Genomic DNA, 72089 nt, shown 5'->3' with positions numbered 1-72089 from the left:
AATGTACCACAATTTTTGTATCCATTCATTTACTGAAGGACATCTGAGTTCTTTCCAGATTCTGGCTATAATAAATAGGGGTGCTATGAACATTGTGGTGCATGTGTCTTTGTTGTATATTGTAGCTTCTCTGGGGTAAATACCAAGAAGTGGAATAACTGGGTCTTCAGGGAGAACTATGTCCAAATTTGTGAGGAATCACCAGACTGATTTCCAGAGTGGTTGTAGCAGTTTACAACCCCACCAACAGTGGAAAAGTATTCTTCTTTCTCCGAATCCTAGGCAGCATCTGCTGTCATCTGAATTTTTGATCTTAGCCATTCTTGTTGGTGTGAGGTGAATCTCAGGAATGTTTTTATTTGCATTTCCCTGATGGCTAATTATGTCGAGCACTTCCTTAGATGCTTCTCAGCCATTAGATATTCCTCAATTGAGAATTTTTTGTTTAGCTCTCTACCACATATTTAATAGGGTTGTTTGATTCTCTGGTGTGTAACTTTTTGAATTATTTGTATACCTTGGATATTAGGCCTCTATATGATGTGGGGTTGGTAAAGATATTTTCTCAATCTTTTGGCTGCCCTTTGGTTTTCCTGACAGTGTCCTCAGCCTTACAGAAACTTTGCAATTTATTAAGTCCCATTTGTCAACATTTGACCTTAGAGCACAAGCCATTGGTATTCTGTTCAGGAAATTTTCTCCTGTGCCTATGTGTTCTAAGGTTTCCCCTACTTTCTATTCTTATAGTTTCAGTGTACATTGTTTAATGTGGAGATCTTTGATCCACTTGCACTTGAGCTTTATACAAGGAGATAGAAAAGGGTCTATTTTCATTCTTCTGCATGCTGAGTGCCAGTTGGACCAACACCTTTGTTGAAGAGGCTGTCCTTTGTTCTTTGACTGTTACAGCTCCAATGTCAATAATCAAATGACCATATATGTAAGGGCTCATTTCTGGATCTTCTATCCTATTACATTGATCCACGTGCCTGTCTAGGTACAAGTACCATGCAGTTTTTACCACAACTGCCTTGTGATAAAACTTGAGGTCAAAGGAGGTGATTCCTGCCAATGTTTTCTTGTTGTTAAAGATAGACTACTGTATTCTAGATCTTTTGTTATTCCCGATGAAATTGCACATTGCTCTTTCCAACTCTATCCTAAATTGGGTAAAATTTTGATAGGCATTGCAATGAATTTGTAGATTGGTTTTGGTTAGATGGCCATTTTTACAATGTTGATCCTTCCAATCCATGAGCATGGGAGATCTTTCCATTTTCTAAGATTCTCTTCGATTTCCTTCTTTAGAGTTTTGAAGTTCTTGTCATACAGATCCTTAACTTACTTAGTTAGAGTTAAACCAAGGTATTTTATATAATTTGTGACTATTCTGAAGGGTTTCTTTACCCTAATTTATTTCTCTGCATGTTTGTCCTTTGAGTAGAGGAAGGTTACTGATTTTTTTTTGCATTAATTTAATATCTATTCACTTTGCTGAACTTGTTTATCAGCTGTAGAAGTTCTCTGGTAGAATTTTTGGAGTCACTTACATACACTATCATGTCATCTGAAACAGTGATGTTTTTACTTCTTCCTTTCTAATTTGTATCCCTTTGATTTCCTTTTGCTGTCTAATTGCTCCAGCCAGGACTTCCAGTACTATGTTGAATAGGTAGGCAGAGAGCTGGCAGCCTTGTCTAGTCACTGATTTTAGTGGGATTGATTCATGTTTCTCACTGTTAAGTTTAACGTTGGCAACGGGTTTGCTGTATATTTCTTTTATTATGCTTAGTTATGGGCCTTGGATTCCTGTTCTTTCTAAGACTTTTAACATGAAGTGGTTTTGAATTTTTCAAATTCTTTCTCAGTATATAGTGAGATGACTATGTGGTTTTCTTCTATGAGTTTGTTTATATGGAGGATCACGTTGATTGGTTTCCTTATAGTAAACCATCCCTGCATCCCAGGGATGAAGACTACTTGGTATGGTGAGTGATTGTTTTGATGTGTTCTTGGATTCAGTTTGCAAAAAATTTTTGAGTATTTTTGCATCAATGTTCATAAGTGAGATTGATCTGAAGTTCTCTTTCTTTGTAGGTTCTTTGTGTGGTTTAGGAATGAGAGCTATTGTAGTCCCTAAAAATGAGTTAGGTAGTGTTCCATCTGATTCTATTTTGTGGAATAGTTTGGAGAGTATTGGTATTATGTCGTCAATAAATGTCTGATAGAATTCTGCACTGAACCCATCTGGACCTGGGCTTCTTTTGGTTGGGAGGCTTTTGATGACTGCTTCTATTTCTTTAGGTGTTATGGGATTATTTAGATGGTTCACTTGGTCCTGGTTTAACTTTAGTATATGGTATCTGTCTAGGAATTCATCCATTTCCTCCAGATTTTCCAGCTTTGTTGAGTATAGGCTTTTGTAGTAGGATCTGATGATTTCTTGAATTTCCTCAGTTTCAGTTATTATGTCTCCACTTTCCATTCTGATTTTGTTAATTTGGATACTCTCTCTTTGCCCTCTAATTAGTCTGGGTAAGGGTTTATCAATCTTGTTAATTTTCTCAAAGAACCAGCTCTTGGTTTTGTTGACCCTTTGAAATTTTCTTTTTGTTTTTATTTGGTCAAGTTCTGCTCTGAGTATGATTATTTCTTGCTGTCTACTCCTCTTGGGTATATCTGCTTTTTTTTTTTTGTTCTAGAATTTTCAACTGTGGTGTCAAGTTGCTATTGTATGCTCTCTCCAGTTTCTTTTTGGATGTGCTTAGAGCTCTGAATTTTCTTCTCAAAACTGCTTTCATGGCATCCCATTGTTTTGGGTATCCTGTGTTTTCATTGTTTTAAATTCTAGAAAATCCTTAATTTCTTTCTTCTTTGATCCTGCTGGTGTTCAATCGAAAATTGTTTAGTTTCCATGTGAATATCGGTTTTTTGTTGACTTTGTTTTTATTAAAGACAAGCCTTAGACCATGGTGATCTGAGAGGATGCATGGGAGTATTCCAATTTTCTTATATCTATTTCAGTTTGTTTTGTGACCAATTATATTGTCACATTTGGAGGAGGTGCAGTGAGGTGCTGAGAAGAAGTTGTTTTAGATGATATGTTTTGTTTTGGATGATATGTTCTGTAGATATCTATTAATTCCAATTGGTTCATAACCTCTGAGAGTATCACTGTGTCCTTGTTCAGTTTCTGTTTCCATGATCTGTCCATTGATAAGAGTGGGGAAATTGAGGTCTCCCTCTATTATTGTGTGGGGTGAGATGCATTTATTGAGCTTTAGTAGGCTTTCTTTTATGGATATGTTTGCTCTTTTTTTTGGAGCATATATGTTAAGGACTGAAAGTTCCCCCTGACTAATTTTCTCTGTAATGAGTAAAAAGTGTCTTTCTTTTTCTTTTCTTGATAACTTTTCATTGAAAATCTACTTTATTCTATATTAGAATAACTACTCCAGTTTGCTTCATAGGGCCATTTGCTTGGATGTTTTTTTTCCCAAATCTTTTACTCTGAGATAATGTCTGTCTTTTCCTCTGAGATGAGTTTCCTATATTCAGCATAATGAAGGATTCTGTTTTTGTATCCAGTCTGAGAGCCTATATCTTTTTATTGATGAACTGAGTCCATTTTTTAACGACTTTATATTACAAAACAAAGATAAATGTACAGATTTTAAACATTTTTTGCTTAAAATTATACTTTTTTGTCAGTACTATTTTTACAGACATTAAAATAATTTATACATAAAAGCATGTGAATATATTTTTTTTAGTCAGTACTTGATTTTTTTCAAGGGCTTGACAGTATGCATTGAAAACCTAATAGTTACAATAAGCGTAAAGTACATGCAAAACAAAACGCAACATGGAAATAGTCAGTCTTCTTGTTTGTAAATACATGTATATATTTTTTTGTTTTCTTTATTTCTTGGACTTCATACAGTCTGTGAGTTGTTTCTGGGGGACTGCAAGCCTCTGGGGTTAGCATCCCACTATCAGTGACTGCATATTATGTCTGTTCTTTTGTGACTGGGTTATCTCACTCAGGATGATATTCTCTAGATGCAGCCATTTTCTTAAGAATTTGGTTAAGTCATTGTTTATGGTGGCTGAGTAGTATTCCACTGTGTATATGTACCACAATTTTTGTATCCATTCATCTTCTGAAGGACATCTGGGTTCCTTCCAGCTTCTGGCTATTATAAATAGAGCCGCAATGAACATGTGGTACATATATCTTTGTTGTGTATTAAAGTGTCTCTGGGGTATATGCCCAGAAGTGGAATAGCTGAGTCTTCAGGTAGTACTATATCCAATTTTCTGAGGTATCCCCAGACAGATTTCCAGAGTGGTTGTATTAGCTTGCAACCCCACCAACAGTGGAGAAGTGTTCCTCTTTCTCCGCAGCCTCGCCAGCATCTGCTGTCATCTGAGTTTTGGATCTTGGCCAATCTGACTGGTGTGAGGTGGAATCTCAGGGTTGTTTTGATCTGCATTTCCCTGATGGCTAAGGATGTCGAGCACTTGCTCAGGTGTTTCTCGGCCATTCCGTGATCCTCAACTGAAAACGTTTTGTTTAGCTCTGTACCCCATTTTTTAATAGGGTTATTTGATTCTCTGGTGTCTAGCTTTTTGAGTTCCTTGTATACCTTGGATATTAGGCCTCTATCTGATGTGGTGTTGGTAAAGATCTTTTCCCATTCTGTTGGTTGCTGTTTTGTTTTATTGACGATGTCTTTAGCCTTACAGAAACTTTGCAATCTCATTAAGTCCCATTTGTTAATCTTTGACCTTAGAGCTTGAACCATTGGTGTTTTGTTCAGAAAATTTTCTCCTGTACCTATGTGTTCTAAGGTTTTCCCTACTTTCTCATCTAATAGTTTCAGTGTATCTGGTTTAATGTGGAGATCTTTGATCCACTTACACTTGAGCTTTGTACAAGGAGATAAGAACGGGTCTATTTTCATTCTTTTGCATGCTGAGTGCCAGTTGGACCAGCACCATTTGTTGAATAGGCTGTCCTTTTTCCATTGAATGTTTACTGCTCCTTTGTCAAAAATCAGGTGACCATATACATGAGGGCTCATTTCTGGATCTTATAATCTATTCCATTGATCCACATGCCTATTTCTGTACCAGTACCATGCAGTTTTCAGCACAATTGCCTTGTAATATAGCTTGAGGTCAGGGATAGTGATTCCCGCAGATGTTTTTTTGTTGTTGAGGATGGATTTCGCTATTCTAGATATTTTGTTATTCCATATGAAATTGCACATTGATCTTTCCAATTCCATGAAGAACTGGGTTGGAATTGTGATGGGGATTTCATTGAATCTGTTCAGATCCTACTACAAAAACTTATACTCCACAAAATTGGAAAATCTGGAGGAAATGGATGAATTCCTAGACAGATACAAGGTCCCAAAGTTAAACCAGGACCAAGTAAACCATCTAAATAACCATATAACACCTAAAAAAATAGAAGAAGTCATCAAAAGCCTCCCAACCAAAAAAAGCCCAGTTCCAGATGGGTTCAGTGCAGAATTTTATCAGAATTTTATTGAGGATATAACCCCAATACTCGCCAAACTATTCCAAAAGATAGAATTAGATGGAATATTACCCAACTCATTTTTTGAGGCTACAATAACCCTTGTACCAAACCACACAAAGACCCTACAAGGAACGAGAACTTCAGACCAATCTCACTTATATACATTGATGCAAAAATACTCAACAAAATCCTCGCAAACCGAATCCAGGAACACATCAAAACGATCATTCATCATGACCAAGTAGGCTTCATCCCTGGGATGCAGGGATGGTAAAATATAAGGAAATCCATCAACGTAATCTACCATATAAACAAACTCAAAGACCAAAATCACATGGTCATCTTACTAGATGCTGAGAAAGCATTGGACAAAATCCAACACCCCTTCATGTTAAAAGTCCTGGAAAAAACAGGAATCCAAGACCCATACTTAAACATAATAAAAGCAATATACAGCAAACCAACAGCCAACATCAAACTTAATGGCGAGAAACTTCATGCAATCCCACTAAAATCAGGGACTCGATAAGGCTGCCCACTCTCCCCCTACCTATTCAACATAGTACTGGAAGTCCTGGCTGGAGCAATTAGAGAGCAAAAGGAGATCAAGGGGATACAAATCGGAAAGGAAGAGATGAAAACATCACTCTTTGCCGATGACATGATAGTGTACTTGAGTGACCCCAAAAATTCCACCAGAGAAATCCTACAGCTGATAAACAAGTTCAGCAAAGTGGCTGGATACAAAATTAACTCAAACAAATCAGTAGCTTTCCTGTACTCAAAGGACAAACATGTGGAGAAAGAAATTAGGGAAAACGTTGTTACAAAAACTATGAAATACCTTGGTGTGACTCTAACTAAGCAAGTGAAGGACCTGTATGACAAGAACTTCAAACCTCTAAAAAAAGAAATTGAGGAGGATCTCAGAAAATGGAAAGATCTCCCATGCTCATGGATTGGAAAAATCAACATCTTAAAAATGGCCATCCTACCAAAAGCAATCTACAGAGTCCATTTATGTTAACATATATTTAGGAATTGTGGTTGCTCTTTCCGGCTATTTTTGCTTAGAGGTAGAATTTTGCCTATGTGTCTTTCTTCTTTTGGTTTTGTTTCTTAGGTATTTTCTTGTTTTTACTAGGATGTAGTTTCCCTCCTTGTATTTGGTTTCCCACCTATAATTCATTTTAGTTTTGGGTTTGTAGTCATATATTGTGTAAATTTAGTTTTGTCCTGGAATATCTTGGTCTCACCATCTGTGGTGATTGAGAGAGTTTTTCTGGGCATAGCAGCTTGTGCTGACACTTGTATTCTCTTAGGGTCTGCATGATATCTGTCCAGGACCTTCAAACTTTCCTAGTCTCTGGTTTTAAGTCTGGTGTGATTGTGACTGGTCTGCCTTTATATGTTACATGGCCTTTTTCTTTTACTGTTTTTAGTATTCTTTCTTTGCTTTGGGCACTTGGTGTTTTGACTATTATGTGTCCACAGGAATTTCTTTTCCCATCCAATCTATTTGGAGTTCTGTAGGCTTGTTTTATGCTCATGGTTATCTCATTCTTAAGGGCAGGGAAGTTTTCTTATAAGATTTTGTTAAGGATATTTACTGTGCCTCTTAGTTGATATTCTTTACCCTCTTTTATTCATATTATCCTTAGGTTTGGTTTTCTCAGTGTGTCCTGAGTCTCATAGACATTTTGGGTTAGGAGCTTTTTGGCTTTTGCATCTTCTTTGACTGTTTTGTCTATGTTTTTCATGTTGTCTTCGGCCGATGAGAATTTCTCTTCCATCTCTTGTAGTCTTTGTTGGAGATGCTTGCATCAGCGACTCCTGATTTCTTTTTTAGGTTTTTTAGGTAATTGGCATTCTGCTGTTGGCTGTGGTGGGAGAGCTGGGTTCTGGTTTTGCCAGGTTGTCTTGGTTTTCATTGAGTATGTTCTTTTGCTTTCCTCTTGCCATCTTGTTTTCTGTGATTATACATGATCTTGTTGTCAGTGATTGGTTCCTGTTTCTCTTGTGTACCTGTCCTATGCTCTTGGATCTCTGCTGTTCCCACTGGTAGATTGCCTGAGCATTTGTTCCTCCAGCAAGGTCCCTTTGGGTGGTAACTGATTACTCATGGCAGTATTCCTGCCTCTTCAACCAATGGTTGGTGTGCTTTCGGCATGCCTGGCCCAGACCTCTCTGTGCCTTGGCTACTCGCAGTGCAGTCTCACCAGGCCTGTGTCCCTGGATCTCTGCTGTTTCTGGTGGCAGATCCTATTCCTTTTTAAAAGAATTAATCTATTTATTTATATTCCAGCCATTGACCCCACAACCTGCCCTCTCCCAATTCCTCTTATCTTCCCATTCCCCTCCTTTTTGCCTCCAAGAGGGTGATACACCACCCCTCTTTGGAATCCCCGTTCCCTGGGGCCTCAAGTCTCAAGAGTATTAGGTGCATCATGTTTCACCGAGGTTAGAACAGGCAGTCCTATGCTATATATAATATCTGTTTGGTGCTTCAGTCTCTGGGAGCTTCCATGTCTCCATGTTAGTTTAGACTACTGGCCTTTCTGTGGGGTTACTCTTCCCTTCAGTTTCTTCAATCTTTTCTATAATTTCTTTATAGATGTTTCTGACTTCAGCACAATTTACAATGTAAGCATATACAGCTCTCTCAATCAGCTGCTGGTATTGCCTCTCAGAGGAAAGCCATGCTAGGCTCCTGTCTGTAAGCACATCATAGCATCAGTAATATTGTCAGACCTTGGTGCCTTCCATTCCTTATGAGACAGATCCCAAGTTGGGATAATTATTGGACAGACATTTTTTAAGTCTCTTCCCCATGAATCTCTTTTAGATGTATGCAATTCTGGGTCAGAAATTTTGACTATTGGTTGGTAACCCAGTCCTTCCACTTGGGGCCCTGTCTATTTACTGGAGTTGGACTCTTCACATTCTCTTTCCCCATTGTTGGGTATGTGGGCTAAGGTTACTCCAATGAGTCTTGGGAGCCTCCCATATCACTGGTCTCTAGGACTTTCTTATAGGGTCCCTCCACTTATTGCCCCCAGAAGCTGCATATATTTTCACTCGTTGTCCTGGCACTATAGGCTTCTCTTCTATCCATCCTACCCCCAACACCTGATTCTGTTCCTCTTTTCCACTCCCTCTATCCCGTTCCCACCCAAGACATTTTCTTACAATATGGGTATTCTTTCTTCACCTTGTTGCCTTATTTTTCTTCTTTTTTCTTTTTTTTTTTTAGTTTGATGTAAACTCACTTGCTAAAGTAATGTCTTAAATACTACATACTATCTTCTAATATTTTATAATTTTAAGTCTTAGAGCTAACACAGACAGGCACACATTTTTTGTTGCTGTTTGACCTGTTGTGTATTTTAATGGTAAGTGTGAGCCCCAAGATCTAGTTGCATAGGAGATGAGAGAGTATGTACATATACCTAAGTGACACTATGTTGACCTTGTCTCTAAGTTATTGTTTTGTGTTTCTATATGTCCTTACAATAAGACAATAATTTTGAATTCTATATCTATTTAGCATAGTTTGAAATCAACAATGTGATCATGGCTTTGTTCTTTTGCCCAGCATTTCTCTGGCTATCCTAGATTTTTTTGGTCTTGCATTTAAAGTTTGTGTTGTTTGTTCTAATTGTGTCCCAGTTTAAGGTTTGTTTACTAAATTCTACTTGAATGTTGATGGAGATTGTGTCGAATATTTTATGTTTCTTCTTAAATTTCTTTCAATTCCATTTTTAAGATGATTTTTATTCTTTAACTTAATTTATTCCTAATTGTTTAATTTTTTTTCATTGTAAATTGGTTTGTTTTCTTTTTAAAGATTGTTTTTGTGTATAGAAAATCTACTAATTTTGTGCATTAGCTATGTACACTATAACTTTATGAAATGAATTGTTTAATTATAATGATTTTTCCTAAGAAAACTATTTTCTACATAGCTTATTCATTTGTTAAAATTTTACACTTATTTGTGTTTGTATGTTTGTGTGTGTGCATGTATGAACAGCATGGCAGACATGTGGAAGTTGGGGTACAACGTGTAGGAGTTGTTTCTCTTTCTCCATCAAGTGGGTGACAGGAATTGAACACAGATTTTTGAAGGCATTACTCCCTGAACCATATCCCTGGCCATTTTTTATTTACAAGCATAGAGATCTTATTCATTTCTTTTTCTTTTCCTTACTGCTTTATTTATTAAAAAAGAGGGATACAATTACAGATTTTTAAAGGCATTTTGGCATAACATTATATGAATACTATTGTCAGTATATAATTCTTTTAGTGGTTTGATAGCATGCATAAAAATCTCATTAGTTACCATAAGCATGAAGTACATGTAGGACAGAACATAACATGAAAACAGATTTCTTGTTGGGTATAGATTAAGAAAAATGACCTGTGAATACAAAAAATTGCCACAAGGCTATTACCTTAGCTCTTTCATTATTAATGATTTGAGGTCTTTTACTTATTTTCTTGCCTAACTTCTCTCCTTGAACTTTCATTGCCTTGTTAAACAGAAGTACAAGCTATCATAATGTTTTCTCATTATTTTCTAGGCCTCTCATCCTTTCTTCCACTTTTACTATCTTCCTTCATGATTGAATGCTTTTCCCTATTGCTATACCATGAATATTTATAAAACATTTTTTGGAGTCTTATACTTGAGAGCTGAATGATTTTTCCCAAACCAAAACTGAGAGATTTCATCTACTTTAAATCTCCCTCTACCTATTCAACATAGTACTGGACGTCCTGACCAAAGCAATTAGACAGCAAAAGAAAATAAAATGGATTCAAATTGGAAGTGAAGACATAAAAACAATCACTATTTGCAGATGATATGGTAGTGTACTTAAGTGAACCCACAAATTCCACCAGAGAATGCCTACATCTGAAAAAAACGTTCATCAAAGTGTCTGGATATAAAATTAACTCAAACAAATCAGTAGCCTTCCTCTACTCAAAGGACAAACACATTCCTAATGCCAGGTGGTGATATGCTAATCAGGTAAGTTGCACTGCTCAAATCCCTGGGGGACAGATCATCCCTCAGCAGCTAGAGGGAATATAAAGCGAGTGTGTTTTTTTGCTCAGGGTCCCTGTACTCAGCATTGAGGTGTTTCTGAATAAAGGCTGTTGAGAAGAAGCCAGAGTGTTGTGTCTTCCTTGCTGGCCAAGGTGGACCCCGACATTTATTCAAGAACAGTTAAGATTTAATCAGGCAAAAACAGACTATTCTAACTATAAAATACCTTATATAAGCCTCATATAAAGGCAGTAAAAAAATTTAATGGTGTAGTGTAACAGCTACCAGCATAGTGTTTCTGATATATCAGACAATGTGAATAATCTAGAAAAGATTTGATATATTTTCTTGTCCTCATGAAGCTTGCTTGCAGGAGCTATAATCTCTAAGTTGATTAGCCACAGAAACTACATCCCATGTGCTCAATTGCCATAATGTTGTTAATGGCATTTTAAAGTTTTCAATAATTTCTCTTTATTATGAATGTGTTTAGTATATTAAAATTGGAATAGCATTGAAAGGATAGTTCAGAGGTTGATTTTTACCTAACTCACATTCAGACCAATTGTGATAGATAAACCTCCATTGTCAGTTGGGTGGACTAATACTTCACACAGAAACACACCATTTGCTGTTCCTATGAAAGCATTTCTAGTAATAGTTTACAGAAGAAGGAAAATTCACTGTATTTGGGTAGTAGCATGTGTTTGTTTATCTCATGTTCCTGCATATGATTTCCCAGCCAGGGTGGTGGACTGTATTTTTAGATAAGTTGAGAATAAATCCCCCTGCCTTAAGTTGCTTTTTTTAATGTATTTTTTTACATCAAGGAAAGAAGTAAGTAACAAATGAATATTCTGGAGTAGCAATGGTTCTCTCTTTAATTATGTTAGTTATGGATCATAAAAATAAACTATGATTTATAGTATTTTAATGAAAGTCAGTTGTTTTATATTCCCTTCATGGAATACCCTGTCTGTCTAATAAACAATTTATGCTCAGATGGATGAGAAGTCTAGACATGTCCTCTTCTTGTGCATTTCTGAAAGATTGATTGTTGATCAATTTCTCTTTTAATAAATATTCACTTTTCAGTCTTATATATTATTTCCAAACAATTCTTAAAAATCTAGAAACTTTTCAATATAGCAGCATCCTGAACTGTGTATATAGTTGTAAAATCTGTGTGAAAGATATTCTTAGAAACTGTGTCTAATTATCTCAGAATGAGAGGAAAAATTAGTGACTGACAAAAACAGTGTTTTGTTTGTGTGTTGTGTATGTGCACATAGGTAAGGTATCAGAGGAGTGTGTTGGATGCCCTGCTTTGTTATTCTCTATTCTATTAAACTGCAATCTCTCTTTGAACAGTGGCTAAGCTGTCAGTCATTCAATTCAAGCAATCAATTCTGCCCCCCCCCCCCACAATCCAGTGCTGGGATCACAGGTGTACAAATACAGATTTTCATGGGAGTTTTGGAATTTGAATTAAAGTACTAGTGCTTGAACCTTGTCTCTACATTTCAACCATTTCTCTTTATCTAGACTGAAATATTTCTAGCCATAACCTGTTTCTTTTTTATAACATTTGAAAATAAGAATCCCATAAGCATTCAACTTTCAGCCACCAGAAGAAGGCTATCACTTGGATGCTCAGGGATCTTTTTGGTATACCTCAGTATTATGAACACATAAATGTCAAGAGCAAGACAATACCATGCTTGACATGACCAGGGATGCTTTTGAACTTTTTCCACTGGTGCAAGTATTGCAAGTTAAAAATTTTGGCCAAGGCAGTAGAGTACCATAAAATCATTCCACAAATCAAGAATATTACTCATAACTAAAGCTATAAGGGGACTCATAAAATGTTATAAAGTAAAGATCATTGTGGTATTATTTGTAGGGGGATTTAAGGTAGAATATTTATATTATAAATATTTAAATTCATTTTATTGTGTTCCATTTTTTTATGAGTTTGAATGAAAAACTTCAGAAAAACAGTGATAATTGTTGAGACATTTTCTGAAGAGCATTGAATGCCATAGTTAAAATTTCTTAAATAAAATCTTGTCTCTTGCCAAGGACATGTTTTTTCTGTAATAGATGTTTACATTATTATTTATTAGAAGGTGACCACTTGTTATACCACAGTCCTGCACATAGTTTGAATATACATATTCTACCGATGTGGGTGCAAGGTATAGAGCTGTCACAGTTACTTTACCTACCAGTTTGACACATGTTGGAGTTATCTGAAAAGACAGTTTCTCTATCTCTACCTGCCTCTCTATATCTAACTTATTTCCTCTCTCCATCTATCTATATATCTACCTATCTGTCTCTCTCTCTCTCTCTCTATATATATATATCTATCTATCTATCTATCTATCTATCTATCTATCTATCTATCTATCTATCTATCATCTATCTATCTATCATCTATCTATCTTGGCTATTTTATTTGTACACATTCCAAATGTTGTCCCCCTTTCTGGTTTAGCCTCAGCAAGAACCGTTTTATTACCCCTCTTACTACATACTCACTCCCACTTCACCACCCTAACACTCCCCCTATACTAGGGCAACAAGCCTCCACAGGACCAAGGGGTTTCTCTCCCATTGATGCTAGACAAGGCAATTCTCTGCTACATCTGCTGATGAAGTCATGGGGACCCTACATGTGTTTTCTTTGGTTGGTGGTTTAGTCCCTGGGAGTTCTGGGGGGAACTGGTTGATTGATATTGTTGTTCTTCCTATGGGGTTGCAAACTTTCAGCTGCTTCAATCCTTTCTCTAACTCCTCCACTGGGGTCCCCATGGTCAGTCCAATGCTTGGCTGCCAGAATCCAAATCTGTATTGGTCAGGCACTGCCAGAGCAATACAGCTATACCAGGATTTTATCAGCAAGTGCTTCTTGGCATCATCCATAGTGTATAGGTTTAGTATCAGCAGATCCGATGGATCCCAGTGTGGGGCAGTCTCTGAATGGCCTTTTCTTCAGTCTCTGCTCCACTTAGTCCCTGTATTTTCTTTAGAAAAAAACAATTGTGGGTTAAAAGTTTTGAGATGGGTGGGTGGCCCCATCCTTCAAATGGGAGCTGTGCTTATCTACTGGATATGGTCTCTACAGATTTTCTTTGTGTTGAGTTTTTGGCTAATGTCATTCCTGCTGGGTCTTAAGGATCTCTTGCTTCCTTGGCATCTGGGACTTTCTAATGACTACTCACATTTCCCCACCCCCCACTGCTACACACCTTCATTCAACTTCCTTACCTGCTGAACTTCTGTCTCTTCTCATACATGATCCATCTGATCCATCTCCCTTTTATCCTGCCCCCCCCCACCCTGACAGATTCCTATCTCCTTATACTTCCTGTAATTATATTGTTTCTTCTTCTAAGAAGGACTGAAGCTTCCACACTTTGATCTCCCTTCTTCTTGGGCTTCATATTGTCTCTGAGTTGTATTGTAGGTATTTTAAGTTTTTGGTCTAATATACACTTATCAGTGAGAACATACCATGTGTGTTCTTTTGTGACTGGGTTACCTTAATCAGAATGATATTTTCTAGTTGCCTACATTTGCATATGAATTTCATGAAGTCATTGTTTTAGTAGCTGAATAGTACTCTGTATCCATTTTCTGTATTTATTCCTCAGTTGAGGGGAATGACTTGTAAGTATATCTAAGAGGAATTGTCTTAATTGTTGACATATGGGGCTTAATCCACTTTGGGTGGCACTATCATCAAGGCAGAAAGTGTAGATGCTTCAATCCTTCTTAAAAGGGGAAACAAAAATATTCATAGGAGGGAATATGGAGACAAAGTTTGAAGCAGAGATTTAAGCAAAGGCCATGCAAAGACTGCCCCACCTGGAGATCCAGCCCATATACAACCATCAAACTTAGACAATATTGCTGATGCCAAGAAGTGCATGCTCACAGAAGCCTGATATAGCTGTCTTCTGAGAGGCTCCCAGGAACTAAACCACTATCCAAAGAGTACACATGGAAGAACCCATGGCTTCAGTTTCATTTATAGCAGAGGATGGCTTTGTTGGGCATCAATGGGAAGAGAAGTCCTTGATCCTGACAAGGCTGAATGCCCCAATGTAGGGGAATGTCAGAGCGGGGAGGCAGAAGAGGGTGGGTAAGTGGGTGGGAGAGCACCCTCATAAAAGCAGGGGGTGGGGAAATGGGATGGGGGTTTCTGGAGGGAAAAATAGGAAATGGAATTACATTTGAAATGTAAATTTTAAAAATTCTAATAAAAATTAGAAAAAAACCCACAACTGAACATTATAAGTGAGTCACAAAGAAATATTCTTTCATGGTTCTTGCATTTGGTTTGGTTCATGCTTTAATTTTTCCTGGTGATGGACTGTGGTTTTGAATTATAAAATTAAATAAACCCTTTCTTCCAAAAGTTTTTGCAGTTAGCAAATTTTGTCACATCAACAGAAAGAAACTAGCACAATAACAAAGCCAGTCACAGGAGGATATACAAGATGTGGGGAACCCATGATTTGATTCCAGCCCTTTCTAATGCAACTGAACACAAGGTGTGCACTGAAGAGATGTTTATAAAATTATTTTTTTCTTCTCACTATGTGAATATGGAATAGCACTGGTCACTGAGTCCTAAATTACAAAATAATTCCCAACTGGAGAAATTATTATCTTCTCAAGTGAAGCAAAACCTCATCAAATTAGAATGCTAGGGGCCTTTCCACATCAGTCATCACACAAAAATAAAATGTGTGGCAGTTTGGCTGGAAGAGCAATTTGATAGGGTAATTTCTCCAAATAATGTCTTCCCAAGTTTTTAGCTTGTCTTAAGTTGACATCAAACTATCCAGAATGGTACCTAAGGGATGGCATAACACATCATTGCATGTTACACCTCTAAGACCTATAGCATTGACTAGTGGGATAAAAAATTCACAAAAATGGTTCTAATAAAGAAGCAACATAAAGTATGTATGAAAGGTGACTGTAAAATACTGAGTCTGGTGGTTCCTTAGAAAATTGGACATAGTTCTACCTGAAGACCCAGTTATTCCACTTCTGGGCATAAACCCCAGAGATGCTCTGACATACAGTAAGGACACATGCACCACAATGTTAATAGCAGCACTATTTATAATAGTGAGAAGCTGGAAAGAACCCAGATGTCCTTCAGTAGATGAATGGATACAAAAATTGTGGTATATTTACACAATGGAGTACTACTCAGCAGTAGTACTCAGTATTACTAATAGTCATTAGAAACAATGACTTCATGAAATTCCTAGGAAAATGGATGCAGCTAGAGAATATCATCCTGAGTGAGGTAACCCAGTTATAAAAGAACAGACATAATATGCAGTCACTGATAATTTGATACTAGCCTCAGAATGTTCTGAATATCCCAGAAACAACTCACAGGTCTTATGAAACTCAATAAAAACAAAGGCCAAAATTTGAAAGCCTCAATCTTTCTTAGGATAAAAAATAAGTGTGTAGCAACCTCTCAGAGTGCAGTACACCTGGACTTTGAATTATTAGTAATCAAAGAGCTAGGAATGTAGCCTCATAGCAATTTTTCGTATTAAAAAATCATTATGTTTAATCCATACACACCAAGAAAACGCTGACAGTTTCTATGTTATGTTCTGTTTTCCATATACTTTATGTTTATGGGGTAACTAGTAAGATTTAATTGCCTACTATCAAATCTCTAAAAGAATTAAGTACTGACAAATTATATTCATATAGTGTTATGCCAAAATGCCTTTAAAAATCTATACATGTATCTCTCTTTTTAAAAATAAAGTTGTAAGAGGAAAAAAAGAAATTTACTGTGTAGTTCAGCCTGGCCCAAAACTCAGAAATATTGTTTGCTTCTTCATAGAGAGTGCTAGGATAAAAAAATAACACTAAAATATCAAAGCTAAATGAATACTGTAGTAATTATCTGAAAGCAAAACAAACAAAACGGAGATTAAAGAGTTTCATGGGTTAAAAGTCAGGGAATCATTTCCTTAACAGTATATATAGTATTTCCTGTGGTTAAAAAAGTGAGATATTTTTTTATTTAATTTTTTCAACTTGCCCACTAGTCTTTGGAGGATTAATAATCAACTTTTATTTTGTACATATTTTTTTATCTTTGGAATATATCCAATAGGAGTGTTTTCTACTTTCCCACTGTAATAAAAAGCATTCTTTAAAAAGTTCTGTGACTTATTCTTTAATACAGGAATCTTATCTCTGATGATTGTCTTTCATTTGACTTACCATTACTGGATGCTTTTAATAAAAAGTTTATGGAGAAATTTTATTCTTACATGCATTAATATCCTAATAAATAAATCTACTTCAACTTTTTATACAAAACTGGGAGCAAAAAAGCATGTTTTCTCTAATCATAGCTAATTGTTAATATTTTGAGTTAGCAGTCAGTTTGGGAACTTATGTAAGAAAGGAATAGTAAAAAGAGAAAAAATATTCTATTTCAGATTCTGGTATTTGACTTCCCTGTCACAAATCTTGTAGCTGGAAATGTAAATACATAGGAAGCACTGTTTCCCAAGGTTGTTGTGAGTCATGTAATCCATGTAAATTAATTGATATAGAATGTGTTGTTTTCTCTCCTTTCAGTAGTCTATTATGTAAAGGTTTTTCTTTTTTTAAAATTAAAGTTGGTTTCAGTTTTATTTTTCAAGAAAAGGGAATTAGAAGGATGATGTAACTATCTGATATGAAAAATGAGGGCTACTTTCAGATTATAAAGAAAAAAAATTTAAACAATATAACTCAGATTCTCATTCTATAAATACTATTGTTTGCCTTATACAGGTGAATCATTCTTTTAAGTGTTAAGGTTGCAGGAATGAACACACATATAGGTGAATCAAGAAAAAATGAAATATTACTGTCTTATGTGAGATAACAGACATTTTAATTAAATGTCAAGGCATGTTTTATGAACATTTAGAATAAGCATGAAATGAAACTCTTTAATGATATAAAACTATTTTAAAATAGAACATTTTTCCACCCGAGATTATGATTCAGTAACACCAATGACAAGAAACTAGTTATAAAAAAGATATAAGGAAGTGAGGATTGTACTTTATGTTTATGACTGATATGTATCTCAACCATCATCAGATAGAATACAATTTCTTTACAGGACCATAAAAAGCTTGAGACCTTGAAAAGGGGTGGTTGTAGAAGGGGTGTGGTAGGAACAAGGCTTAACACAAGGAGACATGCTCCCTTGAGAAATAAAGCCGTTGAATCAGTTTTAACAACTAGTTTTGACCTTTAGTGAATTGTCAGAAAAGTGCTAAACAAGGAAAACAGTACTTAGGAAGCTGGATAATATAATAAACTCATAATAGAGAAGTCTTTCCTTTTATATATGCATTTTATCTCTGGGAGAACATGTGTCAGGATTCTGTATATACTAACTAGATACATGAAGCATGCACCTGTACATATGCACAGCTATGTCTTCATAGGCTCATTTGCCACTCATTCATTGTTAAATAGCATCATACTTTATAGACTTTGCAAAGACTTTCTTAATGTAAAGAAGTGTCTTTTATGAGTTTTATGTTACGTTTTTTAGCCCAGAAAACTTGATATAAACTTCAAGGATAACCATGAGAGGCCTCTTGATTAATATTATGAAGCCAATGTATATTTTGTGTTGTATAATAATACAGTGAAGGTCTAATGATTATCTGAAAGACAAAAACATTTTGCTTTGTGTGACTGAAAAGAAGTAAAGACAATTTACCTTTGAAGTCTATAATTTTTTAACTATTTATAAAAATGATTTAAGTCTTTGAAAACCTACAATACTTTAAAGCTGTTTATCAATCTGTCATCAAATATCTTTGGGGGTTACATATCAGATATCTTGTTTACATTATATTTACTATATAATTCATAGCAGTAGAAAAATTGAAGTTATAAAATAGCAAAAGAATAATTTTATGATTGGGAGTCACAACAACAAGAGGAATTGTATTAAATGGGTACAACATTATAAAGGTTGAGAACTACTACTTTAAAGTACTTATTAGTCAGGAACTATTTGTCAAATTTTATTTATGAAGTTTTGAAAAAGAGAAAGAAAACTAATAACACTTTGAGAAGTGTCAAAATAATTGTGCTGATAATAAAAGTTTTGAGGGGTTTGTGTAGGTAGAAAATAATAGGCATTGCATTGACATTTTCTAGGGAGACATGAACAAACACCTATTTAACTTAAAGATGGTCATCTACCTTACCTAAACAATGTTATTGTGCTAACACTGAATTGTCACTGAGAGCTTTCTTGTGACTGCTAATAACTTCACAATAGCTGGATCACTGAAAAGTTCCCACCAAGTATAGGTGATGGTCTCCTCAAACTTTATTGATAGATTCTCATCCTTGAGTTAATCTACATGCTTATATGCCTTTCTGAAATGCTGGGACAGCATATAGAAAAGTGCAGAAGGAAATAACTGTAATCTTAGTCAGAAATCTAATGACTTCCCTCATTCCTCTTCTTTATGTGAAGGAATACCAACAGGTTCTATTATGAGTCTCATGTAGATTATTATAGTAACTTTGATTAAGAAGATAACAGCTCTGCTATGTGCAGAGGATAGCATTTCATTAGATCAGGAAATGACTCAGCATATATACTACTGTTGTTGAAGATCTCAGTGGTTCCCAGCACCCATATAGTGACTCAAACCACCTGTAATTCCAGATCTAAAGGATCTGACAACCTCTTATGCTTTCTATGGGTACAGAACACATATGCATATACAACCTCCAAAATTATATAGAATAGGTTTTTAAAAAATAAAGTTGACCCTTGTTCTGTAGGCTAAAAAAATTCCTACTGATTTAGAATTTTAAAGACCATTATTTGGCACAGTATAATAAACATATATATATAATAAAATCCATGGTATAATAAACATATTATTTTGTGATTTTATAGAACTTTAATGAGTTGATTTAACATGTGTGCCATTTCCAAAGACTTACTCTAGATTCACTTGATAAATCAGATAGGCTTACTATTAATGGTTTGTTCTGGTTGTCCAAGTTTATAATAACGAGCACTTGAAGCCTACACCTAATGCAAATTACTCAGAAGTTTTTAAAAAGTTAAAAAAAAATCCCATGCACAGAAATTTAAGGTAGTAAATGAGCATTTTAAGCTTTGAAACAACCAAGCACTGGGAATTCATCATTTTTATTTTATTTTTTCTGTTCTGTCCCACTCTCATCTAGTTGCTACTTGATAGTATTTGATTTTTCTATAGCAAATAAATTGTGTATTTACCTCTCAAAGAAATATGTATAGTTTGGCAAGTGGTAATTAAAGATATAATTATTCTGTATAAATGTTAAATATTAGCTGCTCAGAAATACAAATTAATTCCTACATTGATTACCTTTAATTCTGTGTTAATTACCTTTAACTGTATATTTATGAACAGGATTGTCTTGAAATTGAGCAGGATTTGGTAATCTAATTCAAGACCAATATTCTTTATTTCACAAGTATAATTAAACGTTTTGTGTTAATGAAAGATATGGCTAATTAAATGCCAATCACTTGTCTTTATGAAATTTCACATCCTGTTACTCAGACACACACAACAAATTATAGGAAAACTTGGTCCTCACATTACCCTCTACACTGTTTTTGCCCTTGTCAGCACTCACTGATTCTTCGAGTATTTTTGAGGCTGTGTTATACTTAAGGCAACTCTGGTTATAAGAGATCAGCATATTTTAAGTTGAAAATTCTAGTACATTTACACAATGGAGTACTACTCGTGTATTAGAAACAATGTCTTCATGAAATTCCTAGGCAAATGGATGGAACTAGAGACTATCATCCTAAGTGAGGTAACCCAGTCACAGAACAACACATATGCCATGCATTCACTAATAAGTGGACACTAGCCCCAGAAAGCTCTGAATACCCATGAAACAATTCACAGACCCTATGAAGCTCAAAAAGAAGGAAGGTCAAAATGGGGATGCCTCAGTCCTTCTTAGAATGTAGAACAAAACACTCAAGGGAGGAAATACAAGGTTAAATAGAGGAACAGAGATTGAAGAAAACATCATTCAGAGGCTGCCTCACCTGGGGATCCACCCCACATGCCTACACCAAACCCAAGCACTATGGCTGATGCCATAATGTACTTACTGGTAGGAACCAGATAGAGATTCCTCCTTAGGGTCTCTGCCAGAGTCTTGCAGATACAGCTGAGCATGTTTGCAGCTAACCATTGGACTGAACATGGGGACCCTAATGAAAGTAATAAAGGACTGAAGGAGCTAAAATGGGTTTGCAACCTCATGGGAAGAACAACATTATCAACCAACCAAACCCTCCAAAACTCCCATAAACCAAAACAACAACCGCTGAGCACACATTGAGAGATCTATGGCTTCAGTTTCATATGTAGCTGAAGATAGCAATGTCTGGCATCAATGTGAGAAGAGGCCTTTGATCCAGGGAGGGCACGTTTTTCCCAAGGTAGGGGAATGCCAAGGTAATGGGGTGGAGAGGGTGATTATAAGCAAGTATACCTCATGAAGACAAGTGGAGAAGGATGGGGGATGGGAGCAGGTTGGGGAAAGGGAATGCATTTCAAAAGTAAATACAAAGAGTATCTAATCAAAAATTTTTAAAAGAGAAAATACTAGTTTCAAGGGGGAATTGGCTCTGCGTATCTTAGTAAACAGAAATTTAATTTGCTCTTGGGTCAATATAGTTAGAGGTAGCTAGTGACTGTGATTCCATTGTTGCTTACTTGGTAGAAGATATTGTTTCTGTCCCTTTTTTCCTAATCACAAGGAGACATCATCAGACAGCCTTTTATCTTAAAATCAGAAGGTAGAAGGGGATTAATGCCAGCATACATTTTTTTTAATAGCTTCAACACAAAGGTAGCCAAGGATGACCTTAGGCTTCAGAACCTGCTGCTTCCTGTTCTTGAGTGCTGGAATTCCAAGGGTGTGCCACCATATCTGGTTAATGTGGTACTGAAAAATTGTTTCATGCCTCATAGATAAGCACTTGACCAACTGTTATCTTAATTCAGGAAATAATTTCATTCTAATGTAATGTACTACTATACACTTTGACATTCATTCTACATCTTAGTATTACAGTCAGCATACACAATACCAAAGCTGATTTGTTTAGTTTATGTTTTATCACTTTTCAGCTGGGAGATCTTAAAAATAATACCTAGACTTCTTATGCTTAAATTCCCCAAACTGTAAAAGGGGATGATTTGATATGGAATTATTGTGGTGACTAATTGAATTGCTCTATGCAAATAACCTAGAAGAAAGTCAGAGGTAGTGGAAGTATTATCTTGTTGGATGGAGACATATTTTGTATTTAACTGAAGAAATTATATTTATATATATATATATATATATATATATATATATATATATATATATATATATAATTTCTTATCCCTTAACCTCTCAAGTTAGATAAGTAAGGACCTATCTTTAGATCTCCATAGTGATCCATGATCAGAGCAATTAATCGTTTATTTTTTCTTTTGAGACAGTTTCTTACCATCATTACTGGATGCTCTGGAATTTTTTGTAATCCTGCCTCAATATTGCAAGTTCTTGAACTGTGTATGTGTTCTGCCATACCTGGGTGTTTTTAAACATTTTTAAACAATGTATGGACAATTTGACAGGATCTCTTTTACCATTTTTTTTTTTTTGCTCAAAATAGAGAATTGGGGCTTTTAAACTGTTTTTTTAACCATAGGTGTTCATCACTTCAACTTCTGGGAAATTAGCAGTCAAAGAATTTACTAGTTTTGTTTTTAAAAATTGCTTAGTTTCTATTTTTTATGTAGAGGCCCCAAATATTGTATAATGTTTTTTAAAAGTACTGAAAAAATATTGAGTGAATTTTACTGTTGTGTTCTTGCCAATAAAGTTTTTAGTCAATTTTATTATGGAAAAAGAATAACGTAAGTTCCCCCAGCTTTAAAAGTATATTTGTTCTAGGTGGTAAGACATTATGACTGAAGACACCATATGACTCTCCATCACATGAGATAGAGAAATTTAGGTTGAACTATTCTGAAAACTTCTTTCTTGATGCTAGCTTTTATACTACTAAAAGATGTTATGCAGGGTGTTGTGAAGAATTATCACCAATACTCCTACTCATGTGCAGACCTTTTATGAAACAGTACTTGGCAATGGGCCAGCCAAGATGACCCCACTACTGAAATAGTGGCAAGGCAGTTAGTTATTGGGGCAACCAATCACATTATTATTGGATTTGAGGCCTGATTTATTGGAAGGACTCATGTCTGGTGCTATAAACAGTTAAGACAACGAGGGTATAGGCCATTAGTGGGGAAGCTCCTCCTGCTGTCTTGCAAAATAAGCATGATGTGCTTATCAAATTGGCTTAAAAATAACTGTTTATGCCCACAGAATAGTGTCAGTATCAGCTTTGGACAGGGAAGATTTATTTTCCTATGATGAGTGGTGACTGCAGGGATTTCTAACTGGTCAAAGTTCAAAGAATAAATGACTATTGAAGGCACAGCCATAAATTGGACATACATGCCATTTCTTCTAAGGCCCAGAGAACATCATGGAAGATGGTGCCAAAAGCTGAAGCAAGGGTGAGGGTGTGGTATGGAATGATGACTTCTGGGCATGACGTAGTTGTACTCTTGAACTCACAGTAGCTATGATTACCTACCCAAGACCTCCACAATATTGGGCCCGTCAACATCCTGTTATAGAAGGGGAAAGAGTTCATAATACCTACCTCTTCCCTGAAGCTCCATACAAAATTAATATTTGATGAGGAAAGGATATATTTTATTTACATTTTAAATGTTATCCCCTTTCTCAATTTCCTCCATAAATCCCTTAACCCACACCTCCCCCCTGCTTCTATGAGTGTGCCCTCATACTCACCCACACACTCTTGCTCCCCCCCCCCACATTACTTTACACTGGGGCATCAAGCTTTGGCAGGACCAATGGTTTCTCTTCCCATTGATACTCAAGAAAGCCTTCTTTGCTACATTTGCAGATGGAACCATGGGTCAGTCCATGTGTACTCTCTGGATAGTGGTTTAATCCCTGGGAGCTCTCATTGATTGGCATTGTTATTTTTATGGGGTTACAAACCCCTTCATCTCCTTTAATCTTTTCTCTAACACTCTATTCTAAGTTTAATGCTTGGTTATGACCAATCTGCCTCTGGCAGAGCTTTTTAGAGGACAGCTATATCAGGCTTCTGTCAGCATTCACTTCTTGGAATTAGCAAAATTGTCTGGGTTTGGTGACTGTATATGAGCTGGACCTCCAGGTGGGACAGTTCCTAAATGGTCTTTCTTTCAACCTCTGCTTCAAACTTTGTCTCCCCTTTTCTTTCTGTGAATATTTTTGTTTCCCCTTCTAAGAAGGACTGAAGCATTTGCATTTTGGTCTTCCTTCTTGAGCTTCATGTGGTCTGTGAATTGTATCTTGGGTAATCTGAGCTCTTGGGCTAATATTCACTTATCTGTGAGTACATGACATGTGTTTTTTGTTTTGTTTTATTTTGTTTTTTTTGTTTTTGTTTTTAAATTGGGTTACCTAATACAGAATGATATTTTGCCTAAGAATTTTATGAACTTGTTTTTAATAGCTGAGTAGTATTCCATTGTATAAGTGTATCATGTTTTCTGTATCCATTCCTCTCTTGCAGGACATTTGGGTTCTTTCCAGTTTCTGGCTATTATAAATTAGGCTGCTATGAACATAGTGGGGCATGTGTCCTTGTTATATGTTGGAGCATATTTTGGGTATATTCACAGGAGTGCTATAGCTTGTTTCTATAAGTCAAAGGATATTGTAATTGGAACAAAATGACAATCAGCAGAATGGGAAAAAAATCTTTGTCAATCCTATATCTGATAGAGGGCTAATTTCCAATATATACAAAGAAATCAAGAAGTTAGACTTCAGATAAACAAATAACCCTATTAAAAATGAGGAACAGAGCTAAACAAAGAATTCTCAACTGAGGAATATCAAATGGATGGGAAGCACACAAAGAAATGTTAAACATCGTTAGTCATCAGGAAAATACAAATTAAAACAACTCTGAGAGTCCACCTCACACCAGTCAGAAGGGCTAACATATAAAACTTAGGTGACAGCAGATGCTTGTAAGAATGTAAAGGAAGAGGACCATTCTCCATTGTTTGTGGGATTGCAAAGTGGTACAACCAGTCTGGAAATCAGTCCTGAGGTTCCCTCAGAAAATTAAACATTTATTTTAGTGGTGGTGTATTAATTACTTTTGGATGCTGAAAAACTGTTGTAACTAAAACAATTTATTGAAGAATTTATTTGGCTTATGGTTGCATACTGTGAGAGTCAATAATAGTTGGTGAGGCATGGGTCAGGCTGCTGAAATAAAATGCTGAGAGATACTATCCATCTCCAACCACACAACGAAAGCAGAGAGAGTGAACTTGATACATGAAGCTATAAATTCTCAGTGCCCATACCAAGTGATATATGTCCTTTCTTGTTTCCATATCCTAAATGTTCTGTAACCTCTCTCAACAATACCACCATCATGGGACCAAATTCAAATGTATTATCCTTTGTGGTATAATTTTCATTCAAATCACTACATATCAAAGTTGGAAAGAGTCCCACATTCTTCTATACAACCTTAAAAATGGTATGGTGTTTCATACAGATAAAAGGCAAGAAGCAGATGCACTATTTGGAAGAAGAAGGGTAACAGTAGAAGAGGGAAGGGAGCAAGAGAGGGTAAGGGCTACACACACACACACACACACACACACAGCCTAACAATACCCATTATTACATATAATTAACATGCTGATAAAAATTAATAGTATATTTTTATAAATTTGTAGCTTATATTCATTGTAAAAATAATGTTCCAGTCAAGGAACTGAGGTGGAAAGGGTGATGGGGAGAGAGAAAGCACCTTCATGAAAGCAAGTTGAGGGGGAGGAGGGAAGGAAGTGGGGAGATTTACATTTGAAATGTAAATGCAGAGAATATCAAATAAAATTGAACAATAAGCACAAAAATAATGAGTATCATTATGACATTTATATATTTCTATCATGCACTCTGTTTTTCTCATTTTCTAATATCCTTTCCCTCCCTTGACTTATACTCACTTCAATAAATGTTTCCCCAAATATTCCCACTTCTGCTACCATAACTCATTACTTTTTTCTTACAACTTTATTTTAAAAAACAGAGATATATGTACAGATTTTCAATAGCATTTTGGCATAAAATAATATGAATATATTTTTGTCAGTACTTGATTTCTTTTAAAGGTTTGATAGTATGCATTGAAATCTTACTAGTTACAATGAGCAGAAAGTACATGTAAAAAAACCATAACATGCAAATAGTCAAAGTTTTCTTGGTTTGTAAATATTAAACATAATGATATTTAAATATCAAAAATTGCCACAACGCTATTTTTTTTTAGCTCTTGAGTTATCAATGATTTAAGGTCTAGGTGTACCCATTCTGAGAGGGTGATTATAACAAGGAAATGTGCAATTCTGGGTACCTCACCTCTGAATGACTGATCCCTCAGAGAGTCATGGAGCAGCACAAGCTCAATAGGGACCAGTGGGAGAACTGGATCCAAGTGTGGCACACAGAACACCGAGGGATGCTCAAGGACAGTGCTAAGACAGAATACCTGAAGACTTCCCAGGAACTAGAAGTATATGGGATCAACTATTTCAAGATCAAAACCAAGAAAGGAATAGAGCCTTAGCTTGGAGTTTATTCCCTCAGACTTAACATTTACGAGAAAGATGACAAGTTGACCCCAAAGATTGGCTTCCCTTGGAGTGAAATCAGCAACAAGAAGTTTGTCATCAAGCCCATCGACAAGAAGGTATCTGCTTTTGTGTTCTATGCTCCCTGCCTGAAAATTAACAAGTGGATCCTGCATGGGGAACCCCACACTCTCGAGATGCAGCAGATGAAGGAAGGAGAAGCACAAGAAGCAGCTGGAGCGACAACAGTTGGAAACCAAGAAGAGAAGAGAAACAGTAGAGAGAAAAATGGAAGAGATGCTCCAGGAGGAGTAGCAGGACTTCTTCTGCAGGACTATGAGCAGAAGACCAAGAGGGCAGAGAAAGAACTCTCTGAGCAGAATTAGAAGGCCATTAAGCTGAAGGAAGGAAGGAGGCAAGCCCAGGAGGAGGCTGAAAGTCTGGATACTGACGACATGGTTACCCTGCAGGCCAAGGAAGAACTGGAGAGACAGGCACAGGATCAGATAAAGAGCCAGGAACAGCTGACAGCACAGCTGAAAGAATACAGTGTCAAGACTGCATTGCTGGAGAAGGTGTGGAGGCAAAAAAAGGACGAGGTGGAGGCGTGGCAGCACCAGGATAAAGAAGCCCAGAACAACCTGGTGAATACCAAAGAGGAGCTGCACCTGTTGATGAAAGCTCTCCTACTCTCACCACTCCCAGTGCATGAGCCCGTAAATTACCACTAGCAGGAGGAAGCAGAGCCCATGGTCTACAGTGCCGAGCTCTCCAGTGAGGGCATCCTGGATGACTAAGGCAAAAAGAAGCAGATCACTGGGGCAGAGAAGAATGAGTGTGTGCTGCAGCAGCAGCTGACTATGAGCAAGGAGTTGTTTGAGGCCCAGGATAAGAATAAGAGAACTCACAATCACACATCCATAACAAGAACGTGTGGCAAGGCCAGGGCAAGTATAAGAGACTGCGACAGATCAGGCAGGGCAACACCAAGAAGTGTATCGCTGAGTTCGAGGTCATGTAGAAGCCAGGTTGGAACCAAGGGCAGAGGGGGCACCTCACAGAATGCAGATGTCACACTTGTCTCTTTAGTACTCTTAAGTCTGGAAACTCTCTTGCTGTGTTTCAGTCTCTTAAAGAGCAATTACCGGCTGACGTTCTGCCCCAAGACCCAGTGGAATCCTCACTTGTGCCAAATTACATAGTGCCAAACAGGACAGATTTTTATGACAGTTACCGAAAAACTTTCTGCTTGGAGCAGGGATTTGGACAGCTGGCCCACATGACACAAAATTTGGTGTCAGTGGGAACAACACTGTGCCTCATACATGGGTGCCATATTTTCTCTAGTTTTACAAAAGTTATTTTGTCCTTTATTTCTGTGAAGGATCCATTTATGTGTGTAGAGAGGTGAAAATGATGTTGAAATTGACTCCAATGCATGCCCCCACAGAGTCTCCTTCCTCCTCACCAGTGGCAGATCTATGGAGGTCATCAGAGTCTACAGTATGTGACTCTCTGTTACAAAATTCTTAAGCTTACCTGTTAGCATACATTGTTGGACTTACATATATAATAATATGACATAGAGAATAGTATAATATTATACATAAGTGATAATATGGGTTTGTAACAGTTTTAAAATGGGAAAGTTTTGTTATGTACATTTTGTAACTTTTTACAGAATAAAAGAATTCTACATTAAAAAAAAATCCAATTTTCTAAAGAACCTCCAGACTTATTTCCAGAGTGGTTGTACCAGCTTGCAATCCCACCAACACTGGAGGAGTGGTACTCTTTCCCCACATCCTTACCAGCATCTGCTGTCACTTGAGTTTTTGATCTTAGCCTTTCTGACTGGTATGAGATGGAATCTCAGGGTCGTTTTGATTTGCATTTCCCTGATGGCTAAGGACATTGAATATTTCTTTAGACAACTCTCAGTCATTTGATATTTCTCAGTTGAGAATTCTTTGTTTAGCTCTATTCCCCATTTTTAACAGGGTTACTTGATTTTCTTGAGTCTAATTTCTTGAGTTCCTTGTGTATATTAGACATTAGCCTTCTATCAAATGTAGGATTGGCAAAGATCTTTTTTCATCCTGTTGGTTGTCATTTTGTCCTAATAACATTGTTCTTTCCTTACAGAAAACTTTGTAATTTTATGAGGTCCCGTTTGTTTATTCTTGATCATAGAGCATAAGCCATTGGTGTTCTGTTCAGAAAAATTTCCCACTGCCTGTGTACTACCTGAGGACTCAGCTATACCACTCCTGGGTATATACCTAAAAGATGCTCCAACATGTAACAATAACACATGCTCCACTATGTTGATAGCAGCCTTATTTATAATAACCAGAAGCTGGAAAGAACCCAGATGTCCTTCAGCAGAGGAATGGATATAGAAATTGTGGTACATTTGTAAAATGGAGTACTAATTAGCTATTAAATACAATGACTTCATGAAATTCTTAGGCAAATGGACAGAACTACAAAATATCATCCTGAGGGAGATAACCAAATTTAAACACACACATACACACAAATACACACACACACACACACACACACACACACACACACACACACAGTATGCACTCACAGATGAGTGGTTATTATCCCAAGATACACTTCATAGATTATCCAAGATACACTTCACAGACTACATGAAGCTCAAGAAGGAAGACCAGAGTGCAGATGCTTAAGTCATTCTTAGAAGGAGGGAAATATTCACAGAAGGAAATAGAGAGACAAAGTTTGAAGCCAAGACTGAAGCAAAGGCAACCAAAGACTGCCACACCTAGTCATCCAGTCCATATATAGTCACCAAATCCAGATAAACTGCTAATACCAAGAAGTGCATGCTGACAAGGGCCTGATATATTTGTCTCCTGAGAAGCTAGCTCTGCCAGAACATGAGAAGCACAGAGGTGGTTGCTTGTAGCCAACTACTGAGCTGAGGATGGGGTTCCCAGTGGAGGAGTTTGAAAAAGGATTAAAGGAGTTGAAGAAATTTTTGAGACTAAACCACTATCCAAAGGATATACATGGATGGGTCCATGGGTCCAGCTGCATATGTAGCAGAGGATGGCCTTGTTGGGTATCAATGGGAGAAGCCCTTGGTCCTGCGAAGGCACAATGTCCCAGTGTATGGGAATGTCAGGGTTGGGAGGCAGGAGAGGGTGGGTGGGGGGTGAGTGGGAGAATACCCTCATAGAATCAGTGGGAGTAGTATAGGATAGGGGATCTATGGAAGAGACAACAGGAAAGTCGATAACATTTGAATGTAAATAATATATATCCAATGCAAAATTTAAAAAAATAGACCCAAACCCCTCTTTTTAAAATAAACTCTTAAATTATATATGATTTCATATCTATCTATCTATCTATCTATCTATCTATCTCTGTCTATCTATCTATATATCTATATCTATATCTATCTATATCTATATCTATATCTATCTATATCTATATCTCTATCTCTATCTCTATCTCTCTATCTCTATCTCTATCTCTATATCTATATCTATATCTATATCTATATCTATATCTACATCTACATCTACATCTACATCTATCTATATCTATATCTATATCTATATCTATATCTATATCTATATCTATATCTATATCTATATCTATCTATATCTATATCATCTATCTATATGAATTTTCCCCCAGATACCAATATGTTGAATGGATTGGTTGATAATAAATGTTTTTTTCTTCTTTGGGCCAATGCCTTGTAGTAAGATTGGGAATGTTGAGAGCTGGATGTGGATAAGAACTGAGGAAGAAGGATAGAGGTTAACTCAAGCACTGAGATTATCAGGGCAGATTTATAAAATAGAAATATGGAAAACATTGAAAAGCAAACTGCATATCTTTTCATGTGTCCATACTCCTTGGGCAATTCCATGCGTTCCTGTGAGTACCTAAAGGATAATTTGATGACTTATATTTTAATGAAAGTCTCAATTATATAGTCTCATTAAGAGATATTCAACATCCCACTGTTTATCTCTGGGTGCCTCAGTGGGACATTAAACTTTCTAAGGAATATAATTTTTTGTTAGAAGAAATGATTATCTTCTACATATTCCCATATAATTGAATAGTTTGCTTGAGGAGTTGAATAAGGTTGAGATTCTGAGTTTCTACTCACTGGCATTGCTGAGAGATTTCAACACATGGGTAATTGATTTCTCTCTCTCACACAAATATGCATACACAAAAATAGATAGATAGGTAGATAGATATATAGACAGACAGACAGACAGACAGATAGATAGATAGATAGATAGATAGATAGATAGATATAGACATATATCCCTCATATACGGTGATGATTTTATTAATAAGTCTTTGAAGTACTTTTATTATTTTAAATTAGCAATCATTGTCACATTACTTTTAAGACCCTTTGATTAATGTTTTTCCTGCATTATTTTCTTGTGGGAAAACCTTAGTTAGTGTCAGTGGCAGGCCCAATTATTAGTGTACTTAATTAAGAGTTTCTTTATTTCACTTTTCAAAGAACAATTTAAGAACTCAGAAACTCCACCTTATTTATATCACCAGGATTGTGCACCGAGGACCTTTTAACAATATTCACAGTGACTCCACTAACCAGATATTACAAAATCATTTTTATTCATGTTTTCAAAATATAAATATTCATTTAATACGAAACAAGCAATAATATACATGATATAATCAGCTTTTCAAAATCATTTAAAATTAGATATTTGTCATTGTTACAAAGCTTAACTATTTTTTTTCTAGAAAATTAGGGGGAAAAATAAACTCACAAGCCACCACACTGCTAAGCAAACAAAGTTCTATGACACTCACATTCTTTAATCATTAGGGAAGAAAAACTAGCTGATTCAGCTGCTGGCATCCAGGCCCTTGACTTTGAGTGTGTTGAAAACTTGATAGAAATTCACAGGGTTTCTTTAGTGCATTTGTCTGTTTTCTTCTTGATAAGGAAAGAGTACAGGCACTTAACAGCTAGACTTTCTTTTTGTATCCTAGGAGGTAGTATCTTGACATTACTAAGAAGAAAATGAAGTCTCTTGTATCTCAATCAAAGCTCAATGCCCTAAAACATTCTGATTTCAACTTACTTCTTTTTTCTATTGATGGAAATCTGCTCCAAATGGGTGTGTGCGTGTGTGTGTGTGTGTGTGTGTGTGTGTGTGTGTGTGTGTGTGTGTGTGTAATGTAAATGTAGTCAATGGCAGGTTTCTTCCTTTGTAGCTCTTCATTTAGTTTTTGTAACATAATCTCTCACTGACCCCAGAGCTCACTGATTGGCTAGACTGGCTCTACTCCTCTTGGCTTCTCTTTTCTGGCACAGGGATTCCAGCTGCACATTATCATACTTGGCATCTTTATATGAGTTTTAGTAGTCAAGATTAGATCCTCATGCTGTCAGAAAAAATACTGTACGGACTATGACAATAACTCCAGCCAAAATATTTTATGTCTACAGCCATAAGCCCTCACTGTGATCTAAAGTCAGATCATTGAAATGCAGCATATTCATTGGAGCAAAAACATTATAAGTTAAAGGAATCCACAAGAATATGGGGATATCAAAAGTTTCCACAAGACCAACCATTAAAGGCTAGTTAAAAACATGTATCTGCTCCTAAATAAAGGAAAGTAAACCAAGTTGGGTGTCAAAGGAAAAGCCCAGCACTTGAAAAATTTCAACCCTATGACAGCCATAAAATATTGCTGACTTTTAATAAATCTCGTTTGGTTTTTATCATTATAGATATAGATCTGTATAAAGTTCTATGACATCTGAGAGATGCTTTTCCTGTGCTGCTGTCTGGGGACTTCTCATTTTCAAATCTCACTTTCAGACATAAGTATTCTGGTAGCTACTTCCTGTCATAATCAAATTTGTCATATTATATTTTGGCAGTATTTCTTATATCTGTGCTTTTCTTCATGTTTCTTTGTCTCTCCATTGTATTATGCCATTTTCTAGACTAACACCATTTTTCCTTTGTAACTTCTGACACCTATCCTGCTCATGGTGGCTAGTATGGCACTTCATATGAGCTGATTTATCTATCACATTGTCTCATTTGGACCTGCTTCATACAGGTAATATTTGAATAAACCTCTTCAGAGTTCCAAAAATTAGTTGTCAAATTCAAACTGTATTGAATAAGCTCTATTTCTTGAAAGATAAAATGGGTATCAGTGGACCCTAGAGGTATGTGAATTGATATAAAATATGCTTGATGAGTTAATCCAATTCAAATTTGTTGTTACATTAGTTAGCAATGCTTTCACCCATCTCTACTTCTGGAATGTCATTTGAAGAAGCTACTTTTCCAAAATACAAACACACGTATTTTCCAGAGTATAATGCAAGAATTACAAATTAATAATTTGCAAATTTTCATACACATTAAAATGTCATAGGAATACATTCATTCACATCAATCTTTTTATAATCATAAAAGCTGAAGAAAATAATTATTTTACAGTAATAATGTGTTATATTTTAACATACAAAAGTGCTTGACTTAGTTTAGCTTACATATGACCAGGTTTCTAGTTTGACCTATATCAAATTAGGTCTATAGATGTTTTCTGATAATATATTAATGATATTCAGTTATCTATCTATCTATCTATCTATTTATCTACATATCTATCTATCATCTATATATACATTCTATGTACATGCATTTGGCTTCCAAAGGATAAGTTTGACATCTATGATTTTAACTGACTATAGCCAAAAATATCAGAAGAATGATCTTTAATGGACATAAAATATCATAGGCTTAAAATAACATCATCTAAACAATACAGTGAAACAAATATTTACATAACATTTACATCATGTTAAATATTTTAGTAAGATAATATTGATCTTACTAAAATTAATAATTTTACTTTAATTAATTAAATTAATATAAACACTTTGACTTTTTATGAAAGAGGCTTAAGCTTCAGTGAATTTGAAATAAAAGAATATTATTTGACCAATCTGACCATGGATACAGAAAAATGACTCATACACACATACACACACATTCACATACACACACACACTTTGGATCTTTGTCACACTAAAAAATAAACACTAATTACTTTATACATAAACCTCCAATAATTTCTATTTCAATTTAACTTTTAAATTTGTTTTTCTGCTGATTATTCCACCAAAAGAAATAATTTTAGTTTTAGTTTAATGAATGTTGTTTTGAAAAGTTTCTTTTTTTTGCCTCCTTAGTGTCTACTTCTCATCTGGTTGAAATTCCTTGTTTGTCTCATGAAATGATGTCTTGGGGTCCATTTCATTGTCCGTTTTCTTTAGAAACTCAGCATCATTTTTTCCATGACATTTCTTGTATGTTACATAAACTGAAAAAAACAATACATGGGGGATATCATGTAAATTTCAGAATGGCACCTTGAAAACTTATGTTGAACAGTGATTGCATTGTACAGCTCAGAAAGCAGTTTACATTTTCTGCAGACTGGAGTTATTGTGAGAAACCAACTTTCTTTTTTGTTGTTGTTTTTTATGTTCATTGTATGGCAGCAATGACTGTAGTCAATAAGGCTGGATGGGAGCTTCAGAGGATGTTTGCTCAGTAAAGTTACATGATATTTTCATGGCTCTAAGCTGTATATGGTACTTAAAAGTAATGGAAAATTATTTTGTGTATTTTCCATTTTGGTTAATGTAATAGTATCCAACTAAATATACTGTATACCCTTGTGTAATGTCCAAGGCCTTGGTTTGATTATTCCTTTTGGAGAGACTTGGATCATTCCAAGGACAAAGTCACAAGTATGCACTATAAAAAAGCCACACAAAATTGTTGCTTTAAACTTATAGCTTATAGAATGAAGCACTGCTTTGAATTCCACCTTGTGTAACATCTTATCTATGAGGTAATTTTTTAAGGAACTTTGAGAAGGTATAAGGAGACCAGAGAGAAGAAATTAAGTGTGGCTTCTGGGGCTCTATCCCACCCATAAAATGTGTATCTGTGGCATTTGATGTTCAACCAGATCCACCAACTATATATATATATATATATATATATATATATATATATATATATATATATATATATATACATACATATGTAAAAGTATATACATATATACATGTAAGTATGCCTCTGTACTTATAAAATTGATGAGACATGTGGTCAGGCCCAAACAGTGTGTGTGTGTGTGTGTGTGTGTGTGTGTGTGTGTGTGTATGCATGTCTAACTTTCTGTTTCTTTCTCTGTTAAACTGGCAAAAGTAATCATCTCTTGTCTTCAGGACAGTAAGTTATATTGCTAGAATCCATCAGCTTCTGGACTCTAGATCAGTGAGACAGAGTTACAAGGCCAGAGATCATCAGACTTTGGCTTTCCTCCAACTCTGTGTCCCACCTTAGTACCCGAGCCCTGCCAGGGCTGATCCCTTCAGACAATGTTTTTACTAGGCTATCCAGAAAGCTCAAGCCATCTACTTATCTGCATTTCTTCAAAGCCAGACCCCCAATGAATCCATGTGATATTGTTTCAAATTTAACACTGAGATATTAATGTGAGGGGCACCTGTGGGCAAGTGGATACCCACTAGAGCTGGGGATAAAAATAAAGCAAAGATAAGTAAAACTATCTTTGGGCAATTCATAACTTAGTCTTCACAGTGTTTTTGTCACGCACTACTTTCCATTTCCTATTAAAATGTCATGAAATGTTTAAAGGAAAGTTTCTTTCTTTGCTTTAAGTAGGACTTTAAAATTGAGCATTAAGTAACATCAGGCTTTGGATACTCAAATGTAGGAAAATTTCAATTTGGTGAAGGCTAGTTGGTATGGTCCAAATAATGAAATTGTTCTATAATAGAATAAAATAAAAAAAAAATTGGGCTGTCCATCTTTGGCACATCTTTGCTTACCTGTCTTCAGTTATTTGGATATTCATGAACTTAAGTATGCATCTAACATAATTTGCATGATAAATATGGTTTGCCATTTTCTGATAAATTCCCTGTTTACAAAGCATATCAAGACAAGGATTTGGGTGGGGATCATTAAAACCTGGGTTCCTTGGAAGCATTTTAAAAAGTGCAAAAGGAAATGTTCCTCACAGGTTAATATGCTTACCCGACTACTGAGGAAGAGAAAGTCAACAAAGAGAATCCATCTCCTTTGCTTTTCTCTTTAAAAAAGCCCCATTAGGAACTATATAAAATTATAGTAGTCTTTTCATCAGCATATATGAAGTCATGATAAGTGACTTTGATAAATACATTTTCTTTTAATTTGTACAATTCACTGCCAGAAATGGAGAATCTTAAACAAGTCTGTTTCTATCAGATTTATAATTTATAAAAAAAGAGCATCATTGTAAAATTTGATTAGTATTATTCCTTACTTCCTAATATTATTGCTGCAAAGACGAGTTGGAAAACAGTATAGATGAGTGGGAAGGTGAACACAAGATTGAGATCCTCAGGACTGAAGGAGAGCTGTACAATGGTGGAACACAGCTGAGTGTTCTGCATTCCAGTTTCCAAGGCAACTGTTCGGCACCTGGAAGTAAGACATATAAAACCTTATCTGTTATTTGTCTTATAACACAAAGGGAAGGTATGATTAAAGCCTGTACACACATTGTGATTTTTGTCTTCTCGTCCTCCTTCCTTCCTCATTTCTGTCCTTCCTCCCTATCTCTGTCCCTTCCTTCATCCCTTCTTTCCTTTTCTTCCCTACCTTATTTCCTCTCTTCTTACCTCTACCCTCCTACTTTCTTCCTCTCTCTACATTTTCTGCTTTATTTTTCTCTCCTCTTCCCTCTCTTTTCCTTCCTTCCTTCCTTCCTTCCTTCCTTCCTTTCTTTCTTTCTTTCCTTCCTTCCATTTTTTCTTTTCTTTCAGATAGTTTTTCACCAAGTTAGGTTCTTATAACTTGTGGCAATCCTCATGCTTTAGTTTCCCTGTTATTCAGATTACAAGTACATACCTAAATTTCATCTTTGCTTTTAACGTAATTTGTGTATATTTTAACATATAACTTTATGTTGAGTAAGTACATTAATATACAAAAAACTAATATATATATATATATATATATATATATATATATAATTTTAACTTTAATGTTATGTATGCATTTAGGTATATGTGCAGGTACACATAATGACCAGAGACATTGGGTTCCCCTGAAGCTAGAGTTACAGGTGGTTGTGATGTAAGGATGAAAACAGCTTCTCAGTATATACTCTTAACTACTGAGCCTTTCCACCCTTCCCAGTATATTTATAACATGAGAGGTAAGTTCATTTCTAACAACATTCCATAGGTTGCAAAGAAAGTTTATTTCATCCTTTTCAAAACTACGTTATTTCTCATAAGCATTTATTTTAAAATAAATTTTGTTCTAATTCAGTCTTAATTAAAATCTGCAAGATAAAAATTAATGTTCTTAGTCTTCAGTAAAGAGAACTAAGAAAAGGTAAATTCATACCAACTTATCAAACTCCTTTAGTGAGTGAAAGGCAGGGGTAGAATGAAACCTGAGTCTGCCTGACTCAAACCTAACACATATGTCCAAAACTGTTCTAAGTGTGCTCACTTCTTTTTCACCTGCATAATCATACTTAATTCTATACTTCAGTTCTTGCCTTTCTATCAACTTAGGTGAAACATTTGGAAATAAATGTTTTTTAGTTAAATGACAAGAATTGTTTGTCATCTTTAGGGGTTGGAGCTGGTTGGAGGGATCTAACTGTCTATTTATCTATCATCTATCTATCTATCATCTATCTTTTTATATATCTATCTATCATCTATCTATCTGTCTATCTATCCATCTATCTATCTATCTATCTATCTATCTATCTATCTATTGGAAATAAATGTTTTTTAGATAAATGACAAGAATTGTTTGTCATCTTTAGGGGTTGGAGCTGGTTGGAGGGATCTAACTGTCTATCTATCATCTATCTATCTATCATCTATCTTTTTATCTATCTATCTATCTATCTATCTATCATCTATCTATCTATCATCTATCTTTTTATCTATCTATCTATCTATTTATCTATCTATCTATCTATCTATCTATCATCTATCTATCTATCTATCTATCTATCTATCTATCTATCTATCTATCTATCTATCTATCCCTAAATCGACTATTCCAATGAAACTTACTCTGCTTATTGAACCAGAACATATAACAACAAAAAAAGCTTTACTTTATGGGATAAGGAGTAATAAAGAAGAATATCAGGAAGCTGGGGAAGCAGACAGTATTTTATAAAGATTTATATACTTTTTGAACAAATTGTGCTATTTAAATAAATGATGCAATTAGTGATTGAAGATAAATGGTTTTAAATTTGGCATCAACAGTTTCAGCTACTATGGGTTGAGTATGTCTCTTGCTCAAATTCAAATATTGCAAACCTATATCTAATCTTTGGTATCTAGTAGTGTGACATTATGTGGAAACAAGGTTACTGTAGATATAATTAGTTAAGTTGAGGTTATTAGGCTAGCCTGTAATTTAATGTGACTCATATACTTATAAAATGGGGGATAATTTGATCTCACAATGTATGCACAAAAGTAATAAAAAACAAGATAAGACATTAAGAAAAGATAGATATTAAAGCCTGTTTAAAGGAAGTAAGAGACTTCCAATAAATTCCCCTCTCCAGAGCTCAGAAATCAGCTCCATGTTGCCTTAATTATTTGTGATTTGTGAAATGGTAAGAATGTGCCTTTTTGTTGCCAAAAGAATTCAACTTGGGGTAGTTTTTCTTATTTTTTAATTACATATTTTATGTGAATGAATATTTTGTCTGCATATATGCTTATGTACCACATGTATGCATGGTGTCTGTAGAGGTCAGAAAATAGAGGTGAGTACCCTAGAATTGGAATTACAAGCGATCATGTAACAGCCATTAAGGTGCTGAGAGGAAAATTTGTCCCCTAAAAGAGAAGCCTGTCTCTTTAATTGTTGAGCTATTTCTCTATGCTCTATTGTTATTCTGTAATGGCACCATAAAAAACTATTGCAACAGCTTTTATAAACTAAAATGCTCAATCTCATTTATCTAGGCCTCATACCTGTACCAGGGTTGACCAGCTAGTCTAGCCAGGAAGAAACCCAGGCTGTAACCAGCTATAGGAAATATTGTTCCTATAATCCACAGTTTGGGTTCAATGATCCAAGCACTTTGGTACAGTATTCCTCCAACCACAGCTATGAGCACAATGAGAATTGCACCTGCAATGGATCCAATCTGGAAGAAAAGGCACAAGTGAACGTATTTGTTTCAAAGTGAGTCCAGAGATGTTTGCTATAGAAGAAGGTTGGGCAGTCTGTTCCTTTGGGCACACATAGAGCTTTGTATGTCCCTTCAGCTTCATAGAAAGAGAAGAGCTTCTTCTGTATTCTAGAGACTAATAAAATGTCAGGACAATGTATTCATGCTTACATAACCCAAGGAAGATTTCTGAGCTTCCAAAACATCCTGTGCTCCTGTATAAAAAGAAGAAAATCTATTCTAGCAAGAGCCTAGAAGTACTATTTTTTTTCAGTTGGATTTCTTTCTATTATATGTCCTTTAATAAGCCATGAATCTTTTTAAATTTTGACTTATTTTACTTGTTATTGGAGATAAGGTCTTTCCTTAGTCACATTTCATGTTTCTATCATCATAAGAAAAAGTGCAATAAAATTAAAAATAAACTATTCTCTTCATTTTTCCTTTATAAAGGGTTTAATTTTGCTTTGTGTATGTCAAAATGTACATAATTTTGCTAAATATATGTCCACAGAGGGACTTGGATCCCCTGGAGCTAAAGTAACTGGTGGCTTTGAGCAGTCTGATGTGGGTGCTCTGCAAGAGGAGTATACACTCTTAATGGGTGAGTAATTTCTGTTTTCTTCTTCTTTAAAAAATTAAACTTAAAAACATTTGGGGTTGATAACTTTGCTTTTTCCTATAAGGCAAGAAATGCCAACTACCTTATTCCTCCATACCCCACAAACTAGTATCTACCAGGTTTTGAGCATCTAATTCTGGATTATTCTAGATATTAGAAAAATATGCTATACCTATTCAAAAAAGCTGCCTAGATATATTTTATACCATAAACTCAACTTCTATAACAGCAAAATTATCTGAAATTTAATTTAATCACTAGATTAGAGCTAAAGGGTCACACTTGAGAATGTGGCTTAAAGGCTTGATAGAAATTTATCTTTCAGATGGGATCAAAAGGAGTATTCTCTAAAGAAAGACTTTATGACTGACTATGGCAAGTCTTCCAGAAGGTAGTGTGAGATTAGCAAAGCTGAGATATAAAGACCATCTCATTTCAGTTCTGAATGCAGAGCACTGAATCGTGCAGTCTTCTCCATGCATGGGATACTTACTTTAAGTATAATCTTCGCTTTTTGGGGCCATTTGTGATTTACAAACATTCCAAAGGAAACTGGAATAACAAGAGCAACCAGAGAAATGCCTAACAAAGATAAAAATAAAATTAACACATGAAAAAAAATGTAAGCAGCTTGAGAAATATTATCAGTGTTTTTGTCTTCTTGAATACTAAAAACACAGTGTAGAATTATGTGCACAGAGATACACACACATACATACACACACTCACACATAAATTTACACATCTACATACATCTATACACCTTTCTCTCCCTCTCCCCCCCTCTCTCCCTCTCCATTCAAGTTAATATAGGTAGAAAAATGATCATATAAATAATTTATCTAAATCTATGGGTGATTATTTCCTTATATTAACAACCTACTTTCATTCTATTTGCCAATTTCTTTGCTTCTTCATTCTATTATGTCTTTTTTTTCTGGCAATATATTCAGAAGTATCTTCCTATAGTTTGTGTGTATATGTTTTTATATACATTCTTGAGATGTAGGTAGATTATATTTTATAGTAGCCTGTTACTTAATGGTGGTAGAAATAAACCTTTATAAATTTTAAAATGGAAGAAAATATAAAAATTATTACTTAATAGTCATAGGAATTGTGAAGTCTAACAAACTCTAGTAAAAATTATCTTAATTATTCAAGTTTATAACAGAGTTGTGAGAGAACAAGATGAAAAGCCATACCCTAAATTTTCAGTGAGATAATATATCTGGCAACCTCTCATGTAATTATAAATTCTTTGCAGCTCGGTGTTCATCCAACCAGATAAAAGAGTCATACTTTAACCTCACCATGGGAAATTTACTGCCTGTCTTGTGACATAAAATTTGTGTCTTTATATTATTTAACACTTGTTTGCCCAATAGTCCCTTAATTTAACAGACAACTGGAGACTTCCAAGTTCTCATAGGCAAATATTCTTTAAACAAGTGATAAAGTAAAACCAAGTGGTAAAAATGTGAGAATAGATACCTTCCTAGCATTGGATAGTTTGACCTAAGTCTAACCAACAGACTATAGCTTAGAAGCCCATACATATTAAGAAAAAAATATTTTAAACAGTTTTCATAGTATCTTAGCTCTCATGTCAATGTATCAACAATTACTGTTGTTCACAAATCACTCAGAATTAAAATAATAACTAAGATAAAGATAGAAAATGATAAAAACAAGAAATGAGGATCAATAAGGTAGATAAAAACTACTCCTACTCAGGAGAAAAAGAAATGGAAAAGGTTGTTAGATCTTCTACAAAGTTCTTTTGGTTATTTCTGCATTCACCATTTGGAAAAGATTTTATTTCTTAGCTATATAGACCACACTATAAATTTTATTAAGTTTCTAGGTTTTAAATTAAAATTATCCTGATATAACTGATTGACCCCTTTGGCCTAGAATCTTACATCTTGGAGGAGTGTCTGGTGACAGGGCAGCATGGAGGGGGCAGCATGAATACTCCTGGCAGAAGAAGCATTTACTCTCTGGTTTAGTTTAATCCAATTAAGGTTTCAGTGACTTCAAAGACCATTTTGGTTCTTCTTCACACCCAGGAGTCTGGCATGTGCCCATGGAGGAAATGTGCTATAATGCCTACTCTGAGAGACTGGGAAGCTAACTTTCTTCTCTTCAGACTTCTGGACTTGCTGACATTTTATATTCTCTGTGTAAGATGTCTGTCTGTACATATCCAAAAGAAGATGTTTACACATACCAAAACTATCATGTGCTCTTTATTTAAGACTACACAGAGAGAATAGAAAGAAAAAGAAAGGTAAAGAGAAGAGGAACAATGAGAAGATAATGTGGACTGAAAGCTATAGCTTTCTTAGATTTCTATACAAAACAATGAGATAGAATGATGTCTTCATCACTGTGCTATAGTGATATGTATAGTAATGTTCACATCAGAAACAGACTTGACACAGCACAGCTTCAGCGGCTCATTAAAAGATTAAAAACAAACAGAAAAGGGTCAGTTTAGAGAACAGCCTAGGAAGACATTGTGAGCAAATAAATTTTGTGCTCAAAACTCCTTTTTTGATTTTTAAGAATATATTTTTCTGTATTTTGTTGCTTTTGACCTCTTATGATGTCATTTCCCATGGATTTACAATCCATTTCTTATTTTCTCCTTTCAAAATTTATTTGACTTGCTAGTAACCATGACATACACCTTGAATCACAGAATTTAGGATGCAGAGGAAGGCAGATCTCTGTAAGTGTGAGGACAGCCTGGACTATTTAGCAAGTTCCAGGACAGGGAGGGAGCTACATTGTGATACTTTGTTACTAAACAAAGAAAACAAAATCCAATTCAAAGTTTATTTGCTTTAAAATATATAGTATAAGTCATCTACATAGTAGTTTAAATATAGTTTGTTAATATTCCCTTGGGATAATTTCCAGAAGGGTCTGAATTTTAAAAAAAAGTATATTTTAGGGCTTAACTGATTTGTTTTGACACTGAATAATGTTCAATCAAAGTTGTTTAATCAGCTCTGAGATGTCTACAGTTCAGTTTAGTGTTTAAACAGCTGGTATTATTTAACTTTAGGGAAGGTTTTCATTAAGGGAAGAATTTGAGGTGCAAGCAGGAGCACACACACTTGGGCTTGAGTGTGACTCTAAACTCTGAAGGAGATTCTACTGTTCCTTAGGGGCCAATAGATGGATCTTATACAAACAAAATTACCCACTAAAATCAAGAGAAATGTACAATTTAACATACATAATAGGTGTGGGAGAGAGTAGAAACTCAGAAAAATTGCACTACAGATGTCTACCACACTGTCAGTCCTCACAAAATTTATGCTCACTTGTCCTTAAGTTGAACCATATTTAATCATTAAAATCTATCCTTGAAATGGAAGACCTTTAAACCACTTTTTTTCTCCAACAGGAATTTCTTTTCTAAATATCTTTGAGAGTTTCTTTTTGACATTGAATGTGTGCTTCTTTCTGTTAATAGTAAATCTAGCCTTACTGAGACAGGTTAGGGAAAAATTCTTTGCAAGGGCAGCTTAAAAGCAACTGCCATGCAGTGAACCTGATGAGTGGTACTAGGTACTATATTCTTTATAACTAACTTCTGTCAGGGTGTTTCTGAAAGTTTTGCACATGCTGGTAGTTCTTTCATCCTGTCACTGACCCTGTCTCCATATTATACCAATTGTTTTACCTTTTCTCATTTCTTTTCTTCACAAAACAGGAAAGAAGGTTCTTCAAAATGGTAATGCATATACAAGTTAAAATGAATAGAGGTAGAGTCATAACTAGAAAATTTGGCTTCCAGGACATAAAAATAGGAGAACACCATTAAATTGACTTTTGTATCAAGGTATGGCTCACAGTTTAGGATAGGAAACAATAAATTTTATTCAGGAGTTAGTTGCCATTTTGTCACTCATAACTACTTACTATTCTGAAGTCTTATTATGATGTTTGTGTTTGAGTGTGTGTGTGTGTGTGTGTGTGTGTGTGTGTGTGTGTGTGTGTTTGTGTGTGTTTCCTTAATATGAATATGTGGTATAAAGACAATTTTCCATAAACTCAGTACAGGAAAAATGGAGACTACTACCTGCAAGAAGCCTAATTCTCCTCAGAGCAGACTATTAGGTAAAAGCTGCATTTCTTAAGCTGTTTCTTTCCCATGTTAATTTGACTGAGATAAATTTAGTTTTTCTTCATGGAGTCAAATTTTGGAATTTGTATTCTATCAATACTCTTACACACTCCAGTGCCTTCCTCTACTCAAAGGATAAATAAGCTGAGAGAAAGAAATCAGGGAAATGATACCCTTCACAATAGTCATAAATAATATAAAATACCTTGGTGTGACTCTAACCAAGCCAGTGAAAGGAATGGCAAGAACTTCAAGTTTCTGAAGAAAGAAATTGAAGTTCTCAGAAGATGGAAAGATCTCCGAGGCTCATGGATTGGCAGGATTGATATAGTAAAAATGGCAATATTGTCAAAAGCAATATACAAATTCAATGCAATCCCCACCAAAATTTCAACTCAATTCTTCAGATAATTATAAAGAGCAATTTTCAAATTTGATTGGAATAACCAAAAACCCAGGGGAAATCACCATCCCTGACCTCAAGCTCTATCACAGGGCAATAGTGATTAAAAACTACATAGTATTGCTATAGAGACAGGCAAGTAGATCAATGGAATAAAACCAAAGATCCAGACATGAGCCCACACATCTATGATTACTTGATCTTTGACAAAGGAACTAAAAACATCCAGTGGAAAAAAGCATTGTCAACAAATTGGTACTTGTTCAACTGGCAGTAAGCATGTAGAAGAATGCAAACTGACCCATTCTTATCTCTTTGTACAAAGCTCAAGTCCAAGTAGATCAGGGATCTCCACATAATACAAGATACACTGAAACTAAAAGAAAAGAAAGCCTCGAACACATAGGTACAGGGGAAATTTTCTGAACAGAATCCTAATGCCTTATCCTCTAAGATAAAAATAATCAACAAATGGGACCTCATATAATTGTAAGGCAATAGGATAAAATAGCAACACACAGAATAAGAAAATGTCTTTACCAATTCTACATCTGATAGAGAGCTAATATCCAATATATACAAAGAACTCAAGAAGTTAGACTTCAGAGAACCAAATAGCCCTAATAAAAATGGGGTATATAGCTAAAAAAAAAAAAAAAGAATTCTCAACTGAGAATTATGGAATGGCTGTAAGCACCTATAGGAGTGTTCAACATCTTTAGTTATCAGGAAAATGCAAATCAAAAGAACCCTGAGATTCCTCCTCACACCAGTCAGATTGGCTAAGATCAAAAACACAGGTGACAACAGATGCTGTTGAGGATGAGAAGAAAAAGGAAAACTTTATTGGTGGGATTGCATGCTGGTACAACTACTCTGGAAATTATTCTGTCAATTCATCAGGAACATTAGGACCCAGCTATACTATTCCTGAGCACATATGCAAAAGATCCTCCTATATATGACAAGGACACATGCTCCACTATGTTCATAGCAGCCTTACTTATAATAGCCAGAAGCTTGAAAGAACACACATGTCCTTCAACAGAGGAATGAATAAAAAACATATGTGGTAAATTTACACAATAAAGTAATACTCAGATATTAAAAACATGAACTTCATCAAAATCTTTAGCAAATGGGTGGAGCTAGAAAATAATATCTTGAATGAGGTAACTCAATCACAAAAGAACATACATTGTATATACTCCCTGATAAGTGGATATTATCCCAAAGGGTCTGAGTACCCAGGATACAATTCACAGATCATATGAAGCTCAAGAAGAAGGAAGACAAAAGTGTTGGTGCTTCAGTCCTTCTTAGAAGGGGGAACAAAAAACCCATAGTAAGAATGAGGGAGACAAAGTGTGGAGCAGAGACTGAAGGAAAGGCCATTCAGAGACTGACCCATCTGGCAATCCAACTCATATACAGACACCAAACCCATACAGTACTGTAGATGTCCAGAAGTGCATGCTGACTGAAGCCGGTTATAGCTTTCTCTGAGAGGCTTTGTCAGATCATGACAAATACAGAAGTGAATACTCAGCCAACCATTGCACTGAGAATGGGGCCTCTAATGGAGGAGATAGAGAAAGGCCTAAATAAACTGAAGGATTTTTCAGCCCCATAGGAAGAACAACAATATAAACCAACCAGACCACCCCAAAGGGATTAAGCAAAAAACCAAATATTATACATGGATGGACCCATGGCTCTAGCTGCATATATTGTAGAAGATGGTCTTATCAGGTATCAATGAGAAGAAAGGCCCTTGGTTCTGTGAAGGTTTGATGCCCCAGTGTAGGGGAATTCCAGGGCAGGGAGGCAAGATGGAGTAGGTTGGTGGTGGGTAGGGGAGCACCTTCATAGAAGCAGAGGGAGAGAGTATGGGATAGGGGAATTCCAGATGGGAAACCAGGAAAGGGTCTGAAAATAATAACAAAAATACGAATAAAAATCAAAACACAACACCACCACAAAAACTTCAGAGACAATTCATTAAAAAAATTGTGGGAAAATATCTACTTCTAGTTAAAGGGAAATTAAGCATGTATGTGGATGGACATGGAGACTGACCTGAGATCCTAAGAAGGGATAAGCACATAACTTGAGGGTAACAAGAAGTAGCCTAAAGAGGAATTACTTACCAATGCTATCATAGGGAATCACAATTGTTCCTGAGTCGACCCACATCTTGGTGTAGATGAAGAGGCAAAGGGGCATCATTCCAAGTGCAAGCAGTGTAGAGCAAGTGGTCATGCTAACACTGAAATGAAACAAACAGCTTGAGGTTTCTACATGTGTTTTCATTTTTAATTTCAATGAGAATCAGACTTAACTAGCGCAATATTCTGTATGATAGAAATGCACATTGATTATGCCTCTAAAGTGCATGACTTTGGGCAGGATCACTTGCACTTTGTGTTCTCTCATGTAGATTTTATTATCCTTCACTCAGCATTCTTTTTGAAAGATAGAGGGTAGTCAATGATGCTTAAAAATAATTATTGACCTGAATACACAAGAAACAATATATATAAGGATATAACTCCAAAACTCTCCAAACTATTCCAAAAGATAGAATCCGATGAAATACTACCCAACTCATTTTTTTGAGGCTACAATAACCCTCGTACCTAAACCACACAAAGATCCTACAAGGAAAGAAAACTTCAGATCAATCTCACTTATGAACATTGACGCAAAAATACTCAACAAAATACTTGCAAACCGAATCCAAGAACACATCAAAATGATCATTCACCATGACCAAGTAGGCTTCATCCCTGGGATGCAGGGATGGTTTAATATAAGGAAATCCATCAAAGTAATCCACCATATAAAAAAACTCAAAGAACAAAATCACATGGTCATCTCATTAGATGCTGAGAAAGCATTTGGTAAAATTCAACACCCCTTCATTTTAAAAGTCCTGGAAAGAACAGAAATCCAAGGTCCATACTTAAATGTAATAAAAGCAATATACAGCAAACCAACAGCCAACATCAAACTTAATGGTGGGAAACTTGAAGCAATCCCAGTAAAATCAGGTACTCTACAAGGCTGCCCACTCTCCCCCTACCTATTCAACATAGTACTGGAAGTCCTGGCTGGAGCAATTAGACAGCAATAGGAGATCAAAACTCCACCAGAGAATTCCTACAGCTGATAAACAAGTTCAGCAAAGTGGCTGGATACAAAATCAACTAAACCAAATCAGTAGCCTTCCTATACTCAAAAAACAAACATGTGGAGAAAGAAATTAGGGAAAACGTACCCTTCACAATCGTCACAAAAACTAAGAAATACCTTGGTGTGACTCTAACTAAGCAAGTGAAGGACCTGTATGACAAGAACTTCAAACCTCTAAAGAAGAAAATTGAGGAGGATCTCAGAAAATGGAAAGCTCTCCCATGCTCATGGATTGGAAAGATCAACATTTTAAAAATGGCCATCCTACCAAAAGCAATCTACAGATTCAACGCAATCCCCATAAAAATTCCAACCCAGTTCTTCATGGAATTGGAAAGATCAATGTGCAATTTCATATGGAACAACAAAAGATCTAGAATAGCTAAATCCATCCTCAACAACAAGAAAACATCTGCGGGAATCACTATCCCTGACCTCAAGCTATATTACAAGGCAATTGTGCTGAAAACTGCATGGTACTGGTACAGAAATAGGCATGTGGATCAATGGAATAGAATAGAAGATCCAGAAATGAGCCCTCCTGAACAAAACACTAATGGTTCAAGCTCTAAGGTCAAAGATTAACAAATGGGACTTAATGAAATTGCAAAGTTTCTGTATGGCTAAGGACATTGTCAAGAAAACAAAACGGCAGCCAACAGAATTTGAAAAGATATTTACCAACTCCACATCAGACAGAGGCCTAATATCTAAGGTATACAAAGAACTCAAAAAGCTAGACACCAGAGAATCAAATAACCCTATTAAAAATGGGGTACAGAGCTAAACAAAACGTTCTCAGTTAAGAAATTTCAAATGTCTGAGAAATATCTGAGGAAGTGCTCGACATCCTTAGCCATCAGGGAAATGCAAATCAAACAACCCTGAGATTCCACCTCACACCAGTCAGATTGGCCAAGATCCAAAACTCAGATGACAACAGATGCTGGCGAGGTTGCAGAGAAAGAGGAACACTTCTCCACTGTTGGTGGGGTTGCAAACTAATACAACCACTCTGGAAATCTATCTGGTGATACCTCAGAAAATTGGACATAATACTACCTGAAGACCCACCTATTCCACTTCTGGGCATATACCCCAGAGACACCTTAGTATACAACAAAACTATATGCACCACAATGTTCATAGCAGTTCTATTTATAATAGCCAGAAGCTGGAAGGAACCCAGATGTCCTTCAGAAGATGAATGGATACAAAAATTGTGGTATATTTATGCAATGGAATAGTACTCAGCCACCAGAAACAATGACTTGACCAAATTCTTAAGAAAATGGCTGCATCTAGAGAATATCATTCTGAGTGAGATAACCCAGTCACAAAAGAACAGACATAATATGCAGTCACTGATAATGGGATGCTAACCCCAGAGGCTTGCACTGCCCCAGAAACAACTCACAGACTGTATGAAGTCCAAGAAATAAAGAAAACAAAACAGAACAAATCAAAAAAATCTTTATACAACAAGAAAACTTTGACTATTTCCATGTTACATTTTGTTTCACATGTACTTTATGCTCATTGTAACTATTAAGTTTTCATTGCGTACTATCAAACCTTAAAATTATCAAGTACTGACTAAAAATATATATTCATACAGTTTTATGTAAAAATTATTTTAAAATCTTAAAAAAGTACTGACAAAAATGTATTGTATATTTTTATGCAAAAAATGCTTAAAATCTGTACATTTATCTTTGTTTTGTAAAATAAACTTATTAAAAAAAAGAAAAAATATCACTGTTTCAATTGACAAGTGAAGTACAGCAAACACTTTGTTTATTATGGGTACCTGATTAAGTAGGAATAATTTAGCTCTTGATATGGAAGAATCTCTTAAATTAAGTTAAGCTATTTTCAGCACAATGACCGAGAATGATAAAGATGTTTTGAGCACTGTGTTTTCTTGTACTTCTTCAAAATTTCTGGACACAGGAATACATTCTCTGCTTATAAAATAAAGGGGCTTAGTATCTGTGCTCTGAAGGCACACACTCGATTTGAAGAATGTGATGTCTCTTAGTTTGTGGGTCTGGGTAATGCATTAGACTTCTCTTTGTCACTGTTACCTTCGCAGTCTACAAAATATTTAACAGCCATCTGGTTGAATTTGGTTTCTAGAACAATATCAAGAGGAATGTCAGTTGTATTTACAGTATATATATATATCTCTTCTACAACAAATAACTATGACAAGGAAAGGAAAGTAAATGAAGATAAATGATTTTATCTCAATGTATCTGTAAATAAATTTGCAAAATTTGGGACAAAATAATGGATTAGAAACAAAGTCTATCAAGGGTCTTAATTTCTTTAGAAATCTTTGCAAATGAATGAATTTAAAATGGGTATAAAAGATTTCAATTAAAGTGTTTGTGTTAATAGAGCTAAAATACCATAAAAGTAAGCCAAATACAAAAAGGTGCATTTAAAACACTTTCTGAAGGCTGTGAGAAATAAAAGACTAATATCATGGGTTTGCCTACATTTAAAACCATGTCTGCCTGCTTTTCTGTATGTATGTCTGCCTGTGTTTTAGTCCCACTTTGTAGGTCTGTCTATCATCTATCTATCTATCCTCTATCATCTATCTATCTATCTATCTATCTATCTATCTATCTATCTATCTATCTATCTATCTATCTATCTATCTATCATCTATCTATCATCTATCTATCTATCTATCTATCTATCTATCTATCTATCATCTATCTATCTATCTATCATCTATCTATCATCTATCTATCTACCTATTTATCTATCTATCATCTACCTATATCATCTATTTTAGATATAATGTAGTTGAATTTACCAGAAGGAGATATATATAAGATTGGGCCTACTAACTTTCTGTCATGGCTGGGGTGTGTGTGCTTACAAAGCTGTATATATCCTAAGTATTTATATAGCTAATGGTTGCTTGATGATGGGAGACATTTTCTTAAGTGTGGTAGCTAGTCCATGCTCTGCTAAGTAACATTTCACTCATGCTCCTATAAGTAATCCCAGTTAAACTTGAAGGTTCCTTTAGCTAGATTTTCATAAAATCATCTCTGCTTCTGTTCTTGGTGTCCTATCTTTGGTGAGTAGTTGTTTATTCACAGCTTCTCCAAAAAATGTCACACTATGGTATATAACAACCTAAAAGCAGAGGAACTCTAAGCATAAGGTCAAAACTGTGGAGGAAGATATTGAGAAGTGAATCTTAATGAAGCAGAATGATAATATATGAACTTGGATATCATAATGAAATGTGCTGTTTTACATACTAACTAAAATGAAATGAAAAAGAATTTCTTATAAGTATTTTTGTTCTCTGAAATGAACTTAATATAGACAAATAAAGTTATACATTCATTACTAACAGTTCTTCATCCTGTTCATCCTAACTAACACACTGGAATTTGCAAATCTGCCCCACCTACTTCCTTCTTTTATTGGTCTGACATTCTTTGTTTTAACCTACTCCACAATAACCCCCCTCCTTTTTCTGCTGGATATCTAGTACATCCTCATGGTGAGGAGGGAATTCAGGATAACAGGACTCCTTATCAGCTTCTGGTGAAAAGGAGGAGGCCATACTACAAGAACCAATATTAGAAGAAAGTCAGAATTATTCTCTTTTTTTTTTCCATAAAAGTTTGAATGAGAATTATTGTCTAACTTAAGAAATTATACTGTGGTATTGAGTCATTTGTAAGAAATTTCTTAGTAAAACTTTATAGGAGGGAAAAGATGAAGTTGGAAAATGAAGCATTTAGATGTAGTAGGACTCTATCAGAAACAATGACTTTATGAAATTCTTAAGAAAATGGATGCATCTAGAGAATATCATCCTCAGTGAGATAACCCTGTCACAAAAGAACAGACATAATATGCAGTTACTGATAATGGGATACTAACCCTAGAAAGCTCAGAACACCCCAGAAACAAGTCACAGACTGTGTGAAGTTCAAGAAAAAAAAAGTAGGCCAGCTTTTCACACTGTGTACACATTAGATCAGCTACACTGCTTTGTGGGATTGTGATCTGAGAATGGTGCCTTTATTTCATGTTTGTGGACCAAGATCTTACTTTCAAGACAACAACTGTGCTTTTTATATTGTTTCAGATTTTAATAGTGTTTTTATATTTTAAAGACCCTGTACTCTGATTAGCTTTTTATTTTCTACAATCTCCCTTAATTTCGCACCTGTTTTTGTTCAAAGGGGTTTCTGGTAAAGAACAGCTAAGAACGCAGACATAGAGAAACAAATTATGCATTTTAACTATTTGTCTGAACCTCCCAGATGTGGATTAAATAAATAAAGGAAAAAGAGAAGTATTTGTCCAAAGAACAGGTTCTTTGGTGGAGCTGATGTTAATCAGAGAGTTTAACATTTGATGAGAAGTTTGAGTTTGTATTTGCACTCATACCAATTTGTCATCACTTAGAAAGTTCATCCTTATTCCATTTCAACAAGACTTTCTCGGTTGCATTTTGTGGACTGAGGAAAAATTATTTAATGAAAAACTTTGTATCTTTTCCCACAGATAATACAACTTCTTGTTAACCGAGTTAGAATTCAAAGTAAAAGCATGGTAATACAGACCAAGAAAGACAAATATCAAGTCTTCCTCTCACAGGTTAATCTCAATTTAAATTTATACATTTATGCACAGCCATACATACACACAGGACTTGATAGAGTGGGAACTATCAGGGCAGAGCATGGATGAATAGAGAAGGTAACACTTGGAACATAAAAGCAGGACAGGGAGTGGACCAGCAGAAGAGAGAGGGGGGAACTAGATGGTAATGAGGGATGATTACAATGATATAATGCATACAAATGTCATATATTACCCTATTATATTGTGTTCTAGCTAAAAATATTAAAAATACAAAATTAAAATCTAAATTACTGTTTGCTTTAGGATGAAAACTACAAAAAATATACAGGCACAAAATAAAAGTTCCCAATTCTAACAGCAAAGCAGCTGCTCAAAAAGGCATATGGATGCACTTATTCTTCCCATTTAACGCCTTAGACATTTAGTTAGTGCAGTAGATCAAATGGATGTTGAAAAAAGATACAGATTTCAAAGCTCAGCCCAAGCTGGCTGCATCAGTTACAGATTCCTATATCTTACCTGAGGTCCATGTCGCCATCTATCCAATAAGCCAGAATATTGGAGCCAGTTCCTCCAGGGCAGCAACCCATAATTAGCACCACAACAGCCTGTACAGGAAGAATGCCAGAGGCCACTGACAGAATAAAGCCTGTGAGAGGCATAATTCCAAACTGGCAGAGGAAGCCCACAAAGATGCCCCATGGCCGCTTTATGTGTCCAAGGAACTTGTGGATTTCCACATTGCACCCCATAGAGAACATCACCATGGCTAGGAGGATGGTGAGCACAGTGCTCATCACTGTACTGAGAATTGCATTGAAGTTGCTCTCCGGTACTAGGCAGGAATCACCTTCACAGAGAGTTGCATTTGGTGAACAGACAGAGGAGTTATCCATCACTGCTTGTGCTGTGCAAATGGCCAAATCCACAGAAACACCAGTTCCCTGGTTCTGTCTCTACTGCTGGCTGAGTAATGCTTACTTTCAAAACGGCAAACTTTTAAACCCTTTCTAAACATGTGGTACTTGGTGTCTCCTTCAAAAGCCACAATAGAGAAGCAATAAAAAAACAATAAATGCTAGTATGTCAGTTTCGAGAGGCTGCATTACAACATAGCACAAATAATGAATCATAAAAAGTCCGGAAAAACTACTGGCCAAGACAGAAAGTTATAATTAATCATTTATTGGCATGATAATGAACTGTGCCACAGAGAAATAGCCATGTTAATGTTTAATGCCAGGAAAGTTTGCTGGGAATAATCTTAAACTCTGAATTGTATAGAACATTCTAAGTGTTGAAGTGTAGGAAAATATATTATTCTTTCCTCCCACTTTAAGTAGGGAGAACTAGAGCTTTGAAAATTACATTAAAAACAAAAATCAAAAACCCTGTGCCAAACAACATTACAAGTTGACAGACTAAAGATTTCCAGCTTTCTTACAATAGTTCTCAAGTAGCCATTCTTCCTTATATGAATTATTGTGTCCATAACACATAGGTATGTTTTATAGACTTCTAGGGCTTGAAAGAAAACCTAGGGGAGGGTGGTTAATCCTTGAGGGTACAGAATGTTCTCTGCTGGAGTTTGTCATATGGAGCTACTCTCAATTACTAACACGTGAATTATACATATATTGACATGGCAACAAAATGTTTTATACATAGAGACAATACAGTTATTTGGAGGCATGAACTCTAGATTAGGTCAAAGTGACAGGATATCTCTTTGTGCTTAGAGTCAGTAATTAAAAGTGTGTGTGTGTGTGTGTGTGTGTGTGTGTGTGTGTGTGTGATTGTATTTGTGTTTGTATGTAAAATGAAAAGTATTAGAAAAGAATTTTGGAAATATCAAGTAGTTACTTTGTTTATTACAGAATTGGTCACATTTCATGATTGTTTAATATAGATTTTTTTCTTACAACTTTATTTTAAAAAACAGATACATGTACAGATTTTTAAAGGCATTTTGGCACAAAACTATATGAATATATTTTTGTCAGTACTTGATTTTTTTAAAGGTTTGATAGTATGCATTGAAATCTTACTAGTTATAATAAGCATAAAGCACATGTAAAACAAAATGTAACATGAAAATAGTCAAAGTTTTCTTGGTGTGTATAGATTAAACATAATGATTTTTAAACACAAAAATTTGAACAAGGATGTCTTCTTAGCAATTAGGTTATTAATGATTTAAGGTCTAGGTATAACCCCACTCTGAGAGGGTGCTATACACTTATCATCCTGAGAGAGGTAACCCAGTCACAAAAGAACAGACATAAAATGCAGTCACTGATAATTGGATACTAGCCCCAGAAAGATCCGAATACCCAAAAAACAACTCACAGACCATATAAAGCTCAAAAATAAATAAATAAATAAATAAATAAATAAATAAATAAACAAATAAATAAACAAATAAATAAATAAAGGAAAGGCCAAAAAGTGGAAGCCTCAGCCCTTCTTAGAAAAGAGAAAAAAATAAAAAACCCAAGTAGTTACTTGTATGATGGATGCACAGAACACTGTGGTTAGGTATATAGGGAAGACATAAAGATAGGCAGAGGACAAATGATTCAGTTCTCAGGTGTTTAAAACCAAACATTAGAATAGCCTGGGTTCTAGTTTGTCTGTAGACTCAGGCGTGTGAAGAGAATAAAATATGAAAATATGAAGTTCAAGATTAGCATATACTACTAGAGAATGAGATGCTGTCTCTGTCTCTCTCTTCTAGAAAGACTAACTAACTGCACGAACACAATTCAGAACAGTTTTTTAGAACTCAATATGCTTGAGATCATTAGGAGTTCCTTATTAAAATGCAGGTTCTGACTCCGTGCTAGACTTTGTTTTCTATGGAGCTCACAGTTGAAGGTAATGATGCTGAACAGGGGCACTCCTTTGAGATTGGGCTTGGCTTTGACTGTGTCATTAGTTGTATCATGATAGTGAAGTCTGACTACTCACACTCAAAAGCTACATGTGAAGAACAGCTCTGCACAGGAAGAATGGCCTTCTTATCACCACTTGATCACCAGGCAGAAGAAAAACTGTCTCAGTTCCCAGCAGCTCTATGATTTGGGACACTGTCCCTATAATCTATGATTTAGTTAATGTCAGAATCAGGCCCATTTTCTTTCCTGATAATTAATAAATATCTTTGTTAGTATAACATATTTCCTAGGAATATCCTTTTTAGCTGTCAGGTTTCTCTGTTCATGCTTTTTCTTGTGGATGGGTTACAATGGTCACTGCCAAATCCAGACCTAGATTACCTAAATTTTAGTTAGTTGGCTAGAAACTAGGTTCTGGAAGATCCTTTTTATTTCATCCCACTACCTGCCCTACCTTGTGGCTAAATGATTAGCTAGGTTTCCCAGCAAGGCTTCTCCTCCCACTCCTGACTTTGCCTCTCCAGGCATCTTCCTCAGAATGACCTCTGGTTCACTTCCTTACCTGGTGTCAGCCAGTCCTAAGGTCTGTGTGTAAGGTATGCCCCCTGCTGCTGCTTTTGTGTACCTGCAAGCACTAGTTCCTTTTTATTCTGCTATACCTTAAAGTGTAATTCAGAAAAGTAACATAGGACCTGACTCCATATTTATATTATCAGGTCTGCCAAGGGATATTTGAGCCCTAGCCTGAAAGGATTTAGATTTGTAAATGTATAAGTTGAAAGGCTTCACTACTAGGTCAAAGTACCTAACTTTCAGACTTCTTCCTTTGAATGCTAGGTCAGCAAACTTCATGATTAGGACTCAGTTTTTGGTTAGGCTGGTCATCTGTAACCAATCTTATCCTCATCTTTCTTATTTTTTCATATAAATGTGTTTATTTGGCTTACTAACCATGTAAAATGGTCAGGCTATTTTTAATAAACAAGTGTTTTATTCTCATTTTTATTGGATAGTTTATGTATTTACATTTTAAATGTTACCCCCTTTTCTGGTCCTCCCTTCTCCCCTACCCCAGCTTCTATGAGGATGTTCCACATCCCACCCACCTACTCCAACCAGGACACACTGGCATTCCCCTATACTGGGAAAACCAGCCTTCACAGGATCAAGGGCTTCTCCTTCTATTGATGCCAGCCAATGCCATCCTCTACTACATATGTGGCTGGAGCCATGGGTTACCCATGTTTACTCTTTCATTGATGGTTTAGTCCCTGAGAGCTCTGGGGAGTCTGGTTGGTTGATATTGTTGTTCTTCCTATGAGATTGCAAGCCCTTTCAGCTCCTTCAGTCCTTTCCTCGATTGAGGTCCCTGTGTTCAGTCTGATGGTTAGCTGCAAGGATCTTAATCTGTAACAGTAAGGATCTGGTAGAGACTTTCAGGAGACATCCATATCAGGTTCCAGTAAGCAAGCACTTGTTGGCATCAGCAATAGTGATGGGGTTTGGTGGCTGCATGTGGGATGACCATAGTCTCTGGAAAGCCTTTCCTTTAGCCTCTGCTTCACTTCTTTTGTATCTGTATGTTCTTCGATGAATATTTTTTTGACCAACATTATTTTAAAGAACAAAAATAAATGTAAAAATTTTAAGCATTTTCGCATAAAAGTATAAGAATACATTTTGTCAGTGCTTGTTTTTTGTTAAGGTTTGATAGAATGCCTTAAGATCTTAGTAGTTACAATGAGAATAAAGTACATGTAAAACAGGATGTAACCGGAAATTAGTCAAAGTTTTCTTAGTGTGTAGGGATTAAGCATAATGTTTCTTTCTTTTCTTCTTTTTTTCTTTTCTTGAATTTCATATAGTCTGTGAGTTGTTTCTGGGGTGATCAGAGCTTTCTGGGGTTAGTATCCAATTATCAGTGACTGCATATGATATCTCTTCTTTGTGACTGGGTAATCTCACTCAGGATGATATTCTCTAGATGCATCCATTTTCTTAAGAATTTCATAAAGTCATGGTTTCTGATAGCTGAGTAGTACTCCATTGTGTAAATGTACCACAATTTTTCTATCCCTTTATCTGCTGAAGGACATCTGAGTTATTTACAGATTCTGGCTATTATAAATATAGCTGCTATGAACATTGTGGTGCATGTGTCTTTGTTGTATGTTGGAGCTTCTCTGGGGTATATGCACAGAAGTGGAATAACTGGGTCTTCAGGCAGTATTATGTCCAATTTTCTGAGGAATCTCCAGACTGATTTCCAGAGTGGTTGTACCAGTTTACAACCACACCAGCAGTGGAGAAGTGTTCCTCTTTCTCCACATCCTTGCTAGCATCTGCTGTCATCTGAAATTTTCATCTTTGACAATCTGACTGGTGTGAGGTGGAATTTCAAGGTTGTTTTGATTTGCATTTCTCTGATGGCTAATTATGTCAAGCACTTCCTTAGATGCTTCTCAGCCATTCAATATTCCTCAATTGAGAACTTTTTGTTTAGCTCTGTACCCCATTTTTTAAAAGGGTTGTTTGATTCTCTGGTGTCTAGATTCTTGAGTTCTTTGTATACCTTGGATATTAGGCCTCTATCTGATGTGGGGTTGGTAAAGATATTTTCCCACTCTGTTGGCTGCCCTTGTGTTTTTTGACAGTGTTCTTAGCCTTACAGAAACTTTACAATCTCATCAAGTCTGATTTGTCAATCTTTGACCTTAGAGCACAAGCCCTTGGTGTTCTGTTCAGGAAATTTTCTCCTGTGCCTATGTGTTCTAAGGTTTTCCCTACTTTCTCTTCTAATAGTTTCACTGTACCTGGAGATCTTTGATCCACTTGCACTTGAGCTTTGTACAAGGAGATAAGAAAGGGTCTATTTTCATTCTTCTGCATACTGAGTGCCAGTTGGACCAACACAATTTGTTGAATAGGCTGTCCTTTGTCCCTTGAATGCTTAAGCTCCTTTGTCAAAAATCAGGTGACCATATATGTAAGGGCTCATTTCTGGATCTTCTATCCTATTACATTGATTCATGTGCCTATCTCTGTACCAGTACAATTCAGTTTTTAGCACAACTGCCTTGTAATAAAGCTTGAAATCAGGGATAGTGATTCAAGCAGATGTTTTCTTGTTGTTGAGGATGGATTTCGCTATCCTAGTTCTTTTGTTATTCCAGATGAAATAGCACTTTACTCTTTCCAACTCTATGAAGAACTTGGTTGGTATTTTGATGGGGATTGCATTGAATATGTAGATTGCTTTTGGTAAGATGGCCATTTTTACAGTGTTGATCCTTTCAATCCATGAGCATGGGCTTTCTTTCCATTTTCTGAGATCCTCCTTGATTTCCTTCTTTAGAGGTTTTAAGATTTTGTTATACAGGTCCTTCCCTTGCTTAGTTAAAGTCACACAAAGGTATTTCATATTTTTTGTGACTATGGTGAATAGTATCTTTTTCTTAATTTCTTTCTCCACATGTTTTTCCTTTGAGTAGAGGAAGGCTACTGATTTGTTTGAGTTAATTTTATACTTAGCCACTTTGCTGAACTTGTGTTTCAGCTGTAGGAGTTCTCTGGTGGAATTTTTGGGGTCACTTAAGTACACTATCATGTCATCTACAAACAGTGATGTATTTACTTCTTTCTTTCAAATTTGTATCCCTTTGATTTCCTTTTGCTGTCTAATTCCTCCAGCCAGGACTTCCAGTACTATCTGAATAGGTATAGGTAAAGTGGATATCCTTGTCGAGTACCTGATTTTAGTGGGACTGCTTCAAGTTTCCTACTGTTAAGTTTGATGTTGGCTGCTGGTTTGCTGTATATTGCATTTATTATGTTTAGGTATTGCATTCATGTTCTTTCCAAGACTTTTAACATGAAAGGGTATTGAATTATATCAAATGCTTTCTCAGCATATAGTGAGATTACCATGTGTTTTTTTTTCTTTGAGTTTGTTTATATGGTGGATTACATTGATGGATTTCCATATATTAAACCATTTCTGCATCCTAGGAATGAAACCTACTTGATCATGGTTAATGATCATTTTGATGTGTTCTTGGATTTGGTTTGCAAGGATTATTTTGAGTATTTTTGCATCAATTTGGTCTGAATTTCTTTTCCTTGTAGGTTCTTTGTGTGATTTAGAAACACGGGTTATTGTAGCCTCAAAATATGAGTTAGGTAGTGTCCCATATGACTTATTTTATTTTGTGTAATAGTTTGGAGAGTATTGGTATTAGGACATCAATAAATGTCTGATAAAATTCTGCACTGAACCAATCTGGACCTGGGATTCTTTTGGTTGGGAGGCTTTTGATTACTCTTTCTATTTCTTCAGGTGTTATGGGATTATTTAGATTGTTTATCTGGTCCTGGTTTAACTTTAGTATCTGATATCCCTCTAGGAATTCATCTGTTTCTTCGAGATTTTCCATCTTTGTTGAGTATAGTCTTTTATAGCAGCATCTGATGATTTCTTGAATTTACTCAGTTTCAGTTATGTCTCCACTTTCATTTCTTTGCCTTCTAGTTAGTCTACCTAAGGTTTTATCAATCTTGTTAATTTTCTCACAGAACCAGCTCTTTATTTTGTTGATTCTTTCAATGTTTTTTTTTTTTTTTTGTTTCGATTTGGTCAATTTCTGCTCTGAGTTTGATTATTTCTTGCTGTCTAATCCATTTGGGTGTATCTGCTTCTTTTGTTCTAGAGCTGTCAACTGTGCTGTCAAGTTGCTAGTGTATGCTCTCTCCAGTTTCTTTTTGGAAGCACTAAGAGCTAGCTATGAGTTTTCCTCTCAGTATTGCTTTCATTGCATCCCATAGGTTTGGGTATGTTGTGTTTTTTATTTTTTTCATTGAATTCTAGAAAATCCTTAATTTCTTTCTTTATTTCTTTTTTGACCCTGCTATCATTTAATAGAGCATTGCTTAGTTTCCATGTGTATATGGCTTTTTGTTTTCTTTGTTGTTATTAGAGACCAGTCTTAGACCATGGTGATCTGAAAGGATGCATGGGAGTATTTCAATCTTCTTATATCTATTGGGACTCATTTTGTGACCAATTATGTGGTCAATTTTCGAGAAGGTGATGTGAGATGCTGAGAAGGTGTATTGTTTTCTTTAAGGAGGTTATGTTGTATAGATATCTATTAATCCCAGTTGGTTCATAACCTCTGCTAGTTTTACTGTGTCCTTGTTCTGTTTCTGTTTCCATGATTTGTCCATTAGTTATAGTGAGGTATTGAGGACTCTAACTATTATTGTTTGGGGTGCAATGCATTTTTTGAGCTTCAGTATAGTTTCTTTTATGAACATGGGTGCTTTTATATTTCTAACATATATGGTAAGGTTTGAGAATTCCTCCTTACTAATTTCCCCTGTAATGAGTAAAAAGAGTCCTTCCTTTTTTAAAATAACTTTTGCTTGAAAATCTACCTTATTCAATATTAGAATGGCCACTTCAGCTTGCTTCTTGGGGTCATTTGCATGGAAGTTTTTTTTCCAACCTTTTACTCTGAGATAGTGTCTGTCTTTGTCTCTGAGATGAGTTTCCTGTATGCAGCAAAATGCTGAGTTTTGTTCATGTATCCAGTATGATAGCCTATATGTTTTTATTAGGAAATTGATTCCATTTATGTTAACAGATACTAAGGAATAGTGGTTTCAGTTTCCGGTTATTTTTGCTTTTAGAGTTAGAATTTTGCCTGTGTGTCCTTCTTCTTTTGGTTTTCTTGCTTAGGTATTTTCTTGTTTTTACTAGGATGTAGTTTCCCTTATTGTATTGGGTTTTCCAACTATAATTAGTTGTAGTGCTGGGTTTGTTGTTATATATTTTGTAAATCATGTAGACCTGGAATATCTTGGTCTCTCCGTCTATGGTGATTGAGAGTTTTGCTGGGTATAGCATCTTGGGCTGACACTTGTGCTATATTAGGGTCTACATGATGTCTGTCCATGATCTTGTAGCTTTCATAATCTCTGTTGAGAAATTGGGTGTGATTCTGATTGGTCTGCCTTTATATGTTACATGACCTTTTTTCCTTACTGCTTTTAGTATTCTTTCTTTGCTTTGGGTACTTGCATTTTGACTATTTAGTGTTGGGAGTAATTTCTTTTCTGGTCCACTCTATTTGGAGTTCTGTAGGCTTGTTTTATGTTCAAGGTCATCTCATTCTTAAGGGTAGGGAAGCTTCCTTCTACGATTTTGTTGAAGATATTTACTGTGCTTCTTATTTGATATTCTTCGCCCTCTTCTATTTCTATTATACTTCGGATTGGTTTTCTCATTGTGTCCTGGATTTCCTGGACAATTTGGGTTAGGAGCTTTTTGGCTTTTGCATCTTCTCTGACTGTTTTGTTTATGTTTTCAATGTTGTCTTTGGCCCCTGAGATTCTCTCTTCCATCTCTTGTAGCCTGTTGGAGATGCATGTAGTTGTGATTCCTGATTTCTTTTTTAGGTTTTCTACCTCCTGGGTTGTCTCTTTTAGTGTTGTGTTTATTGTTTCCATTTCCATTTAAAATTCCTTCTTCTATTCCTTCATCTCTTTCATTCTGTTTTCCTCTATTTCTTCGAGTTCTTTGAGTGTTTTTCTTGATTCTTCTTTAAAACCTTCTAATTGTTTATGCTTTTCTTCCTGTTCTTGTGTAAGGATCTCTATTATCATTTTGAGGAATGATTTTAGGTCTGAGTTTTCTTTTTCTGGAGTGTTTGGCATTCTGCTGTTTGCTGTGATGGGAGAGGTGGGTTCTCCTGTTGCAAGGTTGTCTTGGTTTCCATGGGATATGTTCTTTCGCTTTCCTCTTGCCATCTTGTTGTCAGTGTTTATATGTGGTCTTGTCAGTAATTCCTTCTTTCCTCTCCCTTGTACCTGGCCTGTGTTCCTTGATCACCAAGTGTTCTTGCTGGCAGTTGGCCTGAGTGTTTTTTATGTACACAGTGTCCGCAGGCTGATAACAGACAGCTTAAAGCAGGGTTCCTGCTTCCCTGAACCAAGGTGGGGTGCCAGGGGGCGCACTCACTGCGTGCTTGGGACACACTTCTTTGTTCCCCAGCTACTTGGCTACTGGGAGCAGTGTCTCACTAGTCCTGTGTCCCTGGATCTCTTCTGTTCCTGGTGGCAGATGGCCTGAGCGCCTGTTCTGCATGCATGGGCTGCAGGCTGGAAACACACAACACTGAAGCAGGATTCCTGCTCCTCTGAATCGTTTGGGGGGGGGAGGCAAACTTTCTGCGTGCTCAGCAGAGATCTCTCTGCTCCCCAGCTCCTCGGAACGCCTTCTTACCAGGCCTGTGTCCCTGAATCTCCACTGTTTCAAGTGGGGGATTGCCTGAGCACTTGTTCGGCACCCAAGGGACGTTGGCTGTAAACAGACAGCCAAATGCAGTGTTCCTTGTTCCCTGAACCAAGCAGGGGGGTGCGCACTGTCTGCGAGCTCGGCAGAGATCTCTGCTTCCCAGCTACTCGGAATCCCTTCTCACCAGGCCTGTGTCCCTGGATCTCCCCCCCCCCATGAGTATTTTTTTACCCTTCTATGAAGAACTGAAGCATCCACATTTTGGTCTTTCTTCTTCTTGAACTTTGTATGGTCTGTGAATTATATCTTGGACGTTCTGAAGCTTTATAATTGCAATTTTTATAGATACATACTCGTCAAAATATTTTTATTGGTGTACATATGTTGTCTGTGGTGACAGGTTTCATAAAGACATTTTTAAAAGTAGATTAAGAATGTTGGCTCTCAACACTCTTCTTCCTTTCCTCCAACTTCTTCCAAACTAGCTTCATTGTTCTGTCATAAGAACAGATGAGTTTATATATCCATATAAACTACAGGATCTGAAATGAAAAGAATATGTGGTGTTTGTCTTTCTGAACCTGGATTATTTTGTTTAATATTATGATCTCTAGTTTTATTTATTTTCTGGAAGATATGTAATTTTATTCTTTCTTATGGCTGAATAAAGCACCAATGCATAACTATTCTACACTTTCTTTACCAATTTCTCTATTAACACACCTAAGTTGATTCCATACTTGGATATTGTGGGTAATGCTGCAGTAATGATGAATTGAAAGTGTCTCTGTGGTGTGTTGACTTAGAATCTTCTGGATACCCACACAGGAACAAACAGCTGGGATATAAAAGAATGCTATTCATAGCTTTTGGAGGAATATCCCCACATTTTATTTTAGTTTAGTTTAATTTAGTTTAGTTTATTGCCACAGTGTTGGAAGCAGAGAAGAGAAAATGAAAAATGCAGAAAGCGAGGCCAGAACAAAGCTGTTACTCAATTTGAGATGACTCGATGAGGTGATCTTAAGTTTCCAAGGGCAGAATGCTTTGCATGTAGACAACTTGAAAATGAGCAGTCTGTTTGAGTAGACAGAGTGCTACAATTCTGACTTTAAAAAATGTGTCAATGCATATTTAATTTCACATTGTTTTTACATAAATTTTCACATTAGGTTTGAGAGGCCATACTCAAGTGTTGGAAGAATTCACAATTTCTGAATATTCTTAACTTCAGAGACAGCCTCAAGACACTTCAAATGTTTAAACAGAGATAAATAACTGGACATGTACAGAATGGTGGGGCAGCTGCACATTTGACAGAGGACTGTGGCATGTTTAAGCTTGGTTTTCCATTGGCATGGTTCTCAGTTTCCTCATATGAAGCTCTTTCAGAGAATCTGGGTTCTAACTCAGTACCCCAGTGGCAGCCAAAAATTTTCTGTAACTCAGGTTCTGGGAGAACTGAGGCCCTATTCCAATCTCTGTGGACACTGCAAATGTGCTACAGAGACATATCTTCAGGCAACACACACACACACACACACACACACACACACACACACACTTTCCAACTTTATGAAGAAATGGGTTGGTATTTTGATGGGGAGTGCATTGAATATGTGGATTGCTTTTGGTAAGATGGCAATTTTTACAATGTTGATCTTTCCAATCCATGAGCATGGTAGATGTTTCCATTTTCTCCCTTTCTTGTTTAAGTATCTCTATCAGCATCTTGAGGTATGATTTCAGGTCTGTTTCTGAGATAATTCCTCGAATTCTTTCATTAGAGGTTTGAAGTTCTATTCAGATAGGTTCTTCACCTGCTTAGTTACTCACACCAAGGTTTTTATATTTGTTGTGACTGTGGTGAATTGTATCTTTTCCCTAATTTCTTTCTCCACATGTTTGTACTTTGAGTAGAGGAAGGCTACTGATTTGTTTGAGTTAATTTTATGTTTAACCACTTTGCTGAATTTGTTTATCAGCTGTAGGAACTCTCTGGTGGAATTTGTGGGGTCACTTAAGTACACTATCATGTGATCTGCAAATAGTGTCTTGACTTTTTCCTTTCCGATTTGTATCCCTTTGATTTCCCTTTGTTGTCTAATTTCTCTAGCCAGGACTTCCAGTACTAGGTTGAATAGGTAGGGTGAAAGTGGGCAACATTGTTGAGTCCTTGAATTTAGTGGGAGTGCTTTATGTTTCCCATGGTTAAGATTGAAGTTGGCTGTTGGTATTCTGTATATTGTTTTTATTATGTTTAGATATGGGCCTTGGATTCCTGTTCTTTCCAAGAATATAAAGGGGTGTTGAATTTTGTCAAATACTTTCTAAGCATCTAGTTAGACAACCATGTGGTTTTTTTCTTTGAGTTTGTTTATATGGTGAATTGCATTGATTGATTTCTGTATATTAAACCATTTCTGCATCCCAAGGATGAAACCTACTTTATCATGTTGAATGATCGCTTTTAAGTGTTCTTGGATTCAGTTTGCAAGTATTTGTTGAATATTTTTGCATCAATATTCATAAGTGAGATTGGTCTGAAGTTATCTTTCCTTGTAGGGTCTTTGTGTGGGTTTAGGAATGAGTATTATTGTAGCCTCAAAATTTGACTGAGGTAGTGTTCCATCTGATTCTGTTTTGTGTAATAGTTTGGAGAGAATTGGTATTAGGTGGTCAATAATTGTCTGATAAAATTTTGCACTGAACCCATCTGGACCTGTGCTTTTTTTGGTTGGGAGGGTTTTGATGACTGTTTCTATTTCTTTAGGTGTTATGGGATTATTTAGATGGTTTACCTGGTCCTGGCTTAACTTTAGTATCTGGTATCTCTTTAGGAATTCATCCATTTCTTTGAGATTTTCCATCTTTGTTGAGTGTAGGCTTTTATAGTAGGATCTGATGATGTATTGAATTTCCTCACTTTCAGATATTATGTCTCCACTTTCCTTTCTGATTTTGTTAATTTGGATACTCTCTCTTTGCCCTAAAGTTAGTCTGGCTAAGGATTTATCAATCTTGCTCATTTTTTCAAAGAACCAGGTCATGGTTTTGTTGACTCTTTGAATGGTGCTTTTTGTTTCTATTTGGTCTATTTCTGCCCTAAGTTTGATTATTTCTTGCCATCTACTTGGGTGTATATGCTTACTTTTATTCTAGAGCTTTCAGCTGTGGTGTCAAGTTGCTAGTGTATGCTCTCTCCAGTTTCTTTTTGGAAGCACTAAGAGCTATGGGTTTTTCTCTCAGTATTGTTTTCATTGCATCCCATAAGTTTGGGTATGTTGTGCTTTCCTTTTCACTGAATTCTTGAAAATCCTTAATTTCTGTCTTTATTTCTTCTTTTACCCTGCTATCATTTAATAGATCACTGTTTATTTTCCATATGTATATGGGCTTTTTATTGTTGTTATAAAAGACCAGTCTTAGGCCATGGTGATCTGAAAGGATGCACGGGAGTATTTCAATCTTCTCATATGTATTGAAGCTCATTTTGTGACCGATTATGTGGTCGATTTTCAAAAAGGTGCTGTGAGGTTCCGAGAAGAAGTTGTATTCTTTTGTTTTAGGATGATATGTTCTGTAGATATCTATTAATTCCAGATGGTTCATATCCTCTGTTAGTTTTACTGTGTCCTTGTTCAGTTTCTGTTTCCATGATTTGTCCATTGGTGAAAGTGGGGTATTGAGGTCTCCTACTACTAATGTGTGGGGTGCAATATGTTTTTTAAGCTTTAGTGGGGCTTCACTTATGAATATGGGTGCTTTTGTATTTGAAGCATATATGTTAAGGATTGAGAGTTCCTCCTGAAAAATTTCCCCTGTAATGAGTAAATAGTGTCCTTTCTTATTTATTTATTTTTGATCACTTTTGGTTGAAAATCGACTTTATTCTATATTAGAATGGCCACTCCAGCTTGCTTCTTGGAGGCACTTGTTTGAAAGTTTTTTTTCCAACCTTTTACTTTGAGATGGTGTCTGTCTTTGTCTCTGAGATGAGTTCCCTGTATGCAGCAAAATCCTGGGTTTTGTTTATGTAACAAGTCTGATAGCTTATATCTTTTTATTGGGGAATTTAGTCCATTTATGGTAACAGATATCAAGGAATAGTGGTTGCTGTTTCATTCTATTTTTCCTTTTGGAGGTAGAATTGTGCCTGTGTGTCTTCTTTTGGTTTCCTTGCTTAGTAGTTTTCTTCTTCTTACTAGGATGTAGTTCCCCTTGTTGTATTGGGTTTTCTACATATAATTCCTTGTAGAGCTTTGTTTGTGGTCAGATATTTTATAAATTTAGTTTTGTCTTGGAATATCTTTATTTCTCCATCTATGGTGATTGAGAGTTTTGCTGAGTGTAACATCTTGGGCTGACACTTGTGCTCTCTTAGGGTCTGCATGATATCTGTCCAGGATCTTCTAGCTTTCATAGTCTCTGTTGAGAAATCAGGTGTGATAATGATTGTTCTGCCTTTATATGTTATTTGACCTTTTTCCCTTACTGCTTTTAGTATTCTTTCCTTGCTTTGGGCACTTGGTGTTTTGACTATTATGTCTCAGGCAGAATTTCTTTTCTGGTCCAACCTATTTGGAGTTCTGTAGGCTTCTTTTATGCTCATGGTCATCTCAATTTTAAGGGTAGGGAAGTTTCCTTCTATGATTATGCTGAAGATATTTACTGTGCCTCTTAGTTGATATTCTCACTAGGCCTGTGTCCCTGAATCTCCACTCTTCCTGGTGGCAGATGTCCTGAGTGCCTGTTCTGCAAGCACATGCTGCTGAGCAAACACACAACTCTGAAGCAGTATTCCTTCTCTTCTGAACCAGTTGGGGCAGGGGCGCACTTTCCTTGTGCTCAGCAGAGATCTCTCTGCTCCCCAGCTACTCAGAATGCCTTCTCACCACTCCTGTGTCCCTGGATATCCACTGTTCCTTGGTCATCTCATTCTTAAGTGTAGGGAACTTTTCTTCTACACTTTTGTTGAAGAAATTTGCTGTACATTTTAGTGTATATTCTTTACCCTCTTTTGTTCTTACTATCCTTAGTTTGATCTTCCCATTGTGTCCTTGATCTCCTGCACATTTTGGGTTAGGAGCTTTTTGGTTTCTGCTTCTTCTCTGAATGTTTTGTTTATTTTTTCTACATTGTCTTTGGCCCCTGTGATTCTCTCTTCCATCACTTGTAGTCCATTGGAGATGCTTGCATCTGTGATCTCTTATTTTTTTTTCTATCTCCGGGGTTGTCTTCTTTTATGTTTTCTTTATAGTGTTATTTCCATTTAAATTCCTTCACCTGTTTGGTTGTGTTTTCTTGGAGTTCTGTGAGTCATTTTTGTGTTTCCTCTTTAAGAGCTTCTATTTGTTTATGTGTGTTCTCCTGTGATTGTTTAAGTGGGTTAGTCACATGCTTCTCCATGATCTCCATCATCATTGTGAAGTATGATTTCAAGTCTGAGTCTTGTTTTTCTGGAGAGTTTGTCAATCCACTACTTGCTGTGGTGGGAGAGGTGGGTTCTGATGTTGCCAGGTTGTCTTGGTTTTTATTGCTTAAGTTCTTTCATTTACCTATTTCCATCTTGTCATCTGTGATTATACATGGTATTGTTGTCTTGACTGGCACCTGTCTCTCCTGTGGATCTGAGGGCCTATGGGCTCAGGAAGAAAATTGCTTCTGAGTATTCGGCTTTTTGTGGGCAAGTAGTGAGTTCTGGTGGCAGTGACTCAGCTCTGTCTTAGTGGGCTCAGGTGTGGGAGCTCTTGTGATGCTGTTCTGGGAACTCAGTCCTCTGCTCCTAGGTACTGAGTACTACTGGTGGGGACCTGGCTCTTTCTCTAAGCCATAAAGTGTAGGGAGCCGTTTGTGCCACACCCAAACACGGCGCCGGCTTCCCGCCGAGAATTTGGTGGGGGAAAAATGGAGGAAGATTATAAGGAGTGACAACAGCATTGGGGGTGAATGAGCTAGAAGCTTAAGACAATGGAAACTTTCAGGATTCTGTTAGGGTGACTCTAAGGCTTTTAACAATGGGAAAATGGAGCCTAAACTTGCTATCTCTTATAACCTGGCAAGATTTCCAATGGAGGGATTGGGACACCAACCCAGTCAGAGAACAGACTCAAAATTTGTCTAACCAATGACTGGCACAGCTCAACTCTCATGCCATGTGAGGAAGCCCATCTCCTGACATATTAATGATATTATGAAACTTGCAGACAGGAGCCTAGTCTAATTGTCATCAGAGAGGCTTTACCCAAAAACTGATAGAAACAGATACAGCAACCAATAGCCAAACATGTGAGTGGGGCTTGGGGAATTCTGTGACAACTGGAAGGAAGGACTAAAGAAACATTATGGGTCAAGTACACCAAAAGAAAACCTACAAAATTTACTAACCTGCACAAATAAGGGCTCACAATGAGCTGCCAACTAGAGAGCATGTATGGAAAAGATCTAGGTGCTCTGCATATATGTAAGAGTTGTGCAGCTGGGTCTTCATGTGAGACTCTTAAAGTAGCAGTAGGACTATCTCTGATTGAATTTCCTGATTTTGGATACATTTTGCCTAGCTGGGCTGCCTTGTATATCCTCAGTAGAAGATGTACCTAATCTTACTGCAACTTGATATGCCAGGGTTAGTTGATATTCATGGGAGGCCTCCATTTTTCAGAGGAAAAAGAGAGGAAGAGTGGATAGGGGTGAAGGTGAGAAGGAGCACCTAGAAGCAGAGGAAGGAGGGGAAGCTATGATTTGGATGTAAGTTAAATAAATAAAATTAATAAATTTATAAAATAGTGAAATAATACAGTGGGCAATGACTAAAATAATACTTTCCAAGCTCACTCATCTTTTAAAAGAATGCATGGTGCAGTTTTTCAGTTATCTTTTTCAATCCTACCTAACCTGTCATCTTACCTTTCTCTGTTGATGTTCCATATGAGATAAAGGTCACAGAGTTTCTGACACATTTAGCCTTTTGGTCATTGAACCTGTATAGTTTCCTTAAATGCCACTGCATTTATAACCAACAAGTATAGGATTATGAGTTCATCGAAAAGTACACATTTGAACATGTCCAATAGCTTTATTGGAGCTCTTCAGAGCATGAACTGCCCACATTACTTTCTTTAGATAGACAACACTAGACTTTGAACAGTGTTATATAAGTTAGTTCAACATCTTCTCCTCCCACAAAGTCAGCAGTCCCCACCCGTTCTCACTCTTTTCTTCAAGTTTTCTCTCTCCCTCTCTCTTTTCTTAAATATTTTTCTAAAATATCTGAAAACAAATAAAAATATCAGTTTTTCTCTTTCTTACATTGTATTTTGTACTCATGATTATCATTATAGCCTGAGCCATAGAGTTGGTTGCAGGCCAACTTGGGTTATCAATTGTGACCCTGACTGAAATAAAAATGTATCAGTCTGAAAAATACAATGTTTCAGATGTTCCTTTAGAAAAAAAAGCTAAAGCATCAAATCCATCTATGCACTAAAATAAATATCATCTAGCTTTGTACTTAAAATATTAACTACAAAGTCTTAGTATACAATTATATTACTTTACAGTAAATCTCTTCCTGCACATTTTTCAACTTTTAGAAAAAAGTTTTAGGTTTGGAATATAAACTACAGAGACCAAATAGACAAAGTTGGATAAGATTAAAGAACTGTTAATTTTATACTAACATTCATAATCTATGTTTATGTAAGATTTCATTACTCAAGTTAAAATATGTGTTATAGAATTTTAATTCCATGTAGGCTGTCTTAGTATGGTAATAGTGTAAGGATAAATATCATAGCATGAATAGTTTACAATGAAAGCACAATTGTCTCTCTCTCTTTTTTTTTATGTAGAAAAAAAATCTTTATTTGTTTATTTTTATTTGGGGCCTGGAGTTGCGAATAGTGTTTTCCATTTCTTTTTTTCTTTTTTTTTTTTTTTTATAAAACAACTTTATTTTACAAAACAAGGATAAATGTACAGATTTTAAACATTTTTTGCTTAAAATTATACATTTTTTGTCAGTACTTTTTTCAGATTTTAACATAATTTTTACATAAAACTATATGAATATATTTTTTAGTCAGTACTTGATTTTTTTCAAGGTTTGATTGTATGCCTTGAAAACTTAATAGTTACAATGAGCTAAAGTACATGTAAAACAAAATGTAACATGGAAATAGTTAAAGTTTTCTTGTTTTGTATTTTTTTTTTTTTTTTTTTTGTTTTTGTTTTCTTTATTTCTTGGACTTCATACAGTCTGTGAGTTGTTTCTGGGGGAGTGCAAGCCTCTGGGGTTAGCATCCCACTATCAGTGACTGCATATTATGTCTGTTCTTTTGTGACTGGGTTATCTCACTCAGGATGATATTCTCTAGATGCAGCCATTTTCTTAAGAATTTGGTTAAGTCATTGTTTCTGGTGGCTGAGTAGTATTCCATTGTGTATATGTACCACAATTTTGTATCCATTCCTCTTCTGAGGGACATCTGGGTTCCTTCCAGCTTCTGGCTATTATAAATAGAGCCGCTATGAACATTGTGGTGCATATACCTTGTTGTGTATTATAGTATCTCTGGGATATATGCCCAGAAGTGGAATAGCTGGGTCTTCAGGTAGTACTATATCCAATTTTCTGAGGTATCGCCAGACAGATTTCCAGAGTGGTTGTATTAGCTTGCAACCCCACCAACAGTGGAGAAGTGTTCCTCTTTCTCCGCAGCCTCGCCAGCATCTGCTGTCATCTGAGTTTTGGATCTTGGCCAATCTGACTGGTGTGAGGTGGAATCTCAGGGTTGTTTTGGTTTGCATTTCCCTGATGGCTAAGGATGTTGAGCACTTCCTCAGATGTTTCTTGGCCATTCGGTGTTCCTCAACTGAAAACGTTTTGTTTAGCTCTGTACCCCATTTTTTAATAGGGTTATTTGATTCTCTGGTGTCTAGCTTTTTGAGTTCCTTGTACACCTTGGATATTAGGCCTCTATCTGATGTGGTGTTGGTAAAGATCTTTTCCCATTCTGTTGTTTGCCATTTTGTTTTCTTGACGATGTCCTTAGACTTACAGAAACTTTGCAATCTCATTAAGTCCCATTTGTTAATCTTTGACCTTAGAGCTTGAGCCATTGGTGTTTTGTTAAGGAAATTTTCTCCTGTGCCTATGTGTTCTAAGGTTTTCCCTACTTTCTCATCTAAGAGTTTCAGTGTATCTGGTTTAATGTTGAGAACTTTTCTCCACTTACACTTGAGCTTTCTACAAGGAGATAAGAAAGGGTCTATTTTCATTCTTTTCCATGCTGAGTGCCAGTTGGACCAGCACCATTTGTTGAATAGGCTGTCCTTTTTCCATTGAATGTTTACTGCTCCTTTATCAAAAATCAGGTGACCATATACATAAGGGCTCATTTCTGAATCTTCTATTCTATTCCATTGATCCACATGCCTATTTCTGTACCAGTACCATGCAGTTTTCAGCACAATTGCCTTGTAATATAGCTTGAGGTCAGGGATAGTGTTTCCTTCAGATGTTTTTTTGTTGTTGAGAATGGATTTCGCTATTCTAGGTCTTTTATTATTCCATATGAAATTGCACATTGATCTTTCCAATTCCATGAAGAACTGGGTTGGAATTTTGATGGGGATTGCATTGAATCTGTAGATTGCTTTTGGTAGGATGGCCATTTTTAAAATGTTGATTTTTCCAATCCATGAGCATGGGAGATCTTTCCATTTTTTGAGATCCTCCTCAATTTCTTTCTTTAGAGGTATGAACTTCTTGTCATACTGGTCCTTTACTTGCTTAGTTAGAGTCACGCCAAGGTATTTCATAGTTTTTGTGACGATTGTGAAGGGTACCTTTTCCCTAATTTCTTTCTCCACATGTTTGTCCTTTGAATATAGGAAGGCTACTGATTTGATTGAGTTAATGTTGTATCCAGCCACTTTGCTGAACTTGTTTATCAGCTGTAGGATTTCTCTGGTGGAATTTTTGGGGTCACTCAAGTACACTATCATGTCATCGGCAAAGAGTGATGTTTTCATCTCTTCCTTTCCGATTTGTATCCTCTTGATCTCCTTTTGCTGCCTAATTGCTCCAGCCAGAACTTCC

At 36.0% G+C, this 72089-nt stretch overlaps 1 protein-coding gene and 1 pseudogene across 2 annotated transcripts; one reads left to right on the top strand and one right to left on the bottom strand.

The window, feature by feature from the left end:
* The first annotated feature begins 25376 nt into the window (after nucleotides 1–25376).
* Nucleotides 25377–27494, top strand: LOC308429941 (ezrin-like; annotated as a pseudogene). The gene is made up of 2 exons: nucleotides 25377–25433; nucleotides 26221–27494. The product of its transcript is annotated as an ezrin-like (transcript).
* Nucleotides 27495–33743: 6249 nt separating this feature from the next.
* On the bottom strand, nucleotides 33744–52692 carry SLC10A2 (solute carrier family 10 member 2; the record flags this gene model as incomplete). Its single annotated transcript, XM_080929090.1, has 6 exons — nucleotides 33744–33871; nucleotides 35897–36054; nucleotides 38601–38776; nucleotides 39916–40004; nucleotides 46120–46238; nucleotides 52316–52692. The coding sequence occupies 6 exons, from the start codon at nucleotides 52690–52692 to the stop codon at nucleotides 33744–33746; spliced, it is 1047 nt and encodes a 348-aa protein (XP_080785216.1).
* Nucleotides 52693–72089: the final 19397 nt, after the last annotated feature.

The sequence above is a fragment of the Micromys minutus genome (genome assembly GCF_963924665.1).
Source record: "Micromys minutus genome assembly, chromosome: 14".
NCBI classification, from domain to species: Eukaryota; Metazoa; Chordata; class Mammalia; order Rodentia; family Muridae; genus Micromys; species Micromys minutus.
The sequence above is the reverse complement of the archived record's forward strand: the minus strand, read 5'-3'. Positions and strand labels throughout refer to the sequence as shown.